Source organism: Xyrauchen texanus, chromosome 45, assembly GCF_025860055.1.
Source record: "Xyrauchen texanus isolate HMW12.3.18 chromosome 45, RBS_HiC_50CHRs, whole genome shotgun sequence".
In the NCBI taxonomy this organism is placed as follows: domain Eukaryota; kingdom Metazoa; phylum Chordata; class Actinopteri; order Cypriniformes; family Catostomidae; genus Xyrauchen; species Xyrauchen texanus.
Window position 1 is genome coordinate 17,095,885 of NC_068320.1, and position 72,089 is coordinate 17,167,973.

The 72,089-nt window shown below is 38.5% G+C and overlaps 2 protein-coding genes across 5 annotated transcripts; both read right to left on the reverse strand.

Moving 5' to 3' along the window:
- Positions 1 to 9,286: 9,286 nt before the first annotated feature.
- On the reverse strand, positions 9,287 to 16,207 carry LOC127637644 (uncharacterized). Of its 4 annotated transcripts, none has more exons than XM_052118815.1 (7): positions 16,105 to 16,207; positions 15,712 to 15,912; positions 14,923 to 14,986; positions 14,523 to 14,625; positions 14,139 to 14,335; positions 13,924 to 14,026; positions 9,287 to 11,205 (listed from the first exon to the last, which is right to left on the reverse strand). In XM_052118815.1, exons 3-7 carry the CDS (start codon positions 14,967 to 14,969, stop codon positions 10,600 to 10,602), a joined length of 1,056 nt encoding a protein of 351 aa, XP_051974775.1. In that variant the 5' UTR covers positions 14,970 to 14,986; positions 15,712 to 15,912; positions 16,105 to 16,207; the 3' UTR covers positions 9,287 to 10,599. The 4 variants fall into 4 exon arrangements, with proteins under 4 accessions (XP_051974775.1, XP_051974774.1, XP_051974773.1 ...); XM_052118814.1 differs by having other exon boundaries at positions 9,287 to 11,203; positions 13,905 to 14,042; XM_052118813.1 differs by having other exon boundaries at positions 9,287 to 11,203; positions 13,905 to 14,051.
- Positions 16,208 to 18,891: 2,684 nt separating this feature from the next.
- Positions 18,892 to 39,652, reverse strand: cand1 (cullin-associated and neddylation-dissociated 1). Its single transcript, XM_052118858.1, has 15 exons — positions 39,368 to 39,652; positions 33,638 to 33,781; positions 33,022 to 33,176; positions 31,628 to 31,751; positions 30,406 to 30,662; positions 28,945 to 29,050; positions 28,164 to 28,309; positions 25,942 to 26,234; positions 25,065 to 25,206; positions 23,307 to 24,800; positions 23,074 to 23,169; positions 22,566 to 22,735; positions 22,301 to 22,465; positions 21,774 to 21,881; positions 18,892 to 20,463 (listed from the first exon to the last, which is right to left on the reverse strand). Exons 1-15 carry the CDS (start codon positions 39,433 to 39,435, stop codon positions 20,239 to 20,241), a joined length of 3,693 nt encoding a protein of 1,230 aa, XP_051974818.1. The 5' UTR covers positions 39,436 to 39,652; the 3' UTR covers positions 18,892 to 20,238.
- Positions 39,653 to 72,089: the final 32,437 nt, after the last annotated feature.

A 72,089-nucleotide genomic window follows, 5' to 3' on the forward strand; every position in this document is an offset into this window, starting at 1 on the left:
TCTCCACCTCTCTTTCCTACACTCTCTATCAGTGTTCTTTAATGTTTGTTAATCCTGAGGCTTGGAGAATAATTCCATTTGCCATGCTTGCACATCCTTTGGGCCCACCACCCATTGGAGGAACCGCAGGAGTCGGGTGCGCTGCCATATGGGCGGCAGTGAAGGCCGTGGGCCTCGACGGACCAGACCTGGGCAGCAAAGGCTTGCTCTGGGGACGTGGAATGTCACCTCACTGGGGGGGAAGGAGCCGGAACTAGGAGCGTTACCAGTTGGATCTGGTGGGGCTTACATCGACGCACAGTTTTGGCTCTGGATCCGTACTCCTGGATAGGGGATGGACTCTATTCTTCTCTGGAGTTTCCCGGGGTGTGAGGCGACGGGCGGGTGTGGGGATACTCACGAGTCCCCGGCTGAGCGCCACTACGTTGGAGTTTACCCCGGTGGACGAGAGGGTCGCCTCCCTACGCCTACGGGTTGTGGGGGGGAAAACTCTGACTGTTGTCTGTGCATATGCACCGAACAGCAGTTCAGAGTATTCGGCCTTCTTGGAGACCCTGAATGGAGTCCTGAATAGGGCCCCAGTAGGGGACTCCATAGTGATGCTGGGTGACTTCAACGCACACGTGGGAAATGACAGGGACACCTGGAAAGGCGTGATTGGGAGGAACGGCCTCCCTGATCTGAACTCAAGTGGATGTTTGTTATTGGATTTCTGTGCTAGTCATGGATTATCTATAACAAACACCATGTTCGAACATAAGGATGCTCATAAGTGTACGTGGTACCAGAGCACCCTAGGCCGAAGGTCGATGATCGATTTTGTAATCGTGTCGTCGGATCTGAGGCCATATGTTTTGGAAACTCGGGTAAAGAGAGGGGCAGAGCTGTCAACCGATCACCATCTGGTGGTGAGTTGGGTCAGGGGGTGGGGAAAGACTCTGGACAGACCTGGGAAGCCCAAGCGAGTAGTGCGGGTGAACTGGGAACGTTTGGAGGAGGTCCCTGTCCGCGAGATCTTCAACTCACACCTCCGGCGGAGCTTTTCAGGCATCCCTGCGGAGGTTGGGGACATTGAACCGGAGTGGGCAATGTTCAAAGCTTCCATTGCCGAAGCCGCGGTGGAGAGCTGCAGCCTCAAGGTTTTAGGTGCCGCAAGGGGTGGTAACCCTCGAACACCGTGGTGGACACTGGTGGTCAGGGAAGCCGTCCGACTGAAGAAAGAGGCCTTCCGGGATTTGTTGTCCCGGAGGTCTCCGGAGGCAGTTGCAAGGTACCGACAGGCCCGAAGGGCTGCGGCCTCGGCCGTGAGGGAGGCAAAGCAGTGGGTGTGGGAAAAGTTCGGAGAAGCCATGGAGAAGGACTTTCGGTCCGCACCAAAGTGCTTCTGGAAAACCATCCGCCACCTTAGGAGGGGGAAACGGGGAACCATTCAAGCTGTATACAGCAAAGATGGGACGCTGTTGACCTCAACCGAGGAGGTTATTGGGCGGTGGAAGGAACACTTTGAAGAACTCCTAAATCCCAACACGCCCTCTATGGTAGAGGCAGAGCCGGAGGATGATGGGGGATCAGATTCTATTTCCCTGGGGAGGTCACTGAGGTAGTCAAACAACTCCGCAGTGGCAAAGCCCCGGGGATTGATGAGATCCGACCAGAAATGCTGAAAGCTCTGGATGTGGAGGGGGTGTCATGGATGACACGCCTCTTCAACATTGCGTGGAAATCTGGGACAGTGCCTAAGGAGTGGCAGAACGGGGTGGTGGTTCCCCTCTTCAAAAAGGGGGATCAGAGAGTGTGTGCCAACTACAGGGGTATCACACTTCTCAGCCTCCCTGGTAAAGTTTACTCCAAGGTGCTGGAGAGGAGGGTTCGGCCGATTGTCGAACCTCAGATTGAAGAGGAACAATGCGGTTTTCGTCCTGGCCGTGGAACGACGGACCAGATCTTTACTCTCGCAAGGATCCTGGAGGGGGCCTGGGAGTATGCCCATCCGGTCTACATGTGTTTTGTGGATCTGGAGAAGGTGTATGACCGGGTCCCCCGGGAGAGACTGTGGGAGGTGCTGCGGGAGTACGGGGTGGGGGGGTCCCTTCTTAGGGCGATCCAATCCCTGTACGTCCAAAGCGAGGGCTGTGTCCGGGTCCTCGGCACAAAGTCGAGTTCATTCCATGTGGGGGTTGGTCTCCGCCAAGGCTGCGCTTTGTCACCAATCATGTTTGTGATATTCATGGACAGGATATCGAGGCGTAGTCGGGGTGGGGAAGGTGTGCGGTTCAGTGGGCTGGGGATCTCATCGCTGCTTTTTGCAGATGATGTTGTCTTCATGTCATCATCGGTCCGTGACCTTCAGCTCTCACTGGATCGGTTGGCAGTCGAGTGTGAAGCAGCTGGGATGAGGATTAGCACCTCTAAATCTGAGGCCATGGTTCTCAGCAGGAAACCGATGGAGTGCGTACTCCAGGTAGGGAATGAGGTTTTGCCCCAAGTGAAGGAGTTCAAGTACCTCGGGGTCTTGTTCACGAGTGAGGGGACAATGGAGCGGGAGGTTGGCCGGAGAGTCGGGGCAGCAGGGGCGGTATTGCACTCGCTCTATCGCACCGTTGTCACGAAAAGAGAGCTGAGCCGAAAGGCAAAGCTCTCGATCTACCGGTCAATTTTTGTTCCTACCCTCACCTATGGTCATGAAGGTTGGGTCATGACCGAAAGAACTAGGTCGCGAGTACAAGCGGCCGAAATGGGCTTCCTCAGAAGGGTGGCGGGCTTCTCCCTTAGAGATAGGGTGAGGAGCTCAGTCATCCGTGAGGAGCTCGGAGTAGAGCCGCTGCTCCTTTGCGTTGAAAGGAGTCAGTTGAGGTGGTTTGGGTATCTGGTAAGGATGCCCCCTGGCCGCCTCCCTAGGGAGGTGTTTCAGGCACGTCCAGCTGGGAGGAGGCCTCGGGGAAGACCCAGGACTAGGTGGAGAGATTACATCTCCACACTGGCCTGGGAACGCCTCGGGGTCGCCCAGTCAGAGCTGGTTAATGTGGCTCGGGATAGGGAAGTTTGGGGCCCCCTGCTGGAGCAGCTGCCCCCGCGACCCGACTTCGGATAAGCGGTTGAAGATGGATGGATGGATGGATGGATGGATGCTTGCACTCAAGGGGTTTTGAGACAGCAATGCTAGGACTTCATACGTGAGCTGATGAAACAATCATGTCAATTATGGTCATAAAACATGATCAGTTGTGTTATCAATACAGTCTAATCAACTGTCATAGACTCATGTTGCATTACAATGATGTCAGAAAGAATTTCTGCAGACAGATTGTGCAGATCTTTTGAACTAGGAGACATTTTTCTGGAAATGTAAACTATATGTAGACATTTAGTAACGTGAAAGCTATATAGATGTACCACTAGCGATACCAAACAGAATTGTAGTGACTCTGAAAACAGAAAAACTCCTGTCTTCCATTATTCACCCCAACAGTCACACACTTACACCTTTGGCTGATCCAATGTTGCCAATATTTACAATGTTGTCTTATTTATAGTTGTCTCTGCACACTAAGCTGGGATAGAAGTATTTGATCATAAATAAAATATTACATCAAGCATTTAAAGCTTAACAATCTAACAAGAAGGTCATTAAAAATTTTCTCAAACTCAAAATCTGAGCAACAACAGATAGCAATTAGCGAATAAAGCTAGAGCTTATTTAAAATGACTTCTCTGCCACCCGTATAATAAAATATTAAAAATGAATATTAATCTGCTTAAAAATGAAAACTGCCTAGTGCCACTGACTAAATCAGTTCAGTAATGGAGGCCTATGCAAACCAAATGCAAAAGAGCAAACAATTATGATTTAGCCTTAGTATGTTGTGTTGTATGTTATACTGATCCATATACAGATAAATCAACAGGAATCCATGCCATTTAAAAGCAACTTATATTGAAAGTGAACTCTGTGAATGAACAGTTGGTTCTCACTATGTATAGACAGTGACTTCTCTATAAAGACTTTTCAAAAGACCACTCTGACCTCCCTTTAGATAATGTCTTTATTAGTATCTACCACACTGTGGTCAAAATAGCTCTTTTATTGGCAGATACTGTATGCACATAAAATAAAGTCCTTTGTTTAAGTGAGGTTGTTAGGGGCATTGGCTTTACATCACTGCTGTTTTGTCTTGATAAGTCCATGTGATTTCTCACCCTGCCACTGATTAGACGGCCGCTGCCCACTGAACAACTCAATCATGTCTGAAATATCCCCCCGGTTATTTAAGCTGAGTATTTTGGATCTGTGCTTGGTTAAATTAATATGGTGAAAATTAACGAGCATGCATGCTCAGAAATGTGTTCGAATAGAGTCCTTAAATAAATGGCTTGGTCAGCTTTCTCTGGCCTGTGGTGCATCAGGCCTCTGCGGAAGTCAAAGAGGGCGCAGCCGTTTAAAACAAGCGCCTGGCATGAGCTGACAGGCTAGGGGGGGATCTGTTCTGGCAGTCTTGGCAAAGGCCTTTATGAAAGTTATTGAATGATGCGGTTCCAAATACAGGCCCCACAGAGTGTGATCCAAATAAACCCATTCACCCTGACCTCGACTTTCTAAGCCACTGCTAGGGCAGTTATACAGTGAACAGAGGACCATAATGGATGAATACAGGTAAAGGATTCATCCAATAAAAATTATATTCTTCCATTACTAAAAATCAGCATTACATTTATCCTTATCAATAGTATCGAAGACATATCTGTAGCCACAAATAAAAAGTTAATAACAAATAATCAGAAAGTGTCTAATTTCACCTGCATTTACCCTATATTTATGACCCTTTAGGACCATCCATAAACAAACCTTATCAGCAGGGAGTGGATTTGCATTGACATCTGTGTCTTTTATTGTGTTATGGATTTCTTTCTGAGACAAACTTTTCCTGTGCCAAGTTATGCAGAGCTTAGCCTTAATATGGTTTAATTACAGGTGCTTGTTATAAAACTGCAAATGTCTCTACATTATTACCCAAAATGTATATGCCAATCTAAGTGTTGTGAAGTACAATGATGCCAGAAGTTCTCTGATTACAAGGACTATCTTTACTGTGACCCATAAAATATTCAAAGCACATTTATACTGTCATTTACAACCTTGGACTGATACAAAGGATTTGTCACATTCAGGCCATGTGCAATACGAAAAGTCATTGAGATCACAAGCTTATTGCTCATAATTTGGCATATTATTTGTTTTTCTCCAAATACTGTAGCTTGATTTTGTATTATGAAATTAAACTCATATGCAACTCAAAAGTATCAGATTTTTCTTTTCAGATTATTTTGAAAGTGGTGTCAGGAAAATGCATTTTGTATTGTAAATAAAAGGACTTACTGTATTTACTGTACTTGTACTGTATTTACTGTACTTGCAATAACTCTTCATGTTCATAATACTAAATGAAACCATATATGTCTTGACTCTGACAGTCCAGTTTAACACTTTTACGGAGGCATTTTTTAGAAACAAACATGATTCTCATCCACGTCATGTAACAATCGTTCTTAAAAAGCATTGAATAAAACGAAGAACAACTTTTGTAGACATCTGGACTTCTTTTTCTGGTTATTGCTTATGCGAGATCTTCTGGTAATAGATTTGACAATGTCGTAATCTTCATGAATTGACCGAGTGCTCAGGTGGAAATTTGGTGCTATTTAGAGAGTTGAATATAGAAAGTTACATAGATGCATTGGCACACTGCAAAATCTCACCATGCACACCAAGAAGGTGATGGTCCCTATGAGAGATAAAGACTGTATGATGCAGTATTCCGAGAACAGGTGTTGTTCGTGCACACAGGTGCATGTCGATGAAACTATAGATTACAAATGGCAGATCAAAAACAGACTAGTGGTGAAAGCTTCACCATGGCCTTAGATAATCTTAGACAGGCAATAATATGTTGGAGTAAGTTTATAAACACAAACATGCCTTGGTTGAGATCATATGACATCAAGCATATGGTTCACATAGAGAAAGGATTGACACCTCATTGTAAGTAAATTGGAACGTGTGCCCTAGTGAGCATACCAGTGGCCTTCCAGTTTTGGAGTCAGGTCTGATGCTGAAGTAGCAACGGCAGCTGTAATCCTAACATTTTGCTAGAAATCTGATAGGTGTATAAATGACCTCCACATTTATAGAGTGCTGTTCGTAAATGCATTGCAGCTGTTTTCCATAAATGGCATATTCCATGTACATTGTCCCAAAATTTGGACACTTTTTGGCCCTGAAGTCACACTTAGAAATGTAGAAATTTACTGCATTCATTGACAAAATCAAACTAAGTGGCATATGCAAAGAATTATGATAAAAAAAAAACATATCAGAACTACAGTAAGTTCACTTTCTGAGACATTATTTTCAGTTACTTCTAACCAACTGGTGTCAAGGTCATTTTTAGCAGCGGTATGAAGTTCACACATATGTCCTAGCAGAGTCCATATGTATGGTTAATCAATTTTGAATATTACATCTAATATTTGTATTTAAATATAATTGGAATAATAACTTCTACTGTGAAATGTTTTGCTTGAAAAGTTTGTTTGTGCTACATTTCTTTCAAAAAATGTCACTTGGGTTGAAACTTATCCTGATTTGTTCAGTTATATATTTGATTTGAAACAAAGCCAAGAAGTAATTTTACCATAATGGTAGTGACAATGATTTCGATTTTGTTTTTAGCAATGTGTGCTAATTCTACACTAGAATGATGCTGTCATCATGTGGTTAACATTAGAACAAGGCACACCATAGGCTGACCACAGACAAAGGTTTATGATGCTCTCTAGTGGTAAAGGCATTCCTGTGCATATTGGCTAGAAGGTTTACATACAGTATTTTCTCATATTTTTTGCTGCTTTATGTACCTTTATTCTCTTAGTTAGTTATTTTCAAATGGTAGACCTACACTTTCAATTTATGGATGTTCTGAGATATATGTAAGTACCAAAACAAACTAAGATTTTCTACAACTTACTGTACTCTGACAACTTTTGCTAATTGTGCCTGTGTTTGGTATGAGGGACCATACTACCAATATTCAGTGTAGGAATGAGAAAAAAAGGTCTGGCGGTGCCGGGAGGGGGCTGAGGCTTGGGGGTTTCTGCCATGGGTAATGGCTGACCAGATAATCGAAGCATGAAACCAGGGAGCTGTTACACCCTTACACAAGCACAGCAGGAGGAACAAGACCCGAGAAACAGACCTCATGTTTATACACACACAAACATATTTACTGAGCTATATAAATGTGGACATGCAATAAGACTTCTTTTGTTTTTATATATATATAGCTAATTATAATAGAGTATCGTCTAACCCTCAACCAAACCCAAACCCTACCCCTAAACTAAAACATCTTTAGAATAATATATACATTTAAACAGTCATTTATTTATGAATTGTTTTTCTAAACTAGGATGTCAGATTTAGTTAACTTATGCGGACAAAGGTCTCCCCTAACTATACCTAAGTACATATACAAACACAGGTGTGTTTTCGATCAGGGTGGGGACTTCATTGTCTTGTATTGTTTTTATAATGTGCAAATGATGTTTTTTAGTCCATAATCCTGCCTTTACCCCTAAAGATAACCCTCACAAAACCTTTCTGCTTTTTAGATTTTAGAGGAAAATTCAGGGTTCAATACAAGTTAAGCTCAATCCACAGCAATATATTTTTAACGTCCCTCTTTTTCTTTAATAAAAGCAAAAATGTGGGTTACAGTGAGGCACTTACAATGGAAGTGAATTGAGCCAATCCGTAAAGATTAAAATGCTCACTTTTTCAAAGGTATAGCAACCAGACGTAAACAATATGCGTGTTAAATTATTTTTTAGACTCATGTCACAAATGCTTAAGCCTAATTTGTATTGAACCTGGAATATTCCTTTAATTAAAACATTACTCATTATATAGGAACCGTTTTCTTCATGTAGACCAATGGGTGGTCCCCACAATATCGGTGATTTCAGGCTTTATTATTCTTGTGGGGACATTTGCTCCTCAAAATGTTGGCAAAAACTGACCCATATACACACACACACACACACACACACACACACACACACACACACACACACACACACTGGCTCAGCAATCAAGCTAAGCCTGGGCAGGAGCAGACCCCAGTTGTGACATGTTTGCTTACCACTGTTGAAAGAGATGAACATTCAAAGGTTGTTAGGTATATCCCTGTCCTAAGCACTGTGAAGAAAATCTGCAAAACCCTTCATTCCATCAGCTCCAATATCAAAGTCACATTCTTCATCTGTGACACCACCGAGCTGCTCTTTATTTTATGTGTTCCGACAGAAGAGAATGTGGGCATTCTGCTATGATCTCATTGCTGAAGCAATTTACAATCCACCGTTGTGACATTTTTGCTTGGCCATTCCAGTCTGTGCATTGAAGGCCATACTGACAGCAGTGTAAGAGCTGCACTGTGCCAGATCGTGTGCTGACCACTAGTCTGAGACAGCAGCTAAGAGCAGCCAAAATACTGCCACTTGCAGTCTTTATCAAATGTCCTTAAAATAAATGGCCTGATAAAGTATATTACGGCAATGTTTGAAACATAATTAGCTTTTCAAAATATTTGACTGGATTGGTGTAGTTGGCAGAGCTTTATTAGTAGGGCCTATACATTTTAAAATGCATAATTTCAAAATGATTTAGATGATGTACATTGTGATTTCAGTCTAATTTATACCAAATCTATAACCTTATCATCCTCATTAGCAGCAATAAGGACAATGATAACAACAGCTAAATCTTACAATTCAAATTAGATATACCGGTACAGTATATATTTTATTTCTGCAGCATAACACAGTGTCAAGCCAAAAAATGACACTGGTCATTGGACCATTGTTTCAATAATATCAATAATGTGAACTAATGATGTTCCAGCATTCTGTTTAATCCTCATGAAATAAATGGTAGTGGCTATTTATCCTCTAAATTTGGGAGTTGTCAATGAAAAATGATACTTTTTTAAATAATATTTTTTCTCTAAACTATGCCAGCAAAGTGGGTAAAAGTTAAGTGAATTTAGACTCCTGAGTTGACTTCATTGAGTCTTAAATAACACAAAGCAGCTTTAAATGGTCATTGGCAATAGATCTGATGCATATTATTATAGTATATTACTTTAGATTATGCTCAACAAAGCAAATTGCTTCGATTTTACTTAGAAAAAGAAAAGAAGAAAGCAATGGAGAGTAAGGTGAAGAAAAAATATTTTATTTCACTTTAGTAAGACAGTAAAATGGATTTGTACCTCAGGGGTCTTAACACCCTGGAAAATGTACAGCTCCTCTGAGACACTTCCTGTACTGCTCACTGAGATTCTGTGGAGCAGTGCAGCCCCCCCATGTTCAGTTCTGACATGGCTTTATAATCCTTAAGGGAACCAGATAAAAGACGACACGTGATTCGATAATGACTTGACAAAATAGAGCGATGAACAGAAGTGATATGAACTCATCTCCAATAATTGCTGAGCAATCAGGAACAGTGCTAAGAGACTTGGCTTTATAGTCTTTTAAAGGAATAGTTCACCCAAGAATGATGATTCTTATAATTTACTCACCCTTATGTCATCTTAAACTTGTATGACTTTCTTTCTTCCGCAGAACACAAGCAAAGATATTTGAATGGAGATGTGTTGTCTGTTTGTCCATAAAATGCAAGTGAAAAGTGACTAAACTTTCTAGCTCCAAAAATGACATAAAGGTAGCATAAAGGTAATCCATAAAACTCCAGTGGTTTAATCCAAATCTTCTGAAGTGATCCAGTTTTCGGGGAGAACAGACCAAAATATAACTCCTTTTTCACTATAAACCTTGACATCATCAGTCTCCTTGGCGATCATGATTTCAAGCTTGAATACCCTAGTGCCTGAGTAAACTAAATGTTTATGCTACCCTATTTTAAGCTCTATTGGACTGTCAAGTTCCTGACAAAAAAAAAAGCATCATAAAAGTACCAAAACATTAGTTATATGAATTGTGCACTATATTTAAAGTCTTCTGAAGCCATAAGATAGCTTTGTGTGACGAGCTGACCGAAATTTAAGTAATTCACTTAAAGTCTTCCCCTCTGCCATAGTCCTCAACTCTCATTTGTGCAATTTGAATATGCGCATATATTACGAGGGACATGAGAACCAATATTGTGTTGCATTATTGAGATAATATCAGCGAATAACAACTTCCTGAAATTGAATAACTTGAATATAAACTTTATAACACACTTTCTGAAGTCCTATTTTTTGCACAAAGCTATCGTTTGATGTCAGAAGACTCGCATGCACAACTTTTAGGATGCTTTTTTTCAATTTTTGAGCTTTACAGGCTCTAATCATCAATCACTTTCAAAGAATGGAAAAGAGCAGAGTCAACATTCTGCTAAACTTCCACACAAGAAAAACAGTCTTACAGTTTTGGAACGACATGAGGATGAGTAAAGAATCACATAATTTGTATTCTTGGTAAACTATCCCTATATATGGGCATTATTATTAAGTAACAGTGCAATGCTTGTTTTGTCTATCAAGCCACATGTCTCGTCTCAGTACGACAGAGGTGTTTTGGAGAAGGTGTTGGGCAAGTCATGGTGATCCTGGGAAGCTTTTGTCCTTGGGAGTTGCAAAGCTCCACAGTGCGTTCCATCAGGGAGCCATATGGGCCCCTGCGGGCAGGCACCAGATGCACCTGTTTCAGGTGGCAAGGTATATGGACCTGTGGCAGAGCTGCGCGATGAGGTAGGGGAGAGTGGAGGATCTGGCAGCACAGATGCTCTTGGAACCCAGAAAATGGCTCCAGCAGGTGGGGCACCAGTGTGCAGTTACACACTCCTCCATTTGGTGCATGTGCTTTCTTCAGTACAGACCTCAGGGGTTGGCATGCTCTATCAGTCTGCTCCATTTGTTGCTCAGTGTCAGAACTGATAGGGTACACTGCCTGCACTACAGGACTTTGGAAAGAGAGGCGAGATCCCATGGACACTCCAGAGGCTTTGAAAGGGGACAGGTAGGGCCCATTTCCTTGAACACTGTGCACCTTAACAGACAGAGCCGTCTGGCCGACAGGTACAATTTTCAGATGGTTGAATGCATGAGCATGTTTTGCTGAATTGGTTTCCATTTTGTCTGGCCTTTTCATAAAAACATGAAAAAATTATTCGATTTTGAAATACTATTTAAAAACAGGAGTGTACAGTATACTTATATATAGAATATATAGAGCGATGGTGTATGTATATACTACTAAAAAATTACAACACACATGCAGACTTGCATACTTTGTGCATGAGTGACCAAGTAAAAGTTATAAGAATCTGCCATTGAATAATCCAACACAAAGGTGTAAACATTAGTTGTGCTTGATAATTTTGTTGCCATAACACCACAGTTTGAAAGAATCAAAAAGTGAAATATGATTGTTTTAATCATATACAAATACAAATTCTCTTTTATGTCCTGATCAATGCAGCTGTAACCCCCAAGTAGCCCAAACAGTTCTATTTGCTTTTACCATAGGCAGTTTTATACTAAATTTGCTATTTTTTACTTGTCTTTGAGCTTGCTTGGGTGAATAATCCAATGTTATGTCTAAGATATTCAGAACAAAATAAGCAGTCCATCAGGAAAAGCATGCAAAACAAATAATCTGAATAATATGTTTTTGACTATTGGTTATAACATCTTTTATAACATTTCAAAGGGGAGAATCTTAGATTTCTAATGACACCTAGATTGAACTTCTAGTCCACTCAGAGGTAGAGATATTCGATGAAACAATAGAGGATTGAAACTGAAAATTAGACTGAATGTCTATGGACGAGCACATCTGTGAGGGCTAAAATATGTTAGAGCACCACCTACATTTCAGATCTGCATTTTGTGACGTAAGTTGATAGAGGAAAAAAAAAATTCCTAGTGCTTGCTACCATCTAGTAGTGGAATACAATAAGACTTTAAAAGAGAGATAGAGTGAACATAACCAAAATTACATGCTAACAAATTTAGGGCAAAAAAACCCCAAAAAAAACATGTATTTTTATTTCTGTTCAACATAAGATTGTAAACAATAATATATTTTTTATGAATAACTTAAGTGTTTTTTTATTATTTGGGGGGTGTTCTAAAAAATTTGACCAATTTCTTGAAATTAGTCCACAGTATGCTTGAATTGTGAGCTTATAAATTTGAGTGAGAAAAATTGCATCTGGAACCCCAAAAAGGCACCAGAGTTTAGTTTGTTCTTGCTTTGCCATGGCGGGAACAAACCTCAGCACTCAAGCGGGGTGCCATTAAACTGGATATGTTATAATTCTAGTAAGTTTCGATAAATATATTAACTTGAACTAACTTGCTCAGCAATACCTTAACAGGGTTTCAAACTTTTGCTCCGCCATGACAGTAGTTGGCTTAAAAGAGAAAATTCATGGTAGAGCAGACAGTTCAAACTAATCTCGCTATAGCACCCCTTGTGGCAACATTGAGAATGCAACGCATACTTGCATTGTGTTATGAATTGCTGACACATTTTGGAACACAACTATGCACAAGATTGAGCTTGTATAGCTAGAAAAGTCTGGGTTCACATACTTGCGTAGAGTAAGATTTGGCTTTTAGGGTTAGGGATTTCAACAAACTAATTTTGAAACTTTGGTGGGAAACTTGTGTAAATACGCCACATATTTCCTTTTTGCGCTACAGAGAGGAATGATATCTCAAATTGTGCACCTAGCAACCACCAAGAACAACCTAGTAACCCCCTAGAATCTTCATAGTTACACTAAAGTTTTGCATGGGCAAGCACCACTCACATGTTGGAAAAATTATGTGAGAAGAAAGAACATTATACAGTATTTCTTAGTGGCCATTTCATGGCATTTATTGCTGGTGACATATTGGCTTGTAGAACATTACCAAGTGAACAAAACTATACCATCACTACATGCCAGATTCCGTCAGACTAAACAATCTTCCCTCTCTACTGTTGACTTTGCAACAGATAAACATATGAATATTATCAGGTTTTCAATCACATTAAGTTCCTATTACCATTTTGGTTATTCACTCAGATCTATTAGTGATAGTTCCAACATTCGGCAAGTGCAGACATACTGCAACTAATTGCTCTGAAATCAAATAACAAGTGATGTGTCTACCAGTGAGACAAGAGAGAAGCCGTTTAAACTTGTTTACTTTACAAGCTCGCAGTCCTGTTCTCTTGTTGCTCTGTTTAATTCCACTTTACTGGGACACTTTAATTTCATTTTATTGGCTCAGCTGTGGGGGCTGAGAGTAACTGAATAGAAATCTGTATGGTTTCTTTCTCTGCCTCTTAGTTTACAGCTCTACATGCTCCCTTATGCACCTTGCAGTCACAAATAAATGAGGGAAGCAGAAAAATACTTGCCCATGTAATGCAGAGTCTAACCACGCTTTAAATCATTAATAAGCAGAAAATGACTCTGCACATATAAGCCGGGCAAGATATCGACTGTGCCTTTTCATTTTTGCTCTGTGAATTTAATGAACAGTCCCCTAAATGCAGCAAGAAGTCAAGACTTGCAAAAAGTGTCTTCTGCCTACAGTGACATGTATTGATAAAAATGTACCTTCCTATGGGCCAAAGAAAGAAAGGTCACTGAATTCTGTTGAGAAGTCCTGTTTTCATTTTCAGGGTTTCCAGACTAAATAACTCCCTCCACATTCACAATATTTAGAATAGTAGGGATTTTCAGTGGCAGATTCTCACATTTGGTCTTTTATATGGCCTCACTGTTTTCAGTTCACTGTGGCACGAAGTAGAGTGGCTGTTAATAGGAAAAAAGGATTTAATACCTGCATCCAGCCCTACAAGGTGGTCTCGGGGGTCCATTTCCTTCCAAGTATTTCTGGATTTGGTGATCGGTGGAAGTTTGAAGACAGTTTTGCACCCAGTGCCTATCACAATCAAACTGCACCTGGGACACCATTTTCCTGGAATGACTGATCTCATTGTGGTATCCAATTGATAATGTGTAATGTATGAAGCCTGTATAAACATTTAGCTCTGGAATGGTCACTATTCTGTACCTGGAACTTATAAGAGGGGGACTTCTGGAAATGACTTTATTCTCAGAATTTCTGTGTGGCCTATTTTGTCTGGATTGGAGGGTTAATGCAGTCATCACCGCTGGTAGACTCTTGTGACTCCGAGTGTCATCATCATCATCGTCATCCCTTAGTGCCCCTTTTACACCAGGGAGGCGAGGAAGGCTAGCAATTACATCCTACACAATACAAGTGTACAAAGATGTTTTATATTAACAGCTATTTAAGTAACTTATTGTTTAGATTAAACAATTTGAAATGCACTGTAGGTGTCTATCTATTTATAAAAAAAATTTCCTGCTTTACAATCTTTATAGAATCTATAATGACTCTGTAATATAGAGCTGGATGATTTTGCAGTGTTACCCGGTGGTGTAATAATGAGACCGGTTCTGAGTAATGTGACGGTACAGGTGAAACGTCACGAAATGGTGACTGGCTTCGTCGTTTCATGATTTTGTTGGAGGGCCTGTTGAAGGTTGCAAGTGATTTTGTATAAAAGACAGATTAATTTAGCTGTTTTGGCAATAAACTTAAAATGGTTTAAATCAACTAAGGACTGAAAAAGATTGATATATTCATGCTGCAAGTTACTTTTGCAGATTTCTTACCCTCTTTAATGCATGATGACTGTAAGTATTGTAAATTATCATAGTCATAGCAGTGGTTTCTACAGACAAATACCTTGAAATGCAGTCGTACAAAAGTTTAAATATTTCTAAATATTTGCATTCTTGTTGCACATGAACATTGAGGAAAACATTACCAGTCTCCAATCCCATCCATGGCAAGACCTCTGCCAGAAAAGCCCATCCTGACTCTTATTTACCCTTAAAGAGAACAAATAGTTAGAACTGGTGGGGACTCTTAGAATTATATTTACCAAATAAACTTGAATTCATATTCCCAAACCTCTCCATCCTAAAAATAATAATTTAATAAGCTGATATTCTCGAGCAACAATTCTGTTTTTATCTTTAGCATTTAGGGATTTCCAAAATGCTGTAGTGCCAGCAGTCCATTAACATATAAATAGGTGTTTCATTGCATAAATTCAATGCATGTGCACTGAAAATATATTTTCAGTCACAGTGGAGATAATTTGTCTTTTACTGAAGCAGCAGGATTGTTCTAAATCAATCTCATGCTTTCAGATATTAATCAAACACACAATCCACCATGACATAAATTGCTCCTGTTGCCTTCCCCCATTTTCTCCACATAAACCTTCTTTTTCTCCATCTGAAATCTGTCAGTGCTAGATTAATGCAGCTTTAAAAGAAATAATGGAAACTGAAGAAATTAGTGTATTCTTGCATTTCAGCCAACAACAGATTAAAAAATAACCAATAAGGTTATAAATTGCACATTGCTTAAAAACAGACTGCATACTCTTCTTACTTATGCTAAAGATGTTTTATTAAACAGAAGAATAAAAGAGAACATTGAAAAAGAAAAATATCAAAGACTGAGGCAAATGTACTGTTTTTGTATCTCAATGATGAGTTGAAGAAAATCGCATTAAAAACAACAACAACAAAATCCTTTAACTTACCGTATACCATTACCAAATATTATAAATACTGCTTGGTGGAAGGGCTCCCATGTACTAAGGACAATCCACAGTACTGAAACCAGGACATTACCATGACCACACTAACAGACCAGTCAAAATTCTCAAAGAGAACAAAACTCTCAACTTCTGATTGGTTGGTTGTGTCCCAGAACCCACACAGAGCTGAGAACCATTTTTTTCCTGTGGAATAATTAGTAAAGGGTCGTTAATATCAGAAAAAAGTTAACAAAGAACTAGGAGTCATGGTAATACGGATTACCAAGGTAACTTGATGTTGTCTACATAATATACCAGTACTAAAAACTCTCCTACTGTATTATAAGAAAATTAACACTCACTTTTGGTTGGTTTCATGCACAAGCTCATTCCTACCTTAAAAAGCACTTTAGCTTCCTTAAATCAACAAGTCCAATGTCATGTTCCAGTTCTAGAACTTGCCTTAACATACAGATATTTTTTAGTGCATAGACTTAACTCTGGCACATAGCTAGTGTAAGCATCATTAGTAAGATGATATGAGTTATATCCCCCATCAGGGGTGAGGTCTCTCTGCATTGTTTGAATCCGGCTTAGAGGTGAAACATTAAGCTTCAGGCTTTAAAGCTGCTACAAGCGACTGCTCAGTGGGCCGTGGAGGGGTCTGACAGCGGAAGGGAGGCACTAATCTGCAGTGCGTGAACAATGCTGAGCCTTTTTATGACCTCCTGCTGTGTTCTCCCATAGAGAATCGTAGCCAAACACTCTGTCATCATCATAAAACACATCCCATCTCTTACAATAATTAGCATTTTTGCTTTCTCACAATGATATGATCAAATACAGTATACGCAAAGTTTGAAAGGAAACTGTGTGCCAAAAGTTTCCTTGAATCCTTGTGATATTCAGATTTTTTTTTTTTTTTTGAACAAGTTAAACTCAATAGCTAGCATGTGTGGCATAATGTTGATTACTACAAAAAATAATCTTGACATCCATCCATCCTTTTTTTTATATGCAAAATCGAAGTTACATTAAGGCACTTACAATGGGAGTGAATGGGGCCAATTTTGTGAGGATTTAAAAGGCAGAAAATGTAAGCTTATAATTTTATAAAAGTACTTGCATTAATTAATCTGTAAAAACATGTTTAAAAAAAAAGTATTATTTGAGCTGTAAACATCCGAGTAACATTGAAGCAGCTGCATTTACGTAACCACATTTTGCTCAAAGAACCACCACTAACATTTTCTTCAGATAATGTATTAATCTTTTAACTGTGTGGTGCTTTTGACTACCATTAGAATGGCCAAATTAAAGAGCTTGTAAGCACTTAAAACAACAATTCCAACTTTTTAAAGCTGAAGTGTGTCATTTATGAGCCACCATCACCACCAAACAGAATAGCAAAGATACAAATGGTTGATAGAACAAACAGATGGTCCCGTTGAGTCAGTGTTGTTGTGTCAGGCTGCTCAGATTTCAAGAAAATACCTACAAAATGCCTTATAGAGCTTTTCAAGTTGTAGTCCAAAAACCCAAAAGAGAATTAGCATTATCGAGCTATGGGTTCCCTCATAATATTCCAATGGGTTTTTATACTGGCAGTTTTGGATTTATGAGTGAAATACGGTGTGGTAAAAATGATATGTCCTACAACATATATTATAAACACAATCATACCTCAAATGTGAATTATAAAGCTGCATTCAAGCAAAAACACAGCAGCTTCAAAATTTAGGTTTGAGGTATGAAAGTGTGTAATTTATGTTGTAGAACAAAAAATCTACTTTTCTTCAAGTAATGTTTACCACAGACCTTATTTTACTCATAAATCCAAAACTGCCATTATAAAAACCCAGGACATTCCTGACTAAAAAACGTGCACAAGTCAATGGAACAAGAATTTTCTTTATTACTAGCAGAGCTTGCTTGCTTACTAAACTTCTACAGGTCTCACCTTAATGTTTAAGGCAAACTATAAGATACAGTTGAATGAGTTAGAGATGATCATTAAAAAGATGGAGACTTATGTCTCTGCAGAATAAAAATGGGCTTTTCCCAATCAGTGGGCATTTTTCAACCACTTTACACGATTTGCTTACTACATTGAGATTCCCTAGTTTAATTGGATAGTTTAGAAATGTCGATCCCAGTTTTTAAAATACCCACAGATTTGGGAAACATCCATTGTTGTTCTGCAGAGACCTATACTTCAAAAGATGTGGCCATGGTGAAGCCTGTATGACATCTTTAAAATTAATGTTAACACCGAAGAACTTACGGGGTTAGTATGGTGGTCCACATGCGTCCTGACGAGCAAACTATCATCCCTATGCATTAATCCTTGCACCTCTGATGCAAATCAGGCTGCTGACAATTGGGCTTTAATAGCATTTGTATGACTCATTAGCGTGCAAATTGGGAGTGGGTTCATTTAAGCTACGCCAAACATAGCTAATGTACTTTCATGCTTCCAGCAGCCTAGAAGCTGATCAAAGGCCTGTCAAAGAAGACTCTTCTGCCCTTAAATTAGGATATGTTTGTCCTCTGTGGCATAATGACAGTGATATTTTTAAGTATTTGTGAGCTTATAAAAATGAATAGCCAGGGCTTGTTCGCCATGCATAAATGGAGTCGATGACCTTTGCAGTATTGCTTTGTTTTTCTAATGATTAACAGACTGTCGGAAGGCTAAACATCAGAGCTGACCAGTTCATCTCATTATCGTTAATCATAAAATTATTCTCTACTTGCACAAAGTCAGTTCCACCATGTTGTGGTTATAATCAATTATAATTCACACCCACATCAGCTTCTGCAAAAAGTGATATTTTTCTGCAGATGGTTACGTATTGTTGATCAACTAAACTTGAAATAAAAGATTGTACAGCTTCGTTCACACTGCACAAAAATCTTATTTACTCCTAAAAAATCTGATCGGTAGGACTGACCAGACACATTTTGCAAGTGATGACATCAAATATGTTAGTTTAGATAGTCAATTTCCAATATATTCAAATATATTCACATCAGTTATCACAGTAATAAATTAAGTTTCAGCACACATGCATTTTTCTTCTGTTCGGACAACCTCAAAAACAAATATTTGTGTGTATTTCTTTCTGCCCATCTGAAGATAGTGTTCGATATGACAATGATGGTTGAAACTGCACTGGAAGGACCATGAATTGACACAGGATGCAGGCAGCAATGGACCTTTTTATTGATTTCTTACTGAACAATGTTGCCGTACTGTCACACTTCAAATGGAAGTATAATGCAGTGTGTAAATGACTATATAAACCTAGATTGTGTACTTTACACATTATGGATTCCAGGGCATTGAATTCAAACTCTTTTCGCAGGTGGCTCTGCTGTGTGTTGAGATGAACGGTGATGTTAGATTCATCAACTTTCAGAAATTCTTGGAGAACTGTACCCAACACAACACTGAAAGGATTGCAGTAAATAAAGCTAGCTCGCTGAAAATTTCCCAAACAATTTTACAGGCGAGCCCCTCAAACAAGTCGGTATTTTGAACCAAACTATCAAATCTAAATAGTCCAAGCAACACCCTTATTGTTTCAGAATAGAGTACCTGAAGAGAGAGTATTCTCCAGTCGTTTTATTCACATATGTGCGTTTCATACAGGGCAAATATTTCCTCATAACAATGTTTGATGTTGTATTTTACCTCTATTTGCTTGAGCCAAACATAAAATTACGCAAATAATGTGCAGCTGAATTCTCATTTCTATGGACCCATGAAAAGCAGATGACTCGTAATTTTTCAGACAATGGGAATGTAATAAAATTCAATGGTGAAAAGAAACAATCATTCATTCAAAAGTCTAACTACTCCAGACCCCATCAGGATATATCTAAGACTGTTATCTCGCTCTTATCTACTTCAGTTGTCAACAGTAAAAAGAGGCAAGAGAGATGACATTTGAATTGTACAAAAACCTAATAAAACGTGTCTGATAAGAAACATGACAAAAAAATGGTCCTTAAACATTCAAACTCATTGAGTGCTATTGTTTACCCCTGTGATCCCGATTTGAGTCATCCGCAGCCTTGAATGTAAATTAATCACCCATGGTAACTCAAATACTGCGGTCCATTTCTACACCATCAATTTCAGGTGACCGAGACAGTCCCTTAGCTCTGCACCTCTGAAAGCTCTGTGTTTGGTGGTACTTATGTAGCCTCTGGAGTTATGAATATGAACAGGAAAAAAGTAAGTAAAGAAAGTGGTGGAAAAGGAATGGAGAACAGTGAACAACTGAAACATTTTCCTGTTGTTTATAGAAAAACACAAAGAATGTGGTAGTAAGCTTTGAAGCTTAAGAGAATGAATGTCTGTACTTTTATAAGTTTTTTTCTTTTCTTGATTTTAGATTTTTGTTTTCCTCCTTTTTTGATTCAGTGCAATGCATGGAACAATATAAGAGTCCCCCAGGATTGGTTATCTGTGTATTTTCTTGGGAGCGATGGTGAGGGGCACACTGTCGTTGGCATCATCGTTTAACTAGTGTCCATGGATTCCATGTTGGCGCTGGAGGAGTCCCTCTGGATGCTGTCAAAGATGGCGGCCAGCTCAGGGTTGGAGCTGATCTGAGACTGAAACTCACTCATTAGAGGGCTTTTCTCGGCCTCTGGGATGGTTAGCAGGGCTACCACTGCTCGCATGGCTGAACGTTTGAGCTCATCCTGCTTTTCAAACTCTTGCTTTACGGAGTTGGCCTTTACCTAGAAAAGAACAGGTGTATTATGAAAACTGTTAGGGTGTATAATGATTTTGTTTTTGCTATTATCTTATTTATTTAAGCTTTTTTTTAGCGGGACAGGAAATGGAGACAAAAGGAGGGAATTTGATCAGGACTGGACTCAATCCCATGTCACCCATTTGAGCACCATGCCTCAAAGTATTAAACCATTAACTGCTAAGCCACAACTTTGACTGTTTGACCCCTTTGCCACTTGTATTGATGGGGACAGCGGAGAGAGAAATGGGGTAAATACAGCTTCATCAATATGAGCACCACAGCTCACTATTGGCACTTTTCCACTGCATGTTACTGTTCGACACGCCTCAGCTCTACTCGCTTTACATTTCCGATCTTGCAATTCCACTGCAGTTTAGTGCCATCTCAACGTGGATGGGATTATAGGCTGGTGGTCATAGTTGCGCCGCCTCTACTGCCGTGACATCATCTTAAACACAACACAAACTGACCAAAACAATATCACAACCGCTAGCTGTTAGCTACTAGCTCATTGTGCTGCATAAAGCAGTTGTTGCGTGGCGATTTTACACAAGTGTAACAGTTAAATTGGCCTGGTTGTTTTAGAAGCAAGCTTCCAGTAGATGTCAACTAAATAAAGTGAAGCTTTCAAGCAGAGTATAGAGTTAACGCAACAAAATGTACCATCCTCCATCGTGGACTCCAGCCGTGCACTCTCCCTCCCATTACTCGCCGGTTTAGATAGCGTCCATTTGATCGAACCACTTCCACATTTCCTTGATGGTTCTGTAGTCACTTTTATTAATTTTGTTTTACTTTTCCCTACACTGTTGGTTGGTTGGTCCGGTGGTAGCTGTGTGCGGCCAACAGCTGATACACGTCTTCGTTCATCGCTAACGAGTGGACCATCGTTTATTGACCATGCTGTGGTTTTGCGCACAGCCATTTCTTTTTTCACAATTCGAAAGTTGCATGAACAAATTATAATATTATCGCTCTAACTTTAAAACTAGCGGGTTGATGTCGCGTGTCGGAAATCCAGTGACGCTGGTAGTGACGATTCTCCCTGATCAATCAATGATCTACAGGATTTTGACATCACATTTAGTATCGGCTCGGCTCGCTTGGAATCTCGACCGAGTAAGAGGTCAGGTAAGAGGTACTATCCACAGTGGAAAAGACCCAAAAATCGAGCAGAGTCGAGTTGTACCATGCAGTGGAAAATCCCCATATGTCAGACCATGTTTTGACTTCTATTGTAGTCAAAGCAAACAGAGGCTGTTCTGTGTTTATGCACACCATTTTAATTTTTACCTTTGTGGTGCATGTAGCCCTGAGTGGCTCTACAAGTCTGTCCAACCTCTGTAGCACTGCACTGGGACACAGAGTAGACAACCTAGCCAGCATCAGGAATGTCAGCATCTACAAAGAAATGAATGGAGAAAACAAATAACAGAGTTTTATTATGAGTTATGATTCTGCGGACCCACTTTATGTAGTCCATAGCAACTATATAGATACATTGAAAGATAACTATACAACTTCCAGCTTTAAGTGTGGGCAAACCATTCTTACATAAAATAGAAAATACTGCATTTTCTCCAGTTGAATTTACAGACTTTTATTAAAATGGTAGTTAATGCTCTGGCTTCATAATCATATGAAAACACCTGGTAATAAGTAGATTTTTAATAAAGTTTGACCATCTCATCTGTTGTCAATGCATTATGTCTTTGATATGCCAACACATTGATTCTTTGTTAATCAATTCACTCATTCATCTTCTATGGTCATTGCCTGATCTGCATGGCAAAAAGCAGATTCATGGCATGATGTCTTACCTTAATATCGTAATGGTCCTTAAGCCCATCTTCAACATGGTTTAAGAATTCAAAGATGTCAAGTCTATCAAGGCAGCTGTCTAATAGCGTATACATGCACTCAAACGCAGCCTTTCGAATGTCCAGACCATCATCCACTGTGTGTTTGAATGGGCCCATCTCAACCTAGAATGAGACAAATGCAATTGAGCTCTGGGTTTTAAAAGAATAAAGGCTTTAAATAAAGGCCAAAACAGCTAAATGATTTGGAGAAAGAGCAGTTTACCTCTCTTATTAGTTCCTTGCGCACTTTGGTCTCATTGTACAAATGAGGAAGAACTGTATCCAACAGGTCTCGAATAAGGGAGGGTTTGTTATGCGCTGCAGAGTTGAAGGTAACTAAAGCAACTCTTCGTACATTGAGGTCTGGATCTTCCAATGTTTTTAAGAAATCACCTAAAATTGTAGGCAAATTACATTATAATTAAAAAACACATTTAAAAAAGTATGTTTTGGGAAAGAATACAAATAGCAAAAACATTGGGGTGGAAATTAAACCACTCTGTGCACTTAACTTGCATGGCTTGAAATGAACATATAAAATGAATATAATACATTTTATTTATAGGCTATTTGCATAAAAATGCATAAGCAGAAATGTAGGTGCAAATTTGAACTCTTGGACACTAAAAATTGAAAAGTATTCTTAATCTAGATAACTTGAAGAGGAAGGGAGAACAGTGATATGTCTGCGTAGAAACAAACTGAGAATTTTCCGATTAAAAAGTACTTGCCTATGCAGTTTTTAAGAAGAGGGTCAATTGTCTGTGGGTGATCAGAAATTGTAAATTTAACAGCCGTAACTACAGAGCTCCTGGCATAAGATGATCCTGGAAAGAAAAGAGAAAATCTCAATCAAAACTCAAAGGCATTGATATGACAGTTTGTAAATTAAAACCCTCCATGTACTAATATAAAACTTAAAATGAAAAGAAAGTTGATACATTTTAAGCAGTTTGGCAATCACCTGACAACAGATAGCCCTTTAACCTGGGCAGAAGAGTCTCTGGGTCAATGAGCGTTAATTTGCCCAGACATTCCGCTACCACGTTCCTTGTGCCTTCTTCTGTACACTCGCAGTGTTTGAGCAGCAATACCCACACGCTTTCCACATATGGTTTGAGACCTGCTACTGAGGCAGAGCTAATGATTTCCTTGAGAGAGTGCAAAAGCAGGTACTGTCGCTTGGGCTGGCCAGAGATCTCTTGCAGAACAAAGGGAAGGTACTCCGGGAGGTTTCCCACACTGATGCTGCCCAATGCGTATGAGGCTGCCGATTTTACCTCTTCACTGGCTGAAGAGAATGCATCCAGGATGACGGTCTTCAGCTCTGGCTGGCCGCTGAGATCAACGTAATGGCCGACCTCTCCCAGGGAAAGCAGAGCCAGCAATCGGATGGAGTCAGTGGAACGGGAGTTCTTCACATCTTGTATAAACTGCCCCACCACTGCAGGGCCTTCTTTAGGGCAAGCACGAGTCAGAGCGGCCACGCACTTTGCGATGGAGTAGTACGACTGCTTATGGGTTAGAGCTGCACTCTGGGCATACACAGGACCTGTTAGCATACGTAGCAGGTCCATGTAGCCCAAGCTGGCAGTTCCCGTAGCTACAAGTGCCTGGAAGAATTCCAGCATGGCGCTGAGGGCACCACCTTGCAGCAACGGTGAACGGACCAGAGCAATGAGTTCAGCCAGAATAGAGCCACTTATCTTGGACAGCGAGTCTGGGTGGACTCTTGCAAGCGTAGTCAAGAAGCTGATAGCCATTTGGGAAACATGCATGTCGCTTTCATTGATAAGAGGTGGCAACTCAGCCAGCACAGCATCAATCATGGCCGTTGTTACACTATCGCTGTAGTTCTTGACCAAAATATCCAGAGCAGCCAGTGTACTAAGCTTCAGAGCTCGTTGGTTCTTACGTAGGAATGAGGCCAGAATGGGAACAGCTTCACCCAAGATGGGCCTCAGATTGATCTTCAGTGGTGATCCTGCTACAAGCGTCAGAGCTTTGACAGTGGTCAGCCTTGTAATCTCATTCTTCAAACGCTCTAGGAAGATGTGGAGAGTCCCTGGTAGGTCTGCTCCAAGGCTATCACCAAGATTGCAAATAATCTGCCCCATACAGGAAATAGCTCGCTCTTTAACTTCTTGGTCAATATCAGCTGCCTTTAGCCTTTTGATAGTGCACGCAAAGAGGTCAGATATGTAGGGCGAAGCATCAAATGCATCCGTTTGATCCAGGGGCCTGATGACTTTGACCACCTGCTGGGTAACCAGCAGGGCTTCAGAGGTGATCTTGTAAAAGGGATCACCTACACAAGCAACTACAGGCGGCACTATGGCCTGAACATGGGGGTGAAAAACTTGAGGCTGATGATTGCACAGGATCACATACAGGCAGGAAAGGGCATCTATCTTCAGGTTAGAGGAGCTTGACTTATCATTGAGAGAAAATATGATTCCTAGATAGAAAAAAAACAAAAACATCAAAATTCACAAATGTTACTCTAAATCCTAAAAAGTAATATGGGGAAAGACTTCACATAATGACTACATAAAATGTTCAACTCAGAGGGAACTAAAATTTCAAGGTTTACCCTTTGGTGTTTTGTTTTTTTTAAATGTCACAGAGGTAACGCTGATTACATTTTTAAAGAATTAAGCATATGATCACAGCAGGAATGACTACTTGTTTCAACATGCTGCAGCTGGCCTGTGGCACATACCTGGGATAAGAACTGGGATATGCTGTGTCAGGGCCCCTGGTAGCACGTTCACAAGTTCTGTCAGCATGTTAAAGCAGCACTGCCTTGTCTTAACACTTTTCTCCTTCATCTGCTTGTGCAATGCTTTCACTATCATGGGCACCTGTAAAGCCACAAATGCCATATTGTCATCACAAACCCCATTAATAAACTTCACACTCTTGGGCCCTTATATCTGAAGGAACCAGTATACTTATTAATAACCAAATAGAATTCACAGTGTGTTGCATGATGTAATTTGCTTTGATAACACTCTAGGGTTCCCACACTTTGTGACCAATTAATTTCCAACCATTTAGTGATTTTTCAAAATAATTTGCACTCACAAAAGAGCAATATATAGCTGATTAGATTTTTCACAGCAGAGCAAAACCAGATATTCACTATGAAATTGTTAGTGATGTTTTATTTTCTTACATTAACTTCTAAAATTCCCTGACATTTGCAGATTTTCCATCACTAGGGGAACCCTGACACTGAATGCAAGTCATTTTTCTGTCCTTACTGAATGCATGGAGAGACAAAAGAAAAATTAAACTGCCAATCAGAACATAATTGATGTATAATATGAAACAACATGGAGCAACATTTTAAACTGATGCGATTTCACTGTGGGCGGGGCTATACAGCGCATCAAGATTAAAATAGAATCCAAGCACCAGATAAATTTGGATGAACATAGGATTTATGTCATGTCACACTTGGTTAGGATGTGGTGCAAGAAATTTTTTGGTGAGGAAACATGCATAGGCCATAATCTACACCTAAAAACATTTGTGTGTAAACTAGCTGTTCAAGATAAAAAAAAATAAATAAAAAAAAGCGTATCTTTCTCTACCTGGCTTTGCAGCATTGTGAGAGGAGTTTCCCCCTGTTCCATGGCATCTGGGTCACAGAGCCAGCTCTGGGCCGGGCGTGTCTGCTTGAGAAGTGACAGGTAGGCATGGAACACATCTGCTTTTACATTCTCTTCCCGTTCTTTAAATCGGGCGATGAGCGCCGGTGAAACAGTGCGGTAGAACTCTGGTAACATCTCGTGCCGTGTGCTCACCACGGCGTCCAAGCATTTTGCTGCCGCCCGCCTCACTTTCCAGCTCATGTCATCATCGTCACTGTACTCATCATCGCTTCCTGTTGGGTCACATGAATTAGATGAAATTGGAAGCAGTCGCTAATTTGCGTAATCCAACTGCATACAAGTCCAACAGTTAAGATGCATACTGTTTACAGGGCTAAGCATTATTAATAGCAACAATAGAAAGCATAATGTGGGTATGTGTCTTTTGCGGTCATGTTGGAGTGATTATATTTACAAGATGAGCACACATGAATTACCATTGGGAAACTCTGGATTTTCTTAGAGAGACACAAATCTCTGAGTTGGGGATGTGTTGATAAATCAATAATGCTGGAAGCTAATTGTTATTGATATTTGTGAATGTTGACTGTACAATTTAGTTTATACTCATTTTATAGGCTGTTGATGAATATTGATGAAACCAGTTTATGAGGTGACAGGATTGTGCAAAAAGATACATTTCCAATAATTCTCTGTGGCAAAACAAGAAAGCTAAAATATATAAAGCATAATTTACACACCTAATGTGCTTTCTTTTGTCTTCATTTAGCAAAAGCCCTAAAAATAAAAACCTTTCCATCTTTGTAAAATTGGAATTGCCTTATATATTTCCAACCAAATTCACCAATGTACATCACGTCATAATTACGTTATCTGATCTTGTATGTAGGAACTGTAGATCAGGACTTAAACAGCATGGGTAGAGTTCGTTTCCAAGCTAACAGTACTTCAAATGTTTTTCAACACTCAGGACACGGTGCAATATATGGGGCAGAAATGTTGTTCTTCAGTAACACAAGGAGCACAGATTTCTAAAGCATGGTCTTGAGAGAGAACAAAAAAATATATATATTCCCTTAAATCTGCTGCCAAAACCTGTAAGCCACAAGGCTGCTTACAAGCTAGTGTGCAGTCAGCACGATCAATTATTGAGAAGAAAACAGCAAATAGGTACTAATATGATTTATGGATGAAAACGAAAATCGAGTTAAGGCGGAGAATAAAACTGATGCCAGAAAGGATCAAGCAGACCAAAGACATCAAGGCGGTCTTTTTCAGACAGTGAATCTCAAACTCAAGCTTTTGGAGAGGGGCTTGTCATTATGGCCTGCTCCTGTCAAATTCTAGAGTGCAGCGACCCACATTTCTTCAAGCATGCTTCCACAAGAGACACGTCATCCCAACACTTTCACTGTTGAATGCAATTTTGAGTACATTTAAGCTTATTTGTGCTTCAAAGCACTAATGGCGCTTAGTTCTTCAGAGATGCTTAAAATGCATAACCGCTCTCAGAGACACTAGGCATATTATGCTCTGTACATGCATTTAAGAGAGGGAAAATGTGCCTGGTTGACTGAAATATATCTAACATGGCAAAGTGGACAAAAGGGAAGCAAACATTTTAGACTGTCTGGACATTACAGGACAATCTGTCTAACATAAATGCAATCATAGAGCCAATTTCACGGCTATGAAGACTTCAGCATTATTCAAAGCTGTGAGACTGGACCAATCACCACCATTCATTAATTTATATAACAAGCTGATTTTTGATCTGGCAAAGCGTCTGTGCAGATGTCTAACATCTCATCAAATCAAAATCACTTTGTCACACGATCATATACAAAAGTGCAACAGTGGGTTAAAGTCTTGTGTGCAGTTCCGAGCAACATAGCAGTCATGACAGTGACGAGACATATACCAATTTACATATCAAATGTACACATAATTACACAACACAATAATAATATTCATGTCCTAATTCCTCATGTTAATCTTTGAGCGAGATTCCCACAAAAAGGTGAAGGAAAAAAAACAGGGATGTCATTATTGATGTTATGAGATTTTGACTCAGAAAGCAGAGACCGACACACACCAGAGCTCACAATCCATAGATGATAACTTACAGCTAAATTGAACTGTTTGGGTATGGAGACAGAATAAATTCTTCCCTCAGAAGAGAAATGAGCCCCACCTCATACCTTGGTAATCTTCATCTACACCGTCGGCATCCATGGCATTCTCATCTTCATCCTCGTCATCATAGTTGTAGTTAGGGTCGTATGTCAGGTACTTCAGACAGATGCTAATGACTGTTGGGACATGTGGGTAGACTTCCTTCGGACACCTGGGAACCAGAGGGAGGAGAGATTGCGTTATGTATAATTATGCAATTAATTCACATCAAGTCATGGAAAGGCTGCAACAGAAAAGCTTCAAGGTTATAGTTATTCATTTGCTATATTCATCTCATCCACTGAGAATACTAGTGTACATGTAGAACATTTTAAATTCCTGAAAACACAGTTGTCCTTCAAATTAATAACATGCGCATTGTTATAGTCCTGCTGTGAATTATGAAATAAACATCAATCTCAACAAGACCACTTAACCCAAGAGAAGCGAAAATGTGAGGCAAACACTATATGTGTGAAATGCTCCCACAACTGCTGTAAGAGTACAAGGATTAAAACATTTGAAATGTGCATATAGTCACATTCAGTCACATCTAATCATTTTTATTTTCCCCCAACCATTTTCCACATTTTAGAATGATAGCAAAATCATCTGATCTGTATGCAATAACATTCCACACAATAAACATTATCTTGTTATTCTTATTTTAGCTTCTTCAGAGCAGCCAAATGTCCTAGATTAAATCTCTGCACACTCTGGGCATTTTCTCAACCAACTTCATGAGGTAACCACAGTTTCAAAGGGGAAGCTTTGACTGGTATCATTTATCATTAGATGTAGACTTACCTCCTTACGAAAGACTCAAATGCTTGAATGCAGTATTCCCTCAATTCATCATCATCAATGTTACAGAATTTCACCACCAATGGGATGATCTTCTCCAAGTACTCACCTGCAGAGATGGAACCAGCATGTTTATATACAATTACCATCACTACACAAACATTGGGTAGCAAAGATGTAACATCAAACTGCATTAATAATCCATGGAGAAATAAATGACTTTGGAGAACTGTTCTCAGTTTTTAGCACAACCGAAATAATCTCAAGATGGAAAAAAACGTAATTAAAACAGTAGCGCAAAAGATAGCTGCAAAATAGCTTTGAGTGCATTCTACTGAAGTAATCTAGCGCATCTTAATTCCAGCTGTCTTTGTTTCATCAAACGTGAGAGATAATTGGTTGATGGGGGAACGGAGCACCACAGCAGCAAACCTAAATTACTTTTCACTTCATTTCATTTGTGCAAAATGGCTTGCCTTGACAGCACAGCAATGGGACAACGTGGATGACAAGGTGACAGGTAATAACGACCAAATTGGAGATTGCCAGAATGTCAGGAGATGGAACAATCTGTTCGGTCAAACTTCAAGGAGAGTTGACTTTAAGCCTATACCCCCTCCCCACCACCCATCAACACAAGCAAGAGTGCAGTAATACTGAATAATTTGTTTGTAGATACCAGCATGTTTGTATTGTGATATGATTTTTATACAACAGTTCTATAAACAATAAAACCAGCGAAAGTAACTGTCATTTTAGACACAACAAGGCCATCTGTTTTATATTTACTTCGAAAATGTAGTTTCAAAAGCAGGATCAAACATTGTGTCTGAGCAATGCACAGACTCTTGGAATACTGTTTGTCCAATCAAATTAGAGGACCAGAACTAACTGTTGCATGTATACCTTATACATGCTTAACGAATCATTACAATAAAGAAAGTTAATGATGTTAAAATCCTTTACGTCAATGCCAAACTTATACATACACCATCTTTCTGCACACTGGCCTGAATGACTTCTCATCAATATAAGCAATCATAAAGTAAAATGTAATCAAGAATCAGTGTCAATGCTGGTGACCTCAATCTTGAGTGAAACATTTTCTATCACAATAAAAGGACCCAAGACTGCATGAGCAAATCATGAAGCACTGCAGTCAGATGCAATACCGAAGGGGAGATCATTCCACAAATGCATTTACATTGCGTCTTCTTCAAAGCAGTTTTTGTAATAATTTAGCCATTTTCATTAAAAACCTTTTAAGATGCTTCGGTTTGCTTTTGTGGAGGCCAAATTACAGGATCAGTGAGAAACGAATGGCTGCCTTGAGAAGATCACAGCTGATGGCTCAATAAGTGCTCACTAAAACAGCTTTCAGCACTTAGGAGTAGCTGAGATGAGGTCTTGAACTCTGAAGACATTAAGTTAACTTAGAGGTCTGCAACAATGGGAAATCCTCACCAATTCTGTGACCAGCCTGTCTGCTGATGGCAGCAATGCACTGTATGTAAGTGCGTGTGGTTGACATGGATTCGTTGCGTGAAAGCTCGGACAGCAAGTGCTCGATGAGGTCCACAAAGACCAGGTTTCCGCAGCTCATGACCAGATGTCCCAGGGCAATGATGGTCCTCTTTCGTACTGCCAGGCGAGGACTCGTCAACTGAGGCAGCAGACAGCTCAGAATGGAAGGATGGAAATTCACTAAGAGGCCTCCTTGTCTGGATGAATGCACACAAACAATGTCAGATATTCAAGCAAAGGGTTCATTGGAGAGGCCACATACTGACCACTTTTCTTGGATTTCTTCCTGTTTATCAGGCCAAGACTGTTTTTGAAATAGCATACTACTCTTAATATTTCTGCAGTATATAGTATAGATACTGTGCACAGTTTGCAAATTACCTGTATTCATAGAATACCCAGATCTACTACATATGTGGAGAATGGCAGAACATTATAGGAATGAGATGTTGCAGGCTAAACTCGAACCTGCACGTCCACATGAGCACCACGGCCAAACATGTCTGGAGCATGCGCACTAATAATAAATGAATTATTATTATTATTATTATTATTATTAAAACAGCTCTAATAATTTAATTTGCATTAAATTAACATTTATTCTATACCCTGGACAGACACTTCTCACCATTCTCATGCTTACAATTAATTCACCAACATCACATTCAAAATGAGCAAACAGAGCTGAACGCCAGTATCTAAACTGACAAGGGGGGGCTGTGGCTCAGTTGTTAGAACAGGTTGGCCACTAATCGCAGGGTTGTTGGTTCGAATCTAGGCCCACACCACTCCACATGCCGGAGTGTCTTTGACTCCCAATGGAAGGCTAGCGCATTGCATGGCAGCTCCACCACCATTGGTGTATGAATGTGTGGGTGAATGAGTCACAGTGTAAAGCGCTTCGAATACCGTTAAGGTTAAAAAGGCGCTAAATAAGTGCAGACCATTTGTCATTTACAAGTATATTCAAGAAAAATATACAAATAATAATACAAGTATATTACAAGAAAAGGACAACTGAGACGTCCTTAATGTTACATAGGGGAGATGCACTTTTATGTATGCATAAACTTGAAGAACTTACCTGGCAGTAACTTTTACACTCTTATGAACACAACTGGGTCCTAACAAAAGAAGCAATCACATGGCTGGTCTGACATACCTGCACAGCATATCTGCCATGATGTCCAATGCTTCCAGCTGAACTGACACATCCTCCTGCTTGGCAATGGCACTTGTGAGGCGGCCTGTAATCTTTTTGCAAACGCTAGCAGCAAGAGCAGAGCCTAAAGTAAAAAGAAACATGGATTAAAGGGAGTTCACTCAAAAATTTTAATTGTCATTATTTACTTACACATGCTCTTCCAAATCCTTGATTTTCTATTTTCTGTGGAACACAAAAGATGTTAGGCATAATGACAGTGTCAGCCACCATTAATATTCACTGCATCTTTTTTCCATATGATGAAAGTGAACAGTGACAGAATTTGTCATTCAGCAATCATCTTACTTTATGTTCCACAGAAAAAACATCTATGAACCAATATGAGGGTGAATAGATTAGAGAATTTTCATTTTTTGGTGAACCATTCCTTTATCAGGGAAGATTGCTCATAGTTCATAACTTCACCATTCAGCTATACTTGTCAACATTTACACCATCCAGGATGGTCAGAAATCTTGGGGTTGTGTTTGATGATCAGCTGAACTTCATGGACCACATTGCAAAGACCAATCATGCAAATCTGCACTGTCCACCAATAGGACCTTTTCTATGCAAGCATGCTACACAAATTATTGTCCATGCTCTAGTCATATCTAGACTGGACTACAGCAATGATCTTCTGGCAACACTTCCTGCGTGTACACTAAAACCTTTGCAATTGATCCAGAGCGTGGCGGCATGTTTGGTTTTCAACGAGCCCAAGAGCGCATGTCATGCCTCTTTTCATCAAACTGCACTGGCTGCCAAAGGTTGCTGATGTCAGGTTCAAGGTGTTGATGCTTGCTTACAGAACAGCCACTGGTTCAGTCCCCCTATCTACACTCACTACCTCGAGTCTATGTACCATCCAGAAGCTTGCAATCAGCGGATGAATGGCACCTCATGGTGCCATCTCACATAGGCAAAAAAAATAAAAAATACTTTCACTTCCACTGTTTCTTGCTGGTGGAACAACCTTCTGAACTCCACCCGAGCAGCTGATTCTCTTTTTACTTTCAAGAAACATCTTACGCACTTATTTATTCCTATAAAACTCAAACAAATTCTCACTCTATTCTTTCACCTTACTCCCTACCTCGTAATCTCTCCACTGCAGCACTTCTCATGTTATTGCCTCCTAAGGACTAATCGCTTTTGCTGTTTTCCTTAGTTGTAATTCACTTTGGATAAAAGCATCTGCTAAATTAATAAATGTAAATACAAGTTCAAAAATAGCTCCTTTCATACGAGAAGGATTTCTCTGTCCTCTTCAACACATGACAGAGAAAAATGCTTGAAATGTTTGCACTGATACCAATGGAACAATAAGCAGGGAAAACATGTGATTTTACCACTGGATGCTGGCGGGAGCTCTCCGATCACCGTCTTGAGGCCAATGCTGGAAATATCTCTAAGCTGCTCCTTATCTGATAACATGTTAGTGCACAATGTATCAACGATGGTTTCAACCTGGTACTCCTTCACTTTGCTTACAAGTGGGCCCAAACTGCAACAAAAAAACAAAGGTTTTTAAGGTAATCTACACAATGCTGCCTTTTTATCTACAATGAATGAATAGGTTGGATCTCTTGCAAAAATAAACTCTGGACCCTTTACTACAAAATGGTACATAATGATTTAATTCTTTGAAGCAATTAGGACAGTTTATCTTAATCAAATCGCAAGATGACTTCAACTGACATCAGGTTTAAGAGTCACTGCAAGCAAATTTGCATTTCAGTACATAGACAAAATCAAGCCAGAGACCGAGATTACTGCAGGCGATTAATCATGCAATCCCTTCAAAACTATCTAGGTTAAATATAAAGACAACTCTCACTAAATAACTATGGCACAAAACTATTTCTCATAAAGAGGAAAATGAAGGTCAAACTCAAAACACATTAAGCAAGAGATGTTTTGACAGCATCAGCACAGAAATAAATTAATGATGAACAAAATTCTCACCATTTTACAGCCAGATTCTGAACTTCACCATTCTTGTCCTCCAAGAGCTTGAGGATCATTTTGACTACCTTCCGTTCGCTATCGTCATCCAGCTTTATGGAGTCCTTCTGCAGTTCAGACATCAAGTCATTGGTGGCCATGAATCTGAGGGAATGAAGAAGCCCTTAGTCATGGTGTGCACTGTGCACAGAAATGAAGACGTCTCAATTTTAAACCTCTGACCCAAAATGCATATTAGAATCAGAAACAGCAATGAATCAAACCAAGCCTGTCCAATATTTCTTTCTAGTTCAATATACTTTTTCACTTGGAAGCACATGACACTATGGAATTCAAATGCATTGGCAACATTTTCATTTTGACTTTTATGTCTGAAACAATCCGAGTAATGACTAGTAGTTGCAGGACACTTTCCAGAGGTGTTCCTGATGGCCTAGACAGTGACACACTTAAGCCCTGTTCACATATTGTAAACGGGATATTGTCGCTAGTCACTAAACTGTACAGTGTTGTGAAAAAATATTTGCCCCATCTTGATTTCTTCTTTTTTGTGTATCTCATATACTAAATTGTTTTACAAATTTAAACAAAACAAACATAAAACAAAGGCAATCTGAGAAAACACAAAATACAATTTTTAAATGATTGTTATTTATTGAAGCAAAAAAGTTATCCAACACCTATATCACCCATGTGAAAAACAAACTGCCCCATTAAACTTAATAGCTGGTTGTGCCACCTTCAGCAGCAACAACTGCAACCAAATGCTTCCGATAACTGGAAATCAGTCTTTAGTTCAGCCACATTGGAGGGTCTTCAAGCATGAACTGCCCGTTTAAGGTTCTGCCACAACATCTCAAAATTTTGCTTCTTTTGAGCCATTCTGAGGGGGAATTACGCCTATGCTTTGGATGATTGTCTTGCTGCATAATCCAGTTGCACTTGAGCTTCTACTCACGGACTGATGACCAGATGTTCTCCTTTAGAATTTTCTGGGAGAGCAGAATTCATGTTTCGCTCAATTATTTCCTGAAGCAGCAAAGCATCCCCACACCATCACACTACCACCACCATGCTTGCCCGTAGGTCCGATGTTCTTTTTGTGGAATTCTTTGCTTTATTTAAGCAAGATGTAACAAGACCCCTGTCTTCCAAACAGTTCCACTTTCGACTTATCAGTCCACAGAAAATTATCCCAAAATGTTTGTGGATCATCAAGGTGTGTTTTGTCAAAATTCAGATGAGCCTTAATGTTCTTCTGGGCTAGCAGTGGGTTTTTGCCTCACCATGCTTTCATGAATGGCATTTTTGGCCAGTGACTTTCTGATAGTGGAGTCTTGAACCGTGACCTTTATGGATGCGAGAGGCCTGCAGTTAGGATGTTGTCCTTAGCTTTTTGTGACCTCCTGGATAAGTCGTCACTGTGCTCTTGGAGGAATATGGAATGTGGGCCACTTCTGGGAAGGTTCACTACTGCACCAAATTTTCTCCTGGCTCTCACTGTGGTTATTTGGAGTCACAGAGCCTTTGAAATAGCTTTGTAACCCTTCCCAGACTTATGTATTTATATCACGTTTTTCCTCATCATATCTGGAATTCCTTTCGACCTTGGCATAGTGCGCTACCCTGCGAGACCTTTTAACTAACTTCTTGCTGCTGCAAAAGTTTATTTATGTGTTGATTTGATTGAACAGGGCTGGCAGTAATCAGACTGGGTGTGTCTAGTCCAGCTGAACCCCATTATGAATGCAGTTTCATAGATTTAGTAACTAAGGGGACAAATATTTTCACACATACCCAGTTGGTATTGGATAATTTTTTTGCTTCAATAAATAACGTAATCCATTTTAAAAATCTATTTTGTGTTTACTCAGATTGTCTTTGTTTTATGTTAGATTTTGTTTGAGTTTTTGAAAAAATGTTATGAGATATACACAAAAACACAAGAAATCAGGATGAGGGCAAATACTTTTTCACAGCACTGTATGTCGTTTGTGGCCGTTCCTACTGCAATCGCTTTAACATTATTGGTGGACCGGTAAAAATGAGATATTATTCTAATTCGACAAGGAGTAAGTTCTCTTGGCTCTAAAAATTAACAGTCTGCAGGGGAGTGTTATATATAATCTGAAGCAGTGCTTATTGTATCATATATTATTATGATCAACAATCTATCAAAGTATGAATTAAACTCACTCAGAATGCTGACAGTTTCTGATATGGTTTTTCACACATTGTTTTATCTAGATCTATGTATGGGGTTACAGACAAATGTTACTCAACAGTGAAATCCCTCACAATATTATAACTTCTCTGTCTTGCTGTTGACACCATTATGGCATTTGATAGATGGATGGTTGTTATACAAAGACCGGAAAGTTCCCCCCACTACTTGGTGCAGGTATTCAGCTTGAAAAGGGCCATGACGATTCGCTTTTGGGTTGGAACCAGTGGCAACCTGCGATAAGCGCAACATCAGGACCAATTCTACAGTCCTATAAGAAGGGCAACAGCTCCCTTTTCATTGCAATTCCTACAACTGCATTTATTTGTGAAATTAAAATGACAGTAAACTGGCTAATTTCAATTAATTGTGTCAATAGGCAAGGCAAGACTTCGGGAGACAAATAAATTAGGGACATCTGGGAGGTGAAAGGTATGGCCTACACAATTAGCGATATACATACAATTCTGTATTGAAACAGCTTAAAGGCAGATTTCTTTTGCAATAAACCAAAACTTATGTGACAAAGTGTTTAAGCATGACGTCATCACGCACACCATTTTTATCGATAAAAGCCCATTTGAATGGAAACAAGCTGATATGTTTACGCATATTCAATTTGCCAATAACAAAGTGCAAAAAGTGGATAGAAACTAGGTTATTGAAAATGAATGATATCTTGTTGCTTTTTTGTTGTGTGTCACTGGCGGTATGAACGGGGCATAGAGAGGGGATGTTTCACATCAATTCAGCACTATCATAACAGATTGAAATGAAAAATTATCCATTTTGCTTGGGAAAACTTTGCCTATAACCCCAAGGTGATAACCAGCTGTATGTGGTTGCTGGTCCTAAATGCTAGCAGGCATTTTGTCAGACTAACAGGCTGAGTGAAGCATTTTTGCTTTTTCGTCTCACTTGTCATGGTTTGCTAAATTCATAATCCACTTTTTAGCTCAAACTGGAGTAGATTAAAATGACTTTGGGTTCCAACATCAAAGCCACTGCACTTGAACCTTATCTTTGACGTGAGCCAAAACTTTCTGCATACCTCATTACGTGCCATCTGAAAAACACACATAGTCCTCAGTTTGGCTGCTTTGGCATATATTTGAATGCATTGAATCTTTTTTTACCGAGAGAGCTCAAGAAAGAATGAATAATGCATGAGACGCATACGCTCCAAGAGCGGGGTGAGAGAAAAAAGAAAACCCAAACTCATCCACAGATGCACAGAGAAGACCTAGAATGATGCCTAAGCAAAATTTTCCCAGGGGGTAGAGCTGGAATAGGAACTGCTAGCAGTTTGACATGGATGACAGGCAGCAAAGACTCTGGGAATCTGATCCGTTGACTGCATAAGTATTCATGTTCATATTAGTATTCAAAACTGTTGGATAGAAAACAGATAAACCTTTAACCTCAAGACAGCAGCTGTTGTATATTTATCAACTTACATCACTGAAGGGAATCCCCCTTGCAAGAAAAATCAACAATACAGTAGCAGTATTGATCACTCAGAAAATGTCTGCAAATGCAAACAATTTCCCAGTGCTAGACTAGACTTGACAGCATATCAACCATGTTCAGATCAGAGACAGACCCCAGAGTGACAAGTTAATAAGCAAGTGGAGGAATCTAGCCATGCAATTTCTGCATTGACATTTAGAACATTATAAGGGGGAGATCTACATTTGTTCATTCATTGATTAACACCTTGGAAATTGATGGAACAAATATGCTTCCTTGACCAGTTTTTTTAATTATTTTTTTTTTTTATAAATAAAAGCCTTTCCTACTTGAATAGTCATATTCAGAAGTGGCATATTCTAGATGCTCAAAGATCCTGATCGCTCTGCATTAAAGATGTATCAGATATTAAGCACTCTCTGATTATGACTAAAGTAGACTTGCCACGGTATCATAATTTTCACACAGATGCGGTGTTCACGTTCAAACCAACTAACATTGGTATTACCGCTGGTTGGACACTAAGTGGTACTATGGGGTAATTTGCATTAACCAATATCCTACACAATAATGCAAGGCAGCTTGATTTCAAACTTGTATTTATTTTAACAAAAAAATTCAAATGAAACTGAAAGAAATTAAGTGCAATTAAAATGTGTGTTGTTCAGCTTTTTGAAAGATGACTTTTCAACAGTTGTGAAGGGCAACATCTCTTTGGCAACAAACATACTTCATCTGTGCATTCTCTCCATCATGGACTACTGGTCGGGTATTTAGTTGTCCAGACAAATTCATCAATTATTGTGGGTCGTTGTGGGTTTAATATTGGTGTTTTACTACCTTTCATTCCAGGACCCAGTTTAGCTGCTTCTGAAGAGAAATTACATTAAATGTGTGAATACATTTGTTTTGTTCCCTCCTAGGGCTTGGCGATATGCAAAAAATATGTTCACGATATTTTTATTTAAATATATAGCACAATATCCAATTACATCTTAATTGGGATCGATTAATATTCTTGCTTTAGTGATATTGCACTAAAAATGTAATACAATTTTGTAATACAAAACTTAAACCAAACTGCACTTCAAACGAAACAAGCAATTAAAATAGCATGAGCACAGACGTCTTTTCTGTCATCTGTTCTTAAAAACGTAATAAAAATACAGACGTCTATCATGCACATTATATTCGATACCTGCAATTAAACGTCTTCTGTCAGTGAGCGTACTTTGCTGCCTGTGTCATTTGATATGGCCTTCAATGCGTTATTTAGAAATCATTTATCATGGATCGCAAACCCTTCATTAGGCAACTATTCTTTATTTGAGGCTATTCTATTCGTTAGGCTATTTTACTGATATTTGAAGTTCCACAATGTTCCCACCGGTATAACATTTCACACCAGTGTTGTCCCTTGTACCGAGAAAAACCGGTAACACCGTAGAAACCCTAAACTAAAGTTAGTTTGATAGTGTCATTTCATGCACACGTATCGCGGACGTGCTCTTATGACAAGTTGGCAGGCAATGCCGCTAGTACCATTAGCCACGAGGTTGGAAACAGCATAAAACAGACCATTTGCATTGTCAAAATTACTTTTTATGCACGTTTCGGAAATAGTTTAATACAAAGTACTAGTTTGTTGGATCAAAATTGTCCGAGTTCATTGAAATTAAGGCGAGCTGCTAAAGCTATTCGGCTAACACGCTAGCTCCACCGGCTAACATTCATTCATAAACCTCTCAAACACTCTTGCCAGCTTCTATTCCAACAAGCGAAGACAATCAACAAGCTATGTCCGTTCATTTAATGTACGCTGTTGTTTTACAAACATCCACAAACACCTTAAAAACGAAATTAAAGCTGTCTGACGTGCGAAGCTAACTAGCTAAACAACAGTCGCGCTATTCGCGGCCTAAAACTTTCTGCGATCTACTCTTTTCTATTTAAAACATTTGAACACAATCACAAGCCTTCTGAATGCACATGCATGCACTCTAACACTCAATCTTGACATGTGCGTCACTACTGACCTGAAATCCTTGTCGCTGGATGTCATTTTCTCCAAAAGATTAGAGATGTGGTAGGAGGCACTCGCCATGTTTGCAGTCAGGGAAACCACTTGTGTGTGTGTTTAGGGCCAGAATTATTTAGTCCGCCTCGTTTTTGGAGGTAAATAGGGGAATAAAGTAAACCACAGCGGTCCAGAGTTTGTTTTGCAGGCAGATGATCAGCAGCAGCTGTGCGGGGAAGAGCAAACGCTCATGCCTTGAGTTTGGATGGGTTTGAATGGTGGTGCTGCTCGCTTCTGCAGGAGGGAGGAGTTGAGACTACAGACACTGCGGTCTATGAGAGGATACAAGTGAGAGTGTGGCTGTTTTTCAAAACCTACTAGTGAGCTGCCTACCTAGACAAATTCGGAATGCGATGTTGATGTCCAAAATGCTCTAGTTGAACGATCTGAACTGTGATGCTCAAAGAAAATAATTTCAAAGTTTTATAACTTAAAACCTCTAAATAGGGGGCCTGGGTAGCTCAGCCAGTATTGACGCTGACTACTACCCCTGGAGTTCTGAGTGAGTTGGAATGACTCCAGCCAGGTGTCCTAAGCAACCAAATTTGATTTGGAGGGTAGAGTCACATGGGTAACCTCCTCGTGGTTGCAATTAGTGGTTCTGGCTCTCAATGGGGCGTGTGGTAAGTTGTGCATGGATCACGGAGAGTAGCATGAGTCTCCACATGCTGTGAGTCTCTGCTGTGTCATGCACAGCTAACCACATTAAGTGACTGTCTCAGAAGTGGAGGCAACTGAGACTTGTCCTCCGCTACCCGGATTGAACAGCACCACTTGTACTGTTAATGATTTAGATAATGATAACGTTATAAGCAAGTAGATGAATGAACGTAAGCCAGACTATGAACATTGAGGTTAAAAAACATATTTCCAGAAAATTTTAGCAACACTTTGCTCTTTGTAAGTGCTTCTACATTGATTTTTGGTCAGAATACTGAAAAAAAGATTTACTTAAATTTATATAGCATGTTTCACGCACAGTTTTTCTAAGTGCATTTTAATGGTATAAAAATAAGTCAAATCTATTTAACTTTTCATTAACATTTCAGTTAATACATCAACTTTTTCTTGCATATCTGATGTGCATTGTGCAAAATTTAAAGAATTTATATTGAACAATTCTTTCACATTTGAAAATTCTTTACATAGGCTAGACATGTTTAATTCTGTGACGAGTAAATATGCAAGTCTTAATATATATCTCAAAACTTAATATATGTTATGTGGGACATTGGGCAACATCACTCTGCTTGCATGGGATGAGGATAAGATACAGTCATCAAGTGCGCAAAACCCGATGACGGTAACAATCAAAAGGTAATGTTTTTGATCACGAACAGGTAATTTTGAATAGAAAATGAATGTCAGACTTTTCAAAACAAGAACTGACAGCAGAATCAAAATCAACCATAGAAATGGTGTTAATAAACCTGCAAACAGTGAAAACATGCAAGCTCATTAATTATTCATGTCAGGTGCATGCTGGGAACACCAGCATCGAAACGTTCAGTAAAATGTACTTGTTTTATTTAACTGAAATTTACTCAAATGAATGAATAAATATGACATGATTTTCTCATTTAAGGCTGATACATGATGAGGCAGTGTAAAGATAACAAACAATCATGAATAATATTTACTTACTGGGAATAAAAATGAAATGTTTTTCATTTAGTTTAGTTCTGAAACTGCGCAGTGTTCCATTTCCTCCTTTCCAATTTGTAATCGGTTATAATGAAATTAAAAAAACGGTTAATCTTTTTTTTTTTTTTTAAATGAAGGTACTCTGTGCTAAGGGTGGGTGATGTACCAGTTGAACTGTTACTATATCTCTCAAGTTAAAAAAATGGACCTTGTCTGGAAAAAACACGCACAGTGAAAATAAGCAATACATTTTTTTCCCCATGTGGGGATTTATCAGTGTAGAAATCACAACAAGCAAAGTATACAGTAGCCTGTTCAAAATAATATGTTTTCAATAAATGCATGCTTAATATTAAATATATCACCCCAAATATTTAAAACATTTAAAAAATATATCTGGCCATCTAAAATCAATGAATAGCCCAAATCTCTCTCTCTCCTGCATGAATGCACACACGCTCACGTGTTTGGGTTAAACGTCATCTTACATGGGCCAAATTATTTTATATTCAACATGTAATCATTATTTAATACTTATTTAATTGTTTAATTTTAACTACTTGTTTTAATTACAAATCCGCTTCTTGGTCAGAACCCGGCTGCATTAAATCTGTATCAATGATCATGAAACATTTAAAGAAATGTGTGATGCAGCAGTTTCCTTCAGAATGGAAGCACATGCTTATCATATTCAACTAAAAAGAGTTAAAAAGTTGGGGGGAAACAGGAAGTGATGTAATTCCCCCTAAAAAGTCCTGAAATAAACTTTTTAAACTTTGGTTTTATGTTTTTTTTATTTATTTTTATTTAAATTCAGTCCCTGTTTACTTTTAAGGTAAAGCTTTAATTTTTACATGTTTTAATTTAAGTACAAATGTAGAATTTACTTAATATTTTCAAGTTCATGCTTAAACTTGTGCAATGTAGAAAGTACCAAATCGTTTCTGCTATTTCTACTTCACCACAAAATATATTTTTCAGTGTACGACAACATTGTCTATTTCATATGTTCTTGCACGATGTAGTGCATAAACTCGTACGGGTTCATCACTTCTGAAGTTCCCAGATGTCTAATGCGGAAGTAAGCGCGAGTTCTGCGCACAAGGCATTAGGACAAACTTAATAATATTATGCGCTTACCCAAACCCCCTTATCTAAACTTAACCAATCAGTGTGTAAACATGATAGGAAGCTGTTGTGTGTGACAGAAGCAAGTAATCGTCGTGTATTAGATGGAAACAATGTCCAACGATGTCATTGGCTGTAGTGAAAGTCGTAGGAATTCAAATGAGTGCAGTCGGACGATATCATACGAATCCTGCCGATTTCGCCGTGAGAGTGTGTTGGCCTGACAGTTGAGGGTGTTTTTGGAGACCGTTGTACACAAGTATAATCGGTTAAATCTATGAATTATTGGTACCTTACATACAAAATAAAAATCCACTCCAATCTCTATAAAAAGTTGTATTTAATTTTTTTAATCAATATCCAGTAATCATGAGAGGGCATGGAAAAGTCATGGAAATTTGTTGATCAAAAAGTGTTTGAGCGCTATATTATGGAAAGTCACATATTTAGCAAGGCTTATTAACATGGAATGTGTTGACTGAAATTACTCAGTTGATAACACATTATACATAACACCATATCCCCTAAAAATGGCCTTCAGCATAAGCAGAAAGCCCACACGCATCCTTTGCCTGTATGTGTCATACTTTTCTGACATTTAAACCCATCTAAATCGATTTTTGGAATTAATTAGCAAATTTGTTATGTAAGTATTATAACTAAGTTATTATAGACTGTTGAAAAAAAAGAGGCATTAAGAAACAGAGGTAGACTGCGGTTACAACCTTCCCACCACATAATCAGTAATAGTTGCCTATGATCAAGTACTTGTTGCTTATTATTAATTTAGACATACTGCAGTCTCTTTACGAGTAGCAGCAAAAAAGAAAATGCATCCTGGAGCTCATTAACTGAGGATTAGGTTTAAACCACGTTTCACTCTTCTTCTTTTTTCACAAGTAACTAGGAAGAATCAAATGGGTTTAAACACTCCACATAAAGCATACATTGCCTGGGTTTTGGTTTAATCTGGGTTGCATTGAAGGCTTGAATGTAATCAAAGCAAATGCTTCATGGAATCGACTGAGATCAGATTCATCTTGACCATTTGGATCAGTAATGAGGATGACAAGACACTCCAAAAACTTGAAAATTATATATTGTCTAGACTGGCTAGTAGCACATGAGGCAAACGGTTGACTATTGATTATTTCATTTCAAAAACTGAAATGACCTGGTGCAAGAATAAAAAAGAGAAAATAAAAACTATCCTTTAGAGAGTACTCTCTGAGACGGGTTTGACCTCTGGACCCACTGTTAAGTGAGCCCTAGATGTTGCATTCATCCTGTCCTTCGGTGTGTCTTAATTGAAAGCCCTCTTTCCTCATCTCTCCTCTCTCCATCTCTTTTAGATGAAGAATGACATGTCACACCACAGCAACTATGAAAAATATTTCACGTCAACTACCCTTGCATGCATGTGACTCATTTGGTGAATGTGCATGATGTGCAGCAGCTTGGCTTCCAGCATTGTCTGACAACCGCATTGCTCTTGACAACCGAAAATCTGCATTCAGTAAATAAATAAAACAAATCTGCATATAATCTTCTCTAATTTGTGTCAGAGATCAAATATGGTACAGTTAGATGCACTACATAATGTTATTTGACTCAGTAGGAGACAGGAGGTCAAATATAATTAGGATTATAGATAACACTTTACAATAAGGTTCCATTTGTTTACTTAAGTTAATGCATTAGGTATCATGAAATAACAATGATCAATATATATTTTTACATTATTTATTCATCTTTGTTAATGTTAATAAAAATGCAGTTGTTCATCGATAGTTCATGTTAGTTCATAGTGCATCAACTAATGTTAGCATATACACATTTGATTTTAAAAATGTGTTACTATATGTTGAAAGTAATCAAGATTAATACATGCTGTAAAAGTATTGTTTATTGTTAGTTCATTATATCAGTTATAATATTGTTAACTATAATTATACCACTCCAGTGCAAAACACTGTCATGCAGTGGAAAGCACATTTGTGCTTCCATATGCTATTGAAGTTCACACAAATGCAAGAAACAAGATTATGCATCATAATGTAACTGTAATAATGTAATGTAAATAAAACCTTCAGTGTGATAATAGTTAGGCTTGCATTTTTACTGAATAAAGGTAATTTGTGTCTTTAAAAAGTGGTTGGATTTTATGCTTTCAATCTGTCATCATACTTTGAAGCTCAACAGCAAATCAATTTGCCATGAAATCAGTTATGATTTCAGAATACCCTCAACAGCTGTGTGGGAAATGGCACTTGAATGGACACCAGGTGGCAAAAACATAGAAAGGATATAAAAAGAAAAGAAGTGTCTGAATGTGAAAGCACAGATGAGAAGAAAACTAAAGCAAATGCATTCATACTCATTAAACCCAGTGAAAATGTATAATTCTGTCATTCTTTGGAAAATGGATCCAATGAATGTGAATGGTAACTGAGGCTGTCAGTCCATAAAATTTTGTTTAAGATATTTTTGTTTCATGAAAGAAAGTCATATGGGTTTGAAACAACATCAGAGTGAGTAATTGATGACAGATAAAAAAAAAAAAAATGATTTTAGTTTTTTTTAATAGTTTTTTGGGGTAAACTATCCCTTTAAATGAAAATATTTATTTTTTCCTTTCTTTCAAGCTCAATAGATTGAGGAGAATTAGACCATATCAGAGATTCCTGAATACGATACTATGCAAAAAAAACTTTATGACAAAAAATAAAAATAAAAAAATCAACTAAAAAGTGCTTTTATTTTGAGTAATATTAGATTGATGTTAAAATTGTATTGACCAATAAGAGTAAAGTTTGTTATTGATGCATTGATTTAAACTTTTGACTTTTCAAATAAAAAAAATCTAATTTCTTGACCAAATTAAGGAATAGAACTTTTCTGTTTCTCCGAACTCGCGCTTGTCAGTCATCCATGAATTTAGTACTTTAATCTTCCCATTTTGTCAAAATTATGGATTAGTTTTAGCTCAGCCTCTGAAAGCGTCTAAAAACGCAGCGCTTCTCCATGAGACCGTGTAAAAACGCAGAGCCGTGGTGAAACATCTGTCTAGCGCAAGTTTCCATATGAAAACAATTGAAAAACAGCGCAATCAGACACAAAACGCTTTTGGTGTAAACAGACACTAAGACAACTGACAACCTCACACGGGCCACTGAAATCTTCAGATGGGCCGGATTTGGCCCACAGGCTGCCAATTGAATAGGCCTGCCCTAGACAAAAAATGATTTGATCATTCTTAAAAGTTGACTCTAGGGGATTCAAACTGGCATTTGGTTGCTTGCATTGCAGTGGGGCAAAGCTCCAGTAGGTGTCATGAGAGTGGGAGCACTGGCATGCAGTTGTGCCTGCAGCTGTATAGCCGTAGGCACTGTTCAAGCTAAACCCATATCGAGTCCAAATGGTGGATTCGTGTACAGTATTCTTTGCACTTATTACTTTGGGCTGATTGAGTGACCATCCAGCCAATTACAGGTGAGTTTCATGAGCTGAAACAACCCTTGCGTAATAGGCCGTCAGTCAGACAGTCCTATCAACGTGGCTCCGCTCATTTCTACAAAGTTGCTTTCAACAATGCTCATTTATCTATGTTTTTTATCGGCATTTGATGTTGAATGTTGAATCTAGAGATGAGGAACACACAAACGAGAGTTATTTACAGTATCAGTATATTGTTCTCTATGGGTAGCATTACGTGAAATGCACTGCAGAAAAACAAATTACAAAGGACAATCCTTCTTTTAAGCACACGTAAGTTTATATCAGTGCCTCAGTTCTCATTAAGTTATGCTTTTTACATTACGTTTGTGAGGTAATAGTTTGATTGGTTGTTTTTGCCAATTTGTGCAGATTAATAGATCTGTGTTAAATATGTAAAGCTATTTTTTTATATCATCTCCTGTTTTTTACCTCTATGTTGGAGTGCAGTCGACAAACTGTAGGAAAAAAATAGATCTGCTCTGTTCTTAGAACACTTATGCATTTTACTGAAGTGAATAGATTTGTAGACATGCATGAAAGTCTTATTATAAGACTATTATTATTGTCTATTGATAAAAGTCATGCTCACAAACTGTAGGGAAATTATGGATTTGCTTTGTTCTTATAATGCTTAAATCCTCTAATAAATCTCTGTGTAGGTCTGTTGACACATTTTAAAGGATTAAAACTTTCGTTTGATCATTGATTCAGTGATTAACTAATTTAACATAATGCATTACCAGGTGGCATCACCAGAAATGGTCACAGAACAAATCATTAAATGGATCTGAACAAATTTTGGTGAACATAGTCAAAACACTCGAGCAGAATTGTCATTATTGTAATTGATTAAATAATTTATTCAAGACCAGCTTATGCTCAGTCTTTTATTGTCATGTGTGAAACTGAAGCAAGTGCTCCACAAGATGCCCTTTATTATTGCAGATAATTTTTAGTATTTAAAATACTACAAATATTAAGTATATTATATTAATATAATACTTATATCATAATTATATGAATATATTAATACTGCACTGTAAGTGTTGGGTTTGTGCGAGCCACCTACTGACACACACACACTTTAAAAATGACTGCTATGCCCCTGCATGAACTACTAAAAGTCACCAGAAAATAAAATGCTTCCCTTAAAAGTCACCAGAATTGAATGCTTTGGTGCTATTTTTTGCACACACAAAAAATCTGCCCCCGGACCCCCCTAAATATAAGGTTTAATAGGCAGATTTCTGTGCATACCCTCAGATTAAATCCTGCAGGCACCCATGGACGTGTATGTGGGTGTGTTTGTGTGTGTGTGTGTGTGTGTGTGTGTGTGTGTGTGTGTGTAGGAAAGACAGTGAGTCTGAATGATAGAGAGAGAGAGAGACCTCCTGTCATCTGCATGCACTGAAATAAATCTTGATGCTATTGCCTAAGATTATCCAAGCCTTTTTCAGGCAATGATGTCCCATTTATGTTAGCTTGTGGAGGCATTGATGTGTGATGGAGGCAGAAAAGCATGCCTGTAGCTCTCACATAATGCAATGCCTCCTTCTGTAGGAATAAGCACACAGATGCTCCAAGCAAAACAGGGGCAAAGGGAGGAAAATATAGTTGTGGCCTCATTTCCAAGGCTGTGTGTACTAAAGTGTCTATTATGACACAAAATTAATGATCTAAATCAAGTTGATGAAAATGTGACGTTTAACGTGTAGTTTTTGTTTTCTTTGATGTTTTTACTATTGAAACAGGAAGTAGGTATATTTTGACTGTTTCCCTGGAAGAGAAAGATGTGTAAAAATACTAAACCAACAGCTAAAGGACTGAAAGCCAGTAAACCTTGGTTTTTCATAGGGTCTTTAAAGTGTTAGTTCACTCAAAAATTAAAATTTGATCATTTACTAACCCTCATGCCACCCCAGATGTGTATTACTTTCTTTCTTCTACTGAACACAAATGAAGATTTTTAGAAGAATATTTCAGCTCTGTAGATCCTCACAATGCTTCATAGTTTGAATGGGTTCCAAAATTATGAAGGTCAAAAATGTACATAAAGGTAGCATAAAAGTAATCAATTAGACTCCAGTGGTTAAATATATATCATCAGAAGCTATATTATAGGTGTGGGTGAGAAACAGATCAATATTTAAGTATTTTGTTTTCATATAAATTCACCTCCCTGCCAGTAGATATGCACAAAGAATGTGAAAGTGGAGATTTATAGTACAAACAGACTTAAACATTTATCTGTTTCTCACCCACACCTATCATATTGCTTCTGAAGATATGGGTTTAACAACTGAAGTAACATGGATTAATTTTATGCTGCCTTCATGTCCTTTTTGGAGTTTAAAAATGTTAACTTGCATTGTAAGGACCTACAGAGATGAGATATTCTTCTAAAATCATTAGTTTGTGTTCAGCAGAAGAAAGTCATACAAACGGCATGAGGTTGAGTAAATGAAATTTCATTTTTGGGTGAACTATCCCTATAATAAAGAAAAGAAACAAAAATAATAATAAAAAAATAAGTTTAGATAAAATAATTCATCATTGGTTGTTTCTAATTAGAGGCTAAAAGATAATTTAATTACACAGACAGAAATCAGCCTTATGGAGCTGAATGACAATGAGGGCGAATGAACATAAATGGAATTTAATGATGCACATTCTGTTTACAATGGACTCAGTTGAGCCGTAATTGATTATCAAGTTGTAATGGTCCTTCCTTCTGATATTCTATATTAAAGAGTCAGCAAGTACACCACCCTTCACAAGCTCTTCTCTTCTCTTTACTCTTTTCAAAGTTCAAAGTTTTCAATATTTTGCCCCAAAATTCTATTAATTGCAATCTGGTAATGACAAATTACCTTTTGTTTTGAAACGGCTTCAATCTATGGAATATTAATGGCTTCTTGAATTGAGGTAATAGTTATTCAAGCAGTGGTCACTCTTTGATGCACTTAACATTAAAATGTAATTTAATTGAATTGCCCTACACTCTAACATCAATTGTCAGTGAAGTAATAGATGCATTACCACAAAAAGACCTCAGAATTGATGGGCAACAATGGATGTCAGCCATGAATATATAGCAATAACAAAGATGTTATTTACACAGAGCAGAGCCTTTAGGCAAAGTCTCAGGAGTGCACATAAATACAGGCTTCTATACATTCAGACGTTATATTGTCACATTCATCTTCACTATATCAAACTAGCACACTGGAGCCTGTTAAACATGGTTCATTTCATTATCTCCTCCTACTCTCTTTTCATAACAAACTGTTTATGGATGAGTCTATGAAGGAAAGACATATAGACATAAAGAGAGAGACAGCAGGAAATTCATTTCACACCATACTACATGGACTCATCAGAAGTGTTTGTTTTCACAGTTTTCCTCTCAGATCTAAGTAAACTGTCACCCTTCTTCCAGCTCTGCTTTTTAATATGGACACCATGATGCTTCTGACAGCTGCTTAGTCAAAGTATTTTATATCCACATCTGAATTACTACCAATATTAGAGTCGGTGTTACTGCAGCATGAATCATTCTGATATACACCACTGACCTGAAATGCTCTTATCGAAAGCGTTTACTTGGACTTTACAGACGCAAAAGGCAGCTTTCCAAAACCTATAGCACTGCCTAAGGAATAAGTTTTAATGGACGTTCACACGAACACGATTTTGACCTCATTTGCCTTGTTTTTCAATAGTTTTTCTGTGTGATCATGTACTAAATGTTTTGAAAGTTTTAACTGGAACTACTTACAGATTTGTACTCAGTTGCTTCGTTCAAAACCTATAGCACTTCATAAGGAATAATTTTAATTGGACGTTCACACAAATGCATTTTTGCATTTTTTTTATATAAACATGCACAGGGTTGGGAGAGTTACTTTTAAAGGCCCGCTAAAGTGACAATCAAGTTTTTAACTTTGTTTACTTGTCCATATGGTGTTTTTTATATGCTCGAAGACCATAAGTGAAATCAGCAGTCAACGCCATGACTGAGCATTTTCACCTTAGAACTGCAGTTTACCAAAGATAGTCTCAATAACACGGATTCAGACAGCAAGGATTTCATACGTCACAAACCTAAGGAACCAATACCGTCAACTTGCGGGTTGGGACTTTTCATATCAATAGCATTTGCTACGGTGAAGCAAGGGGTATCAGGAGAAGCCAGGTGTAGCTACTTATCAGTATTTTGCAAGACATGTTCTGTGTTCAGGTGCACAGTGGCCAAAAGACAAATTGTGAGCCTTCATGTATTACCAAAGGATCTGAAAATCCGAGATAAATGGGTGCAGTTTATTTGGAAAAATCGTAATGTCCCAGGAAAACCTCCAGAGAAAGCTCGGGTTTGCAGTGTCCAGAGACCTGTTTTGAAAATTGTACCCAAAAACAGATGGGTTTTGCCAATAAACTTATATTGAAGCCCAACGCGATTTATCAATTTATCCTGGGGACACAGTGAGTACGAGCCAACATGTTGATCAACCGGTAAGTTTCTTTTTCTTGTGTTTTATCTGTTGACCAACAAAAGTGTCCAACAAATCTGCAAGTTACATCATGATTCATGTCAAATGCTGACAGGAAATTTTAATGGCTTGGGTATGTTGAAGAACAATTCGCTCTTCTTCTTCTTTAGAATCAGTATCAGTTTCCGGTTTGAATATATATTACTGAATTCCTCCAATATTGTTATTGTGTAGCGTTTAGTACTTTTACAGTGAGCAGAGTTGAAGGTGATCAGGTAGCCCAAGCTGCTGGCGAGCAGTGCAGTGGTGAGAGGAGATAGAGGCAGGGACTAATTTGCATATTCATAGATCTGCACATAATAATTGATACAAAGGTGTAGACTTATAAGCCAGTTAAAGGCAATATTTAAACATTTAAATATGTAATTTTGATTAACAAATATGAGTTTTTAGGGGTTAAACCAGTGACTGGAGAGGGACTTAAAAATTTATTCCACTACAGATTACGGAATACCTGCTGAAAATTTTTATTTATAATGTATTCCTTTAGATTACTCAAGGTCAGTAACGTATTCTAAATACTTTGGATTACTTATCCAGAACTGGTAGATTTTTTTACTAAAAATGTAAAAACAATTTTTTTGAATTTCCAGTACAGTAAGAAACATTAAATATACATTCTCTGAAAAAAGTCTAAATATCTTATGCAGCGTTGCTTCTAAAACAAGATAAATCAAATGTATCTTGTTTTAAGGATTTTCAGATATTTTTACAGGAAAACTACAAAAATTATCATAAAGAATAAGATTTTTGCACCATTGGCTTATATCAAATGTCTTACTAGAGAAAAAAAATATGACCCAACGTGGATTTTCTTGATAGAAAAAAATATAATCGTGTCTGGTAGCAGGTGCATGTAAAAGGGCTAGAAAAATTATTTAACTTAGCATAAAGCTAAATGTTCACAGGAAAATGTACACAAGGTTAACTATTTCTGCTGCTCCAAACTTACTTCAAACCCCCACAGAGTGTACACAATGACATCTTCTTATCGCATAAATTATACAAATACATGTTTTCCAACTTAATAGACTAAATACTACATGAAACATATAAGAATAACATGCAAAGTAATCAAAATACTTTTTGAATGTTACTGTATTCTGATTACCAATCATTTAAATAGTAACTATAGTAGAATATAATAACTCATATTTTGTATTTTAAATACGTATTCTCGTTACGTGTATTTGTTACTCCCTAACTGAACATGCGCTAGACGGACGTCCTTGAACCTTGCACTGCATCTCACGTATGAGAAGCGTTTTAAGACGCCATGTCGTTTTAAAGAACTTCAGCCATTAAAAACGCAAGACACCTCCATTCTGTTCCATATATGGCATTGCATCTAGTTTTAACACAATTTTGTCTGAAGGCCACTAAGGCATCATACATGCTCTTGACCCAAAGGCTGTTTCAAAAGGTAGGCAACCTGAAATTCTAATGCAGCATAGCATGCAGGCCTTGCTCCAACTCTAAGATGTAAGGTGGGCCCACCATGTGGGCCGAACAGTTGGATGGATGGGTGTAGGTGTAGTTCTCAAGGTGGGCCAAGTTCATGATTTAGGCCTTCCTGCGGAGCCGGGCCTGATAGCATGTATCCTTGACAAACAAAGTATTTTCGTAATGCAATGGGACAAGCTCACTAAAAAAATTTAATAATCCAAGATGATGGACAAAGCAAGAGAACTGTTGATTAAATCCAGTATAAACTTTTATTTCATTCAGTACTGAAAATTATCGAGAAAAAAAAAAACTTTTTTATTCAACCCATATGTGTATGTGCTATGTATTTTATGCTTATTAGAGTATCACATCTTTAGAGAGAGTTGTATTAATTGCGAGTCATGTACCCCGTGCTGAGCACTAATTGTGTGCAGCACAGAGATGCTGCCTATGCAAAGTGTTCTAAATCAGTCACTTGTGAAGTTCCATGACAGTTAGGATGCTGCTTTAGGAGGCATGTAGTCAGCATGTTAGGGCATCTTCAATACTTGTTGTTTTACATATCAGCTAAATTAGATGCAAAGGGCATTTATACAAGGTCAATTATTCTTAGACACTGTGTCTCTTCACACCCCCATCATCCTCCTTCAGTTTGTCTATCACAGTGTCCGATTGAGCTCTTTATCACCAGTGCTCTCTCAGGATTCTCTCCATCCCTCAAGCTCCTGATTCACAGTAAGAAATAGCTCAGAGCTCTCAAGGGAGGATGCTGACAGGAGATGGTGGAAGCACAGATGTGTATGAGTGTGTGGCCTCATTGCTGGTGCTCTCTCTTATTAATCAATGCCGTAAACACAGAGCACAGCGGAACATCCCAAAGGTTCCCAAAGGGGATGTAAGGCACAAGGTATAAAGCACTTCCCACTGAGGCCTCTGTGACCTCATTGCCACCTGCATAATTTTTCTGCCAAATCATAGATTGATGCAGAACATGAAGGGTTGCACATCATTGACCCAAAGACTCCAACAAGTGCTGACCCCAGATCAATAGCCTAACATAATTAAAGTCCACATGTAATAAAAATGTGCCCTATTTACTTTGTTAGCGCACATTACTACTAATGTGGTGAACAATTAATCTGTGCAAGTTAATCCACAAAAAAAAAAAAATTTGTCTTCTAACTCTTCGATCAAAATCTGAAAATTAGCTTCGCCTCTGGAATGACTTCCCTTCTCTGATGATGTCAGTTTGACGGCTTGGGCAGAGCATCCTTTAACCACTCCCCTCCATCCGCCAGTCTGCTTTGAGCTTTGACAGCGAGTAAGAAAGACGCATAACAAACAGAGAAGGCAAGGAGGTGCGTTTTAGGTTGTGGCTCTCCCTAAACCCTTTTCCCAATCCCCCAAATACCATGGTTACTGGCCCTATGGCTTTATTTTTTGTATTTCGAAGAAGGAGGGATATCAGAGAGGTCGCGGATGTATTCGAGGCATTTCACCCACGAATGCTTAAAAAATTGTACAGAACACGAAATGGGGTTTATGAAATATCTGTCCTTTACAGATACAGCTGTCCTGTCAGAGGACACTGTTGGTAACTCACAAAGTTTGACGGTAAGTGAAATTAGCTAGCAAGCTCTTCAGAAACGGTTTTAGTAGCTATCTGCGTTATATGCCAGCTTTATATTTAGACATAGTTTTAGGCTACTGTTCTAAACAATGCACCCTATTGAAAACCTTACAAATATGCTGTAATTAAACACAGGTTAATGTAATAAAGGTTGTATCAGTAATAGCAAATAACAAATCCTTTTTAAAATTAGCATTAACCTTGGGAGACATTGAGATGCTCTCGAGGATGAACTTGCTCCTGAGCCTCCACGCCCAGGTCACAAATATATGAGGCATGATTCCCCCAGTAGAATTATGTTCTGTGTTCTCCTGCTCCTCGTCCTCCTCCATCTGCTGCAAACAAACTTCTTCCCCATCGAAAGCGATTGCTGGCAGTGTGACAAGCAGCAAGGTTTCCTCCACAACTGATTGTAAACTTGCGTTCAGATCTTCCTCCATTTCTGTATGGAACGTCTACTTTTCTAGATCCAATCAATTCCCATTGGATAAAATCAAGCCCCGCCCTCTATTAATTCTCATTCAATATTCTGTTTCACTTGAAAATATGTCACGATACTAAAGTAAAGTTGGTCGCTTTAAGTTAAATCTGATAATGATGCTGTTGGAGCCATGGCTTAATGTTTAGCATGCATTATCCAGACATGCTGAGCTGTGGTACTCATGTGAAAGACACAGGTTCAAGTGTGACTTGCACCATGTTCCAATTCCTTTTATTGATGATGTTGAGATATAAGAAAGCTGTTTTCACGATATCTGTTGGAATTGTCTATTTAGCCAAAATTGGTGCTCAGGTCCAATGCAATTCGAATGTATCAAGTAAGGAAGCAGAACACGTTCTGGTGCTCCATAACAATAAGACAGAGAACGACGGTATGTAAATAAACTAAACCTCTCCTTTAATAATGTATGTTTGAGGATTTAATGTAAACTGACACAGAGGTTGTCAGAATCATGTAACGTTTATTCTCTGACATTGTGATGTTCCATCAAACAGATTCTGGACATGTCTAATTAGACTCACTCTTGGCCAACCCACTCTTGTTCTGAACACATTTAGCTAATTAAAGACCTTAATCTAAATCACATTTGATTAACCAAGCACACAACGAAGCCTCAATGTGATGGCAAGGCCTCTGAGAAAGCTGTTTTCCAAAGCTGATGGTTCAGTTGGGATTGAAATAAAAGGAAAACCAAAGGCAAATGTGATCTTATTAAGTTATAATAGCAGAGAAGAATTCTTGGCAAGTGAAATGTTGAAAGTACTTGCAGTGAACATTAGTTACAGAAACAGTTCACCCAAAAAATTTAATTCTCTCATCATTTACTCACCCTCACCCTCATTCCAACCCAGATGTAAATCAGATGCAGAACACAAAGATTTTAAGAAGAATATTTCAGCTCTGTAGGTGCTTACATGTCAAGCAAATGGTGACCAGACCTTTCAAGCTCCAAAAAGCACACAAAGGCACATACAATTAATATATACGATTCCAGTTGTTTTATAAACTTTATGTCTTCCAAGTAATTAGTCTGGGTGAGAAACAGGTCAATATTTCAATCTTAAAACAACTAAATAGTATAATAAATCTCCACATTCACTTTCAGAAAGTGAAAGAGAAATTGGAAATTTATAGTAAAAAATGACACATCTTCTCACCAACACCTATTAAACTACTGGAGTAATATGGATTAATTTTCTGCTGCCTTTATGTGATTTTTGAATCTTTAAAAGTCTGGTCACCATTCGCTTGCAATGTAACCTACAGAGCTGAGATATTCTTCTTAAAATATTTATTTGTGTATAGCAAAATAAAGAAAGTCATACACATCTGGGATGGCAAATGGTGGGTAAATGATGGGAGAATTTTCTTTTTTGGGTGAACTATCCCTCAAAGGAGTTGTTAATGAAGGGATGGCTTATACATTCTTCGTGTAAAATACTACATTCTTGGTTACTCTTTGTTAGGGTTCTAAGAAAAACAAGCTCAAATATGCTTTGTTAATGAAAAAATATAAAACATATGAATAATGATAAAATTTCTTATATGTAAATAGATGGTTTTAATCATCCAGTATAAAAATGTGCTGTTTGTTTTTATGATTTATTTTTTCTTATTTCAAAGAAACAATACAGAACAGAACCAATTATTTATCCTTCTGAAAAGGACCTCTATGTCACGGGGAAGTAAGCAAACATTTTGTATTCCGTCGGTCTTTCGGGATTTGTTGTTTGTAGTGCTTGCATTAGAAGCACTGTATGTCTTATTAAAAAGCAGTCTCTTGGTGTCCCTTGTTTGCTAAAACAAGCACACACTCACACAAGGAACACAAATCAATGTGAGGGATCCAAAAGGTTGAGCTCTGAAGAGAATCAGAAAGCACTATGAAATTCGGTAAACTGGAGGCAATCAGATTTCATGTGAGCAGAATGAACTGATCTTTGTAATTTTGTTCAAATGATAACAGTAAATTCACACTCGCACATACATCCAAGCCAAAAAGTCTGGCATGACTAGCCATGAGAATCAAAAGGCAGTTTTTTTTTTCTTATTAAAGGGATAGTTTACTCAAAAAAGAGAGTAACTCACCCTCATGGTCTTCCAAACATGTATGACTTTCTTTCTTAAGTGGAACACAAAAGGAGAAGTGTTGGCAATATGTTAGTCTCAGTCACCATTCACTTTCATTGCATCGTGACTGCATACATACTGCATAATATCTCCTTTTGTGTTCCAAGAAAGAATGTCATATGGTTTTGGAAAAACACGAGGATAAATAAATGATGACTGCATTTTCATTTTTGGGTGAAACTATGCCTTTAAGCACCAAAATGTCTGACAAAAATATTAGAATATTACCTTATCTTCCAATAAAACAAATGCATTACGGTTTCTTTAGAAAGTAGACGTAAACTTGCTGGTTTGTGGTAAGCTTAGATGATTTTGAAGTACACCTTGTGCAGTGTTGAAATATGCAGTGACTGCGTTGAAGAGCCCAAACACTGCAGTGCTGCATTGTTCTTTTGTAACACCATTAGTCCAGTGTTACTTCTCTTTCAGAGGTTGTACCTTAACATGTATTGATCTATCTCACAGACAAGCAATTCAAAAGCTCGGTCCTTGGCTTCAGCACAAAATAAAACTTTGAAAGGATTGAGGTGCCTAAACAAATGATTTGAGATACAGATTCAATAATCAGTTTATGTAATGGCTTATACCAGACGTGATTTGTAATGATGTGATCAGGAAAAGGCCTTACTGAGATTGCCTTATGGAGATCACACTGAGGAACAGTAAAACTTTCAGCATTTAAAAGGTAAAGAAGCACATGATGATGTCATGAGTGCTAGAGTGCTGTACATATAGATGTGTTTGGATTTGTAGCCGACTCTGTAGTGGATGTTGCTTAGAACAAAACCCTGCTGTGCCTCCACGTTTAACAGTCACCATCAGTTGTCATTTCAATTCATGAAACATCAGCACACTTGAAAAGCCTTAGATGGGATAGATAGACAAATAAAGACAAAATCATAGCCGGCCATTTCTGACACAGCATTTCTGACACAGCAGAGGACAATTGCCATCACTGCGACTAACTGGGACTGCCCTCCCTGCTCCAGCAGTGCTAGACAAGAGTGAAAATAGTGTTGTTTATTTCAGATATCCTAAGAGGAAGCCACTTGTAGGTTGATTTAATGTTTGCCCAATTCAGATCTTTTGGAATTACACTGTGCGTCTCAATCAGCTCCCTAGCTCCCTATATTGTGAATCAGTATATCATGAACACGAATTCTGGCACTGGTAAGGGTACTCATTCAATGAGCATTGGGACACTTATGACTTAACCACCTGAGACACGATTACAAGCTCACTCACCTGGTGTTAATCAACAACATCGCTGTATAAATGACACTGTTGTGCAGTTTCATTGTAGATATTCAAACGTACAGTCTTATTATGAAAGAAAAATGCTAAGTAGTCTACTTATAATCTTTTTCTAACAACTCTGTAATTTCTTTGTGCATGTTGTCTTGTATTTACAGTGCAACCTAGTGGTGTGGATGCAGCATCATCCAAACAAAACAGTATTCAGTTATCGATGCTATTGTAAAAATTCATAAATCACAGTCAGCAATGAGTAATTTAATCCATGAAAGAAAGTGTCCAATAACAGGGCAGACACTGACATTTAGAGATTAGTACTTGGCTGGTCAGGTGATCCTAACATGGCAGACCCCACAAGGGGGACCCTCTTCATGTAGATTGTAACTCATATGATAAATGGTTTCATCTTTTCCGCCTTTAAAAGATTGTTTCTCTTTCATGGTCATTGTGGATGAAAAATCATTCTCTTTTAAAGAGAAAATAAGGCTTTGACTTAATCGTTTTTTTAAGGGAGTGAACGTTTCAGCGCTCTGGAACGATTTTGCGATTGAGACAGCCCTAGAAATGGCCAACTCTACGGCAGATAATTTCCCTGGAAAATAGCTTATCTGCTGCTGTACCTTTTGCTTGCCCACTAGTAAGGATCTATGCTACAAAAACCTTCCATAAGTAAATCTTCACCTTAATAATAAAAAAAGTGCTTCAGACAGCATGTGAATGAAACTGTTTGTTAAGGTCTTGGGACTTCCTCAGGCATCTGTCTTTGCAACAAGGCATGGATTTCTTCAAGGGGCAATGTTGTTCAAGAAAACTTCAAGGACCGTCACACAAAGTAAATAGCTTAGTTGCTTTGTCATGGTGATCTTGACATCCGTTTAAATATTTTGGTCCTCGTTTCTCCCAGAGTAATTGCACACATATCCCTTTCATTGTTTTTTCACCTTCATTCCATTTTCTCCTTGGTTTTCAATAACTGTCCCATAGCAGCTCTTTGGCTGCTAAGAGGAAGTACACTGCTACTGGATTTTTATTTTGCCACGCATACAAGAAGTATAATGGGCACTAAAGTGCTCTGATTGAAGCGGAAATCATAGTGCCTTTGATTGCCCTGTGAGACTTGAAGAGCTGCCACTAGGCTATGAATTGCATTGTGCACAGACAGACATAGTGTGCAAAGGCTGGCCTTTCTCAGCAGCAGTGGGAACTGGCCTCTGCTGCAAGACCTGCATGTGAATTTATGATTTTCGACTGGAACATTCCCTCGACAGACCCCCAGTTGCCTCCTCAGGAGCTGAGAAATTTTCTTTTTTTCCATCTGTCCTTTTTTCTCTGCTCTCTCTCTCTCTCTCTCTCTCTCTCTCTCTCTCTCTCTCTCTCTCTCTCTCTCTCTTTATCAGCCTTTATTCTTTATTTATGATCTTTCTCTTTAGGCTCCATCTGCTCGACGCTACACATATACAGTACATAGAGCTTCACTGGCCTTGCACCCAGGTGGTGCCACATACTTTCTCCAGCACTGCTAGATTGCAGAGACTGAATGGGGATTGTGGACACCGCAAGGCATGCTGGGTGTGTATTTAAAGTTGAGCATCACCAAAGCTGGGCAATATAGTAAATATAGAATTTTAATGAAAATTGTGTGTGTTTAACGTTTCCTAAATTCTGCGTCATTACACAAGTTTTGCAAACCCTCCATATCGTGTGTATGAGAGCGTTACGACAGATTAAATTGTGTCTGATTTTAATTTAAGCATCAAAATAGGTGTAAGATGTGATAAATTTGATTAAATTCAAATTTGATTCATCAGTTCCAACTGCCTGCTTCAATGAATAAATTCAAAACTCTGTTTCAAAGATTTCTTGTGTCATCACTCAAAATGTTAATAGATCATGGTGTTTTAGTACAAATACATAGTTTTTACAGTAGGTAAATATTGCAGTCTCTTATTATGTATTATTTTATACTATTTGTGCATATAAATAAAAAGTATTAAATATAATTCTACATAGGGGTCATTTTGTGAAATATAGTGAGGACAAATCTGCCTCGATTACCCTAAACTAGATTTTAATTTAAGTACTTGCATTCAATATTTTGAATCTACTAGCAACAATGGCTGTTTGGTTAAACTTATGAGTCCTCTGACTGAAAAAAAAAAATCCCTCTTTTAAGTCTGTAGAGGCGGAGGCGTAACCGAGTGCCATGCTATGGCGAGTGAGGCTGGGGGAGATGAGTGGTGAATGATAATGGGATTAAAATCCCATCAAAAGCATTGCGTCACAGATCCAAAATTAATAAGCGCACATAAAAATATAACAAGCATGAATAAAAAATATATAAACACATTTCAAATATACTGCAAACAAATAAAATAAAGTTAATTGCAAAATCATCAGAATTGCAAACAAATTCATGTTTTGTTGGTTTACAATTTACAAGTTGGGTTATGAACTCGTGACTACATTGGTACAGCATGCATCAAACATCCACATCAACCCATCCATGTACTGATTTTTGTTTTTTGTTGTTATGGACCAATAGGGACACAAAACGCCCCCTGATTTAAATGAAACTGTACTTAAAAATTTTGGAAAACCAAGCGCAGAACTTTGAAACAAAAGCAAAGGAAAATAAAGTGTAAGCTTTCAAAAAAAAAAAGAAATGATAATATGAGCAAAATTGTCAGAGAGCTCAAAAAAAGTAATATAACCAAGGAAAACATGATTGTGTTTGCAATTCTGATGACTTTGATTTCTGTTGTTGTTTTTTGCAGTATATTTTAAATGTCTTTATATATTTTTGATTAATTCTTGTTATTTTTTGATCTGCGCTAATTATTTTGATCTGCGCTTTTTATTTATTTGATTCATGCTTATTATTTTGATTCACGCTTATTATTGACAGCAATACTTTTGACGGGATTTTGATCCCATAAATGATTTCCACCTGGTCTTAACACTTTCAGTGAGGAGTGACAGGGGCATTTAAAGACAGGATATAGCGGGAGACGAGAGAGAGAGCCCAGCTGACAAGCTGTCCATGTGTTGGTTGTTTTGCCATTCTATTGAAAGCTGTACTGATTTTTTGCCACCTTTAATTTATTTGAGTTTGTGTGCATCTCTGTTGGTTTTCTTAATTTGACATATTTTCTCTTCTATTACAATCATGTACAATCATGACTCTGACTGATGTTAAATGGCTCGGTAAAATGGACAGTAGCTATAAGACAATATAGTCCTCAATAGTCGAACAGACTATTGGAGAAACATGTCTAATCAGAAACAGTATTGTACAGCTGCAAACAGGTACAGCAATGCACATAAAATGTGCATCAAATGTGCTGCCTGCTCCACTTCATGCCGACCCTTGTCGCAATGAATCCCTGATCTAGTCTAATAAAAACATTATGAAAAGATGGCCGTTTTTTTTATATAAAATACCAGTCAAATATAAAATCTTAGCAATGCGATGATATCAGACAATGTTGCACAAATAATTTTAATAATTTTAGTTTTGTTTCCAGTAATAAACATTAAACTTCTCAAAAAAACACCCTTAAAATTATTTAAACGGTTTTCTGAGAAGCAAACTTGGGTTAGGTTAGATTTATGTCTGCAAAGATAAAAACATTTTGCCAAGGGATATTCAAGATATATTATTTGAAAACAAATTCATATCTTAATAAATTATGTTTCTTCATGGTGCAGTATCTAAAATTATATGTGTCATTTACAGTCTTGTTTCTTATAATACAGTTTTGTGTACCGTTAAACGCAGTAATCACGTGTCTGTATGGTGAAATGCATATGGCAATTGTATGCAGATGAGGATATGCATGGTAAAAACAGGCGTTGTACAACCCATATATAGATATTTTGGGGAGGAGACGGGGTGGGGAATGAATCACGCATGTACGCACAATCTTCCGCTAGATGGGATTTCTTAAGGGAACAATGCGCAGGTTCTGGCATACCTATGGTTTTATAAATCAGATTTCTTTTTTGTATGTATGCAAAATCTGACTTTTGTACTTATGCACACTTTTAGGAAGAAATCTAAGCAGAGTTTTGTACGTGAGGCCCCAATTGTCTATACATCCTATGCTATTCTCCAGACACCACTCAGGCATCCAGCCATTCAGTGACACTAATCTATTATAAACCTTGTCACCACAACAAACAGGGAAGGGGCCAGAGCATATTACAGTGTCTGATATAATGTTTGCAAGTTCACACACCTCTTTAACATTATCTTTAGTGACCTCCAACTGGCAAAGCCAGACATTGTTAGTGCCGACATGAATAACAGTTTTAGAAAATCTACTTTTAGCATTAGCCAGCACTTGTAAATTTGATCTCATGTCAGATGCTCGAGCCCCGGAAATGCATTTAACAATGGTGGCTGAAGTCTCTATTTTCACATTCCTTACAATAGAATCACCAATTAATAAGGCTCATGAATATGATCCTTATTAATACATGAATCTCAGTGGAGAATCTCAGTCGGAACCAAAGTGTATGTGTTTCTTGTTGTACTACTCACATCTGAAACAGTATCTACCAACTTCTCTTTCTCACTGACCTCCACAAGTGTTCGGATGAGTGTCTCTAACTCATTAACCTTCTCCGTCAGCTTGACTAATTCTTTACATTTATCACATGTAAATCCCTCACTGCACATACAATACAGGAAGAAGTAACATTAGCAGATGCCATGACTTACCGCAATTCTTTGTCGTTGTTGTTATGTTTGTTCTTGAGTGGCGAGGGTTTGAAATTGATGTGGTTCCTGATCAGCAGATGTTTGAGATTGATGCAATAATCCATGTAAAACACAGTGGAGAAAACGAATGCACGCAGTCGAGACACGAGGTATAGACAAGTGGAAAAAGAAAAAAGAGAGAAAACGGGTGCACACAGTAAAATACACAGAGTCGAAACTATTGAAATGCGGAAAAACCCCGAAGCACGTGGTAAGATGAATGGATAAGAATAAGCACTCTAGCAAGCTACTAACACTCGTGCTATGCTCAATAAGACAACAATGCCTTAATCGGCTTTCCTTCACTGGGGTATGGTCATAAACTGATCTACCCTAATTTCACATTGCATGTAAAAACCTTTACTAGTGTTCTTACTGGCTTATCCAATATGAACAAGTGTTGGGCGCATGCCTGTTTACATTCTGACATTAAAAGTAGAGAATGACCTGATGACTTCAGGTCTCATGTCTTACTATGTATTATTATATAGATGCATATAAATAAAATGATTAAATATAATTCTTGTTCAAATTCAATGAGGAAAACATGCCTCAATTATATTAAACTTGATTTTATTTTATTTAACCATGGTTGTATATTTTAAATGATGGATCCTCTGACTAAAAAAAAAAAAATCACCCTTTTAAGGAGTAATTATACAAATATTGAGAGCTATGTTGTCACAAGGCTGAAAAACATGGAGATGTAATTGTTCCAGCTCTATCACCCAGCCTTAGGCATAACCGTGTGCTGCCTGAAAGGTCATCTCATGAATCTCAGTTGACTGAATGACTGTTATTAGCATTGACAGTTAAGAACACAAATGGCAGCTCTGGTTGTCTTTTGATTATGCTTTCAAATCACTGCAGAATACCAACATGACAAAGGATATCACTTAGACAAGATCTCAGGACCAATGCTTGCTGTTTGTTGTTTCATAACAGCTGAATGTGTGATAATTACATTGTTCTAATCAACGTTCAAATAAACCACAGTGGACAGTTGTTCAAAATGAAAGTTTACTTTAAATGGACATCTTGCAAATGTATCATCTTTCTCCTTTTATTTTCTGTCCTCTGTCACAGCTGAGGTAGCAGCAACATCGCCTGGTGATTTATCGCATCAAAAATCTTTCAGAAACAAGTTTGCATTAATATCCATCAAAATATGACAATAAGTGCATTGCTATCTTCCGCTGCAGTGAAATAAAATGGTTTTAAAGACAAGGAAGAGGACACGTTCAATTGCCTGGAAGGTAAATGTACCTTTGAAAAAATTGACTACTGAAATGTTTGGTCGGTAATGGAAAAGCATTGTGGAAACTTTTTGGAAGTCAGTATTTAGGAAATATCGCTGTGTTTTTGAAGAAAGTAAAACATTGCTCTATAAATGGAGCTACTCCTAAAAAAGCATGGCTCCTTCCCTTCACAGTCACAACTTCTCATCTTTATTGTTCTAATTGTTAGAAATAGAAAGTGGCATGTGTGCGTATTCCAAGACTGAATGGATAAAGGCATATCTCGTTATTGAATCGCTGTTCCTTGAATAATAATTTAATAATAATTATTGTTTTGTCCCAAACAATAATTAAAATTGTTTATAGGAGAAGCAAAAGACTGCTGTGGCTCAGCCATTTTATATAGTTACCATATGATGATACAGAGAGTGTTGTCCATCTTGCTTCATGCATCATTAACAGAACAATTTAACGGTGACTGATTAATCTAAAAATTGCAGAGCATTGGTTGATGAGAGGCTAGCAGCAATAGTGTTGCTATGGTAAAAGAGCCCTATAGGTAAAAACTCACAACAAATCAATAAACAAACAAATTATTTAATGCATTCAGGACCCTCTTAACTATCTGTGTTACCTTGAGGTGGCTTTTTACCTATAGAACAGGGCTGGATCCAGTAGGGTTCTGGGGTGGAATTTGCCCCACAAGTGCAAGTGAAGTAAAGGGTTGAATTGTATCACTAACCCTATAACTCTAACCCTAGGCCTTACGAAATGTGCTGGAACTGAAGACATGCAACCCTGAGGTCACGATACAGCTAAAATGTCATACACAGACTTGAGTCATCATCCTATGGCACTATGTGCTTAGCAACCATAGAAATCTCTCCCTCTTGCTAAAACTGTTGGCTCAATGGCAGAGCCTCCTAAATATATAAGTACAGAGTATATATTTTCTCTAAAAGAGTGGCACAAACGAAGCGTCTAGTGTACAATTCCTGGTTGCGGTCGTGGCCATGTCTGACGCTGAAGACTCTGCTGGACTCCCACCCTCGGGTGCGGCAGCTCAGTCGCAGGCTGTTATCAGGTGACACAAACAGTTAGGTTCGGGTCAGCTGGCCGGGTGTACCGCTTGTGCATAGCTCTTTTCCCCTCCCTTGAGGCCAAGACATGCGCTCTTTCCCAGTTGCGTTAACAAACGAGTGAACCCTGGACGTTCTTCCTCCTTAGCCCAGCGGCCGACGAGTCTTTGGAGAGGCTCAGTGCCGCCCCAGTACGTGCGTCTCTTAGGCCTCCGTACTGAGGTAAGTGCTCCACATGTGCTGGTTGTCTCCTTAGGGAACCCTGTGTGATGTATATTCCGCAAAAGGGTTTCCCCACTGGTAAACCGCATCTTCCTTGGGCAGAGGGCCCCTCTCTCTCTCCGGTCACCATGTTTGTAGTAACTCCTCCCCTCCTTTGGTGCTGCTCCGCACAACGTGCTTCCGCTTCGACCTGGTCAGACCATGTTTGTATTCCACTTAGAAGCCCCCCCCCCCCGGATGTGGTCTCTGCGGTGTCCTCCTCAATGCGAAACCTGAGTGTGTGTTTGCAAGCGGCACTCCTTTTATACCTGGTTGTCCGGGGGAGTGGCATGCAATTTCCACATGCCAATTCTCATTGGCCTTTTCTCAAAAATCAGAGATGTCTGGGTTCCCAAGGGTGACACCTAGTGTCAACTCATCGACAGCAGCCAGAGCACCCCAGTGGATGGATGGATGGACAGCAAGAGGGTGAGATGCGGAGAGAACACATGAGGATAAAAAACAGCAGTGGCTGAGAAAAGTAGGCCAATGATGATGTGTCATAATGCCCACGAAGTAGCAGCGTCATCTAACCCTGTATGTTTTTTCTGTGTTGGTTGTCTACACACTGGAGAAAACGTGGAGTGCCATATTGTCATTTGCAGCAGTATTGGGGACCACAAGAATAGACAGCAAACAGTTGTTTAGGGCAGTTGGGCTAAATACTGTGCACGTACAGTAGTACTGCCCAAAGAGGACAAACAAAAGCATGCTATCCCAGAAATAATGTTTTTTTCTGTAAATATAAATATTTTATCACATATCCCAACTAATCTAGTATTCAATGATTTTTTTAGTGTTTGCTCCCCCTGTGCTAGGGACTCTTATTGGACTGAGTTAAAAATAACAGCTGCAGATGTGATTTTAATGTGTTGATTTACTTCACTGTATATAGAAAGTTGACATGTCCTGTGGTGAGAGAGGCTAAACTCTGTATAAAACCATTTTAAACAGCATTTCGTTAATTATTTTACAAGTCTTCTGCATGTAGTTTTTATGACTATCAATTAAGAGACTACATGGAATTTGTTTTAATTTAAATAATGATAATTTGTCACAACATATGATCATTTAAAGGAATAGTCTGAGTTCAATATGAGTTAGGCTCAATCGACAGCAGTTGTGGCATAAAATTGAATACCACAAAAAATTAATTCTTCCTTTTCTTTAAAAAAGAGCAAAATTTAAGGTTACAGTTAGGCACTTAGAATACAAGTGAATGGGGCCACTTTTTGGAGTGTTTAAAGGCAGAATTGCGAAGCTTGTAATTGTATAAAAGCACTTCCATTAATTGTTCTGTTAAAACTCATGTATTATTTGAGCTGTAAAGTTGTTAAAATAGTTTTTTGCAGCAGACTATACAATCTCTAGGTTTACGGTGTCGCATTGTCAGAAAACATGAGTAATCGTCCAAGCAATTTAATCACAATAAAAATCATGTTAACACGCTTATTGTTTACATATCGTGGTGATACTTTTGAAACACTGGGTAGTTTTAACGTTTATGGATTGGCCTCATTCACTTCCATTGTTAAGTGCCTCACTGTAACACAGATTGTTGCTTTTTTTAAAGAAAAGGGGGCACAAGTCACAATTAATATATATCAACATTTTGCCACAACTGCTGTTGATTGAGCTAAACTTTGTACAAAACTCAAAACATTTCTTTAAAATGAACTAGTGAAAGAAAAACATTTTGGAAATTTTTGGTGTGAACAACTTCATAGTACATCATAGATATTTTTCCTTTAACATTCATGTAGATTTTAACCAAAAATGTTGATGTTGATTAAAAAAGTTAATGAGCATGATATGCATCAACTACCCTATAAAAACCAAAATAACATGCACTTAAATATATTTGATAGTAGGCCTATAAATACAATACAACTTTATTTCTATAGCACATTTAAAAACAAATTCAGTTGACCAAAATGCTTTCCAGGAAATACACACTATAGTACATAAGTTGAAGAAATGTATAAACATGTATAGAAAATGTTCCATAAGCAGATATAATTAAATTACCAGCTGGCTGAAATATTCCATTCATTAAAGTATGAGTTCACCACAGTCGGCTCTCGAAACCCACCCACCAAGAGACTACTAAAGGTTCAACGGTAAACTGCAGCACAATTACTGTAGGTGGACTCGTGCTTGCTGCAATGAGTAACGAACAACAACTGGGCAGAAAACCAAATAGATTATTAATGCAGCTTTTGGAAACTGCAAAACCAATCTAAACTTGTTTGAGATATGAGTTTTTCACAGACATGAATCACATTCCTAATTGTTTTACATCACACCAGCATCACAGAGCAAATGTAAGCTAGAAGAAGTCAATGAAGGAGACCACACACTCACACTGGAATAGACCATCAACCCTAAGTGCACTAGGCAATTACGCCTTAATTAGGCTACATGAAAAAACTGTAATGAAATAATGGAACAAATTCTAGACTCGCGGAGAGAGGAGAGAGGAGATCTCTTTTGTAGTAGGTTGTAGTGGGCACCTTCCCGTTTGTGTGTCTGTTGTGCTCACACCCCCGGCTCAGCTCAGCCCAGCTCTACTCTACAACGAGGCTGAGGGAGACACGGCGTTGAATTACACTGGCGGCCAGTGTACAGTATAAAGGGACAAGGCGCGGGAAAATGCACGCGGAGGGAAGCGGCTGTGCCGTCAATGAAATGCGCCTGAGATTTAGCCCCTGAATGCACACGACGCCACCGAAATGCCGGGTTGGAAGAAAAATATACCCGCTTGTCTACAAGCCGACCAGGAAGGAGGTATGAAAAGCTCTGGTTTAGTAGTTTTGCATGCGCTGTGTGTTTCGGCGGCGTGTTCGCGTGCAAGTTGTGCTCGATTCTATTTATTGTTTTGCATTCGCGCTCTGTTTTTTTTAAACATTGGGACTGTTGATGTTTGGAACGTTCGGTGCCTCATTGTAGCAACTTTGTTTCCACGCGGTTCAGCAAGTGGTCTCGATGAATTGAGCCATACCGCGCCCGACTCGAAGGAATTCCGTAGTAATGCACTTGTTCTGCCGGGTATCCTCCTTAAATCAAATTAGTAAATGCTTTATCCTTTCACTTTCCCCCTTTTTCACAAATGCGGTTCTGCATTGGGGGCTATTGTCAAGACAGCCATATATATATATATATATATATATGAGTAGCCTACATATTGTGTGTATATACTCAGTGTTAATAATGTTGCCTACAGTCATTACATTTACTTCGCTTTCACTTGGCTGAGCAAAAAACCATATGCAATCGATGTTTGACAGTTCATTTTACATGCGTTAAACGCTTTAATTACACGATTGGAATACTGTCATTTTGTTAGCGCTTTAATGATATATTTGTCAATGATCGCCTATACAGTAGTGCTGTAGGGTTCTCATTTAGCTTTAAAAGTCCCTATAGCCGTGGGGCATGGATTGCTGCACGCTATCTGTTGTTATCGTAATTTAACGCAAGCAGAGTAAATAATTGTGATAACAATGGATATTTTCTGTATCCTCGCGCACGCCTTGTCGCTATTGGTCAATTTGCGTTGGAATACAGCGACAGAATTTCCGAACGATTCAGCACCCAATGAAATTTTATCCATCACAGCCATGCATGTTGAGTGGAACAGGTCTGAACGGTCAGCGGGAGGAAGTCGGTTGCTCTTGCCCATAGCAAACACACTGACTGACTAGGCACTACAAAGAGCATATCATGAATCAAATCAAAGCAGCGTGGAATGATCGTATTTCAGAAGACAGTGGACTATATTTACACACGTGGTCCGCCTGAATAAAGAATGGCATTGTCATTCTCCTTATAGAGTATCACTTATTAATGACTACTGTTAATGCAATGTAGTTTTCTTAAAATGTTTTTGAAGTTCTGCTTTCTTTGAAAGGAAATTTAATTATTCAGTATAATCACAGACCATGACCACATGTGATTAATCTTTGTAGGTAAGGTGAATGCACGATTGTGAAGTTCTGGTAGGTTAATGTGAAAAGATCTTGTGCAGAGAGGAGTATTTAAGATTATGTGGGCATTAATATTTGCTTCCAGCATCTTGGATAAATTAAACTGTTCACATGCAAAACTGCACACTTCTGCACTATTCTGTGTAATTTTGAAGTGTAAGAAATGCGAGTAGTATGTTAACACTGAAAATGCAAAAAGAAAAGTGTTTTGAGTACCTGGATGATGCACTTCTTCAACCGTCAAAATGGAGTATGGAATGTTGGACGGTTCATGCACTCTGTGCTCATGGCTAGCGGAAGGGGCAGAGTTACTTGGCTGCAATGATGGTGTGACCAAACAATTTTAAATAATGGAAAATGCAGCAACTAGAAAAACTACAGTGAAGACAGGATCTTACAAATGTATGTTCAATGCTTCATCACACCACGCTGTGTACACCATGTTCCTTATAAAGTGCCCGATGTGGTTTTCTGCTATTGTAGCCCATTCACCTCAAAGTTTGATGTGTGGTGCATTCTGAGATGCTATTCTGCTCACAGAATATCAAGTTACCATAGACTTTCTGTCAGCTCAAACCAGTCTGGCCATTCTCCTTTGACTTCTCATCAACAAGGCATTTCCAGCTGTAGAACTGCTGATCATTGGATGTTTTTATTTTTATTTTTGGCACCATTCTGAGTAAACTCTAGAGACTGTTGTGTCTGAAAGATAAGCAGTTACAGAAATGCTCAAACCAGCCCATCTGGCACCAACAATCATGCCACGGTCAATCACTGAGATCAGATTTTTCCCCCATTTTGATGGTTGATGTGAACTTTAACTGAAGTTCCTGACCTGTATCTGCCTGATTTTATTCACTGTACTGCTGCCACAGGATTGGCTGATTAGATAATCGCATGAATACTTAGGTTTACAAGTGTTCCTAATAAAGTGCTCAGTGAGTTTGTGTACGTTCTTTGAGATACAAGTGTTGAACTGAGGTTGGCTAAAGCTAGCTGCATCTCTGCAGTGTCATGGATGCATTCACCTTAGGTCTGGTCTCGCTACACGAGACTAGTCTAACAGCATGCCACTATATGCAAAGACAAATGCTATATGTGGCATTGGTGCCATCTTCAGAATGCTAGACCTGGTGAGCTGCTGCCTTGCTTGCCTGACAATGTGGCATGCAATTGGGTTTGAGGAGAAACAGCGGGGGCCGTGTGAGCCTCCTCATACAAAGTGGGAATATTGCAGGAAGCTGTGGATTATTCTGTGTCCTTGGATCGGTGCAGAATTGTAATGTTTTTATTTTGTTTTTATATTGTTTGCAAGCCTCCTCCACCACCTCCTCCTGTGTGTCTTTGTATTGAATGGATAGAGAAATCTGGGACATAGAGGGAAAAGCTTTGTTTGTCTCTGTAATGCAGATTCTCTTGTGCACCGCAGGACTGCAGTCCTTTGGAACAAAAGGTGTACATTTTTACCATTACCTTGTTTTAAACCGAAATATAGCCCTGTTGTTAAAGGGAAAGTTCACACAAAAAGGAAAATTGTCATTTTCTCAACCTCATTGATTGTTCTAAACATGCATTACTTTTTTCCACAGTGAAACATAAACTGAGATGTTAGGCAGTATGTTAGTCTGTCACCATTATTTTCACGTCTTCTTTTTTACATCATTATATCCCTTTAATTCCTGTGTCTTGGTTGTACAGGTGTCTTTGCCAGTGCACCTAGCAACACTGTCATTATCTTGAGTTGGATAAAATGCTTTTCATCATATGAGCTAATCAGATCATTTAACCAAGTTTCAGGCCTTGCTGATGCTTCAAATAAGACCATTTATCAAAAGAGATAACACAATATTGTAGCAATCAGAAGAAACTGCTCTTAAAAGAAGATGCATTGTGCCATTTAGACCAGCACAGACGGGTCATATATTCTTGCAGTGTTTCCCTCAACATATTTATAATTTGCTTATCATTTTGCAGTCATACTTTAGTGTACATAACATGATACATTTCTCAAGCATTTTGTAGTACTGTGCCTCCTGTATTGTAAAGATCACCCTGATGCTGATTTCTTTATACAGTCATTTGATAAAGTCTCTTTCACATAGTTATTTAATTAGGTTTCATTGTGTTTTTATGTTTGGGGAAGGATCAGGCTTTTTTTGTGATCATTCTAAAGACTCTCCCGGGCGTCATTTGCCCATATGCCACAATAAAATCTAGCTAGTCTTTCAGCCTTTGGTGTGGAATGGCCATATGTGTTACATTAAACAGAAATGAGTCTGTAATCAAGACAGTACAAACATGCCGCAAAAACAGGATGACATGTATCATTGTCCTTGTATCTCACTTGGGTTTGAATGGAAAATGAAAGCTGGGGGAGTGGAGGAATCACATTTTGTGCATTCTAACATGTTTTGCACTACAGAATTTGTCCTTGTGATTTCATCTGGCTAGAATGATATATCAAAATGACATGGTAAATTTGAACCTTGAAAGAGGGTAATTTATTGCCCAAATCTTCTTTGGAATCAGCTGTACTACTGTATGCTGGTCAACCTATATTTTTGTCCTCTGTTCATGTCTTCCATGCAGGTCAGAAATTTTGGAATAGCTTTTTTTTGAGGATATATAGACTGTAGGGGTGGGTGATATGACCAAAATCTTATATTATGATACAAGCAATTTTATATGTATATCTGAAGGCAAACATAACTCTAGAATAAACAATAACCTCTCAGATCATGATGGAAACATTACATCTCCAAGTCAAGTTTTTGAATGATTGATTTTGAAATGAAAAGAAATTGCTTTTTCGTTTTTATTTTTTTTATGTTCCAACATTGCTGTTAAGCTCCAATGTCATTTGTAGTAGCAGCAAGTACAAACATGTCTCAGTTCACAAAGATAACATGGCGTTGTGGATCGTAAGATCCCTTTCGCTGAGGGCAAAAAAGGTGTGTTAAGTTTCCAACAAATAGACTCTCCACACATGTTGGTGAAGACTGTCTAGATCTGTGAGATTCCGTTGATCCAATGTCAGCCAAGGGACATTTTTGCCTCCGCTTGCTCACAGATGTCATTGCAACACATTTCTCAATTTATTTTGCCACTATCTCTGTCTACGCTAGTTCTGTCCAGAAACACCAGACTGTGTAACCTTGAATCCGTAGGAACCACATTGCTTTGACATTCAGCAGGGATATGCAAAAGCGTGATTCAAACTAAGGCTGTGGAACATGCACTTGACCTCTGCCCTGTTGGGGTCATGGTAAGTTTCCTGATTAGGACAGTGCTAACACTGTTCCCATGGGCATTAGGTTTCAGTGACATATAAGGTCAAATTGAACATGTGCATTTACTTTTTGTGTCTGTGTTTGCAACATTCAACAGACCTTGACATTCAGGTTTTTGGATTCACGAGAGAGTCTACCCATAAACATGGCCACTATCAACCCCTCAGTGACCCCCACCCTTATAAATAACTCCCTCTCCACCCATTAATGTAGTTTGAAAAGCTTGCCACCATGTGGAATATGCAAAGGCACATTCAGCCGATACTAATTGGACCCCGCCGTC

Coding starts and splice junctions, on each gene's coding strand:
- LOC127637644 (XM_052118812.1), bottom strand. CDS start 14,969: ATGGGCTTTTCTGGCAGAGGTCTTGCCATGGATGGGATTGGAGACTG. Junction 14,626..14,922: donor ATGGATGGGATTGGAGACTG/GTAATGTTTTCC, acceptor AACCTTCAACAG/GCCCTCCAACAAAATCATGA. Junction 11,204..13,904: donor CCTTGTAGGGCTGGATGCAG/GTATTAAATCCT, acceptor TTTTATGAAAAG/GCCAGACAAAATGGAAACCA.
- cand1 (XM_052118858.1), bottom strand. CDS start 39,435: ATGGCGAGTGCCTCCTACCACATCTCTAATCTTTTGGAGAAAATGACA. Junction 22,736..23,073: donor TCTTCTTAAAAACTGCATAG/GCAAGTACTTTT, acceptor CTACAATTTTAG/GTGATTTCTTAAAAACATTG. Junction 22,466..22,565: donor GCAAGGAACTAATAAGAGAG/GTAAACTGCTCT, acceptor GTCTCATTCTAG/GTTGAGATGGGCCCATTCAA.